The 69881-nt window shown below is 41.4% G+C and overlaps 6 protein-coding genes across 22 annotated transcripts in view; 3 read left to right on the top strand and 3 right to left on the bottom strand.

Moving 5' to 3' along the window:
- Positions 1-22281: 22281 nt before the first annotated feature.
- Positions 22282-39030, bottom strand: mical3b (microtubule associated monooxygenase, calponin and LIM domain containing 3b). 5 transcript variants are annotated; one of them, XM_035148075.2, is made up of 33 exons: positions 38930-39030; positions 37252-37594; positions 36884-37091; positions 36692-36805; positions 36489-36590; positions 36212-36367; positions 36029-36129; positions 35567-35824; positions 35358-35473; positions 34801-34927; positions 34610-34703; positions 34278-34425; positions 33962-34158; positions 33392-33492; positions 33253-33315; positions 32827-32967; positions 32558-32635; positions 31124-31210; positions 29688-29850; positions 29225-29325; positions 28260-28344; positions 27947-28106; positions 27607-27758; positions 26737-27312; positions 26577-26659; positions 26418-26492; positions 26158-26208; positions 25844-26089; positions 25626-25719; positions 25473-25523; positions 25283-25382; positions 25138-25211; positions 22282-24632 (listed from the first exon to the last, which is right to left on the bottom strand). In XM_035148075.2, the coding sequence occupies exons 2-33, from the start codon at positions 37513-37515 to the stop codon at positions 24433-24435; spliced, it is 4566 nt and encodes a 1521-aa protein (XP_035003966.2). In that variant the 5' UTR covers positions 37516-37594; positions 38930-39030; the 3' UTR covers positions 22282-24432. The 5 variants fall into 5 exon arrangements, with proteins under 5 accessions (XP_035003966.2, XP_047194614.1, XP_047194615.1 ...); XM_047338658.1 differs by having other exon boundaries at positions 32558-32632; XM_047338659.1 differs by lacking the exon at positions 26418-26492.
- A 635-nt stretch (positions 39031-39665) lies between these two features.
- svopl (SVOP-like) lies at positions 39666-48582 on the bottom strand. Its single transcript, XM_035147452.2, has 16 exons — positions 48465-48582; positions 47426-47535; positions 47176-47267; positions 46935-47033; positions 46703-46774; positions 46487-46611; positions 45771-45834; positions 45565-45690; positions 45288-45416; positions 45115-45188; positions 40877-41073; positions 40682-40793; positions 40501-40582; positions 40323-40412; positions 40119-40232; positions 39666-40032 (listed from the first exon to the last, which is right to left on the bottom strand). Exons 2-16 carry the CDS (start codon positions 47532-47534, stop codon positions 40021-40023), a joined length of 1497 nt encoding a protein of 498 aa, XP_035003343.1. The 5' UTR covers position 47535; positions 48465-48582; the 3' UTR covers positions 39666-40020.
- A 10385-nt stretch (positions 48583-58967) lies between these two features.
- lamtor4 (late endosomal/lysosomal adaptor, MAPK and MTOR activator 4) lies at positions 58968-63103 on the bottom strand. The gene is made up of 4 exons (XM_035148132.2): positions 62952-63103; positions 62764-62847; positions 59275-59392; positions 58968-59200 (listed from the first exon to the last, which is right to left on the bottom strand). The coding sequence occupies exons 1-4, from the start codon at positions 63063-63065 to the stop codon at positions 59103-59105; spliced, it is 414 nt and encodes a 137-aa protein (XP_035004023.2). The 5' UTR covers positions 63066-63103; the 3' UTR covers positions 58968-59102.
- A 525-nt stretch (positions 63104-63628) lies between these two features.
- Positions 63629-65298, top strand: atp6v1f (ATPase H+ transporting V1 subunit F). Its single transcript, XM_035148104.1, has 2 exons — positions 63629-63875; positions 64683-65298. The coding sequence occupies exons 1-2, from the start codon at positions 63718-63720 to the stop codon at positions 64882-64884; spliced, it is 360 nt and encodes a 119-aa protein (XP_035003995.1). The 5' UTR covers positions 63629-63717; the 3' UTR covers positions 64885-65298.
- Positions 65299-65505: 207 nt separating this feature from the next.
- zgc:193726 (uncharacterized protein LOC561161 homolog) lies at positions 65506-67287 on the top strand. Of its 12 annotated transcripts, none has more exons than XM_035147629.1 (4): positions 65506-65666; positions 65797-65841; positions 66027-66041; positions 66833-67287. In XM_035147629.1, exons 1-4 carry the CDS (start codon positions 65581-65583, stop codon positions 66924-66926), a joined length of 240 nt encoding a protein of 79 aa, XP_035003520.1. In that variant the 5' UTR covers positions 65506-65580; the 3' UTR covers positions 66927-67287. The 12 variants fall into 12 exon arrangements, with proteins under 12 accessions (XP_035003520.1, XP_035003516.1, XP_035003515.1 ...); XM_035147625.1 differs by having other exon boundaries at positions 66778-67287; XM_035147624.1 differs by having other exon boundaries at positions 66775-67287.
- A 2461-nt stretch (positions 67288-69748) lies between these two features.
- Positions 69749-69881, top strand: part of cdhr5-rs (cadherin-related family member 5, related sequence) — a 9048-nt gene continuing 8915 nt past the window's right edge. For both annotated transcript variants that reach the window (XM_035147017.2, XM_035147016.2), the window contains exon 1: positions 69749-69881. This exon is cut by the window's right edge and continues 70 nt beyond it. The gene's annotated coding sequence lies outside the window, so the exon portion shown is untranslated.

Here is a 69881-nt window from a genome sequence, read left to right as displayed (position 1 = left end):
GCCTTCTCCTCGAGAGGTGTCTAGTGATGATGGCCGAAACACCTGATGATCCTGAGGTCCACTACTGATGATGTGTTCCATAATGTAAAAATTAGGAAATTAAAATAGTATCTATAGAAATAATAGTCCAACCAACTCCGTCAAAATCAAACAACCAATAATTCAAACAATGGAATGAGAAGCAATAAATCATGAAATATCAATACAGAAACAAAAAACAGAAAGCACTTACAATGAAAGATTTAAAAATATCAACAAAACTTAAACCAGTTTTTAAAGGAACAATATCCCAAAACAAAATAACGCTCATATTAAAAACCAACTCATATCAAAAGCCATTTCAGGCAAAGGGGATAGGTGAGAATGGAGAGTACTGATGACGCAAGGGTGGCCAGTGCATTGCCTTTGGCTCCCTTAGTTCAAACTGCCCAGCTGTCGGACGAAGCAGGGGGAGCTGGTCGAGATATTTTTCTTAACCCGACCCAGCCAGAGCCATCGGACGAACGGCTCTCTTTGGAAAAAAACCGACGCCTACCTCCTCCCAAAAACGCTTGCTCTCTGCGCAGCCAAAGAATCAACACAAGGACGGAACTGATGGGAAGGATACAAAGGAGAAAAGAACCAGTCCAAGGACCCTAAATCCACAAACAAACCCAGTCTAACTGACAAACCACACTTAAACCACAAGAAAAGCCGGGAGCAAAGATCAGAACCACAGATTGTATTCACAGCAGGAGGCAGAACAACCCAGATCTGAGCTCTGCCTCAAACCTGAAAAGATGGAAAATCATCTTCTAGAATATCAGACACTATCCAGACTTACCTGAGGTCAACCTTTAAAAACAAATCCTAGAGGAAATCACAAAATACCACAATTATTATATTGAAATCTCACTATATAAATAAATATTACTATAAATATCCCAACTCATATGTAAAGTATTTAATATATAAAAATCCCTCTCTTCCTCTTTCCTCACTTCAGTGAGGAGTAAAGGGGAGACAGAGTCCACAGCCCGGTCCGGCGGGGAGGGTTTGACCCGTACAGGTCTCTCTCCTCACCTCTGTTTCATTATGTTATCGGCTAGTAGTACCAAGAATATATCAGTTTTATCATTTTAACACAAATTTAATTAACAGATAATTTCAGTGGAATAATTAACCAATAAATTGATTATTTAGCAAGGATGGACCCTACTTAATCTACTCTAACATTTGGATTAAATTTTACGATAATAAATAATTTTACAGACATTACAAAGGTGTTTTAACTTAATAAAGAGACCGTGTCTACTGATTGGTCCATTACTCCTAAAGGATGATGGGATTGGTTTATAAAACAAGTCTAGTCAAATTACTCTCTCCTCTTATCTGCAAAATAAATCCAAAACGATCAGAAAAATATCACCCAGAGGAATTTCTAATTTAAGATTTTTAATTATTTAATTATTTATTTATTTATTAATGAATGATTGAGTACCAATTTATACTAGTTTGTCAGACAAACACTACCCCTACTGGCACACTAAGGAAGAGATAATAATTAAAACCACTCCGAACTGAATAAATAGAAACTTAATGTACTTCACAGATAACCAAGGAGACTATTAACCAATTGACAATAATTCATAGATGGGTCCTACCTAATTCACTCTAATAGTTTGACTTGTTTTAGGTCTACAATTATTCAATTTTAAACAAGTTTGACATTGTTTTCATAGACTCTTTACCAGGAGACACACTTCTCCTGCAATGCATTATGGGATTGTTTCCTTAACATCACTTTTCTCTTAAAATATCTCTGCATATAAGCTACCCAAACTTAAAATTATAGATATTTACCATCCTAAGAGGGAGTCTTCACTAAGATCCTTTTATAATATACAATTCCAAACTCAGCAAAACCATGAGCAAGGAGTGTACACACAGACTACACCTGCCCCACAGAGAATCAGCTCTTTAGATCAATCCATGGAGAAATCCAAGATGAGTCTGTTGTGTTCAATACTAAAGCATGTCTTGCGGTGTAAGTGACACAGAGCATTGCCTGTGAAGTTTCCTGAGTCGTGCGGTGTATGGGGCACAGAACTTTTAGGAGCTCCATCATTCCCAGTGGAGGACTTTTGAGCTGAGGTTTGAGCCACGGCAGGTGGCCTTTCTCCAAAACCAACAGAAGGATGAAATCATGTTCCCCAACCCTCTGACTGGGCACTGAGCAGAGTATATGACTCAGTTATTTATCCAACTCCACCTACTGAAGAGAACCAGAATTTAAAGGATGTCATCCCCAGAGTCTCCACTAGGGCTGAAACTCAGAGCCAGAGCCAGAGGCCTCAACATGACCTTAATTCTAATCTTAACCATTATCCTAACCTTAATCAATAATTTAACTCTAAACCTAACCAGTTAATTCTACGCCTAAACCTAACCAGTTAATTTACGCCCAAAACCTAACCAGTTAACCCCTATGCCTAAACCTAACCTTTTAATCCTTTATATTAATCTAACTCTAATCCAAACCCAAACCATTTTATCCTTAATATTAATTCTAATACTAACTAGTTGATCCTTAACAAAACCGTGAATCCTTTTCTAAATTATCTTAGAATTAGATTATAATAAAACTTAGTTGACAATTCTGGGCTTGACTGGACACATGGGCCTTCTCGGGAGAGGGTGTCTAGTGATGACACAAACACCCGATGATCCTGAGGTCCACTACTGATGATGTGTTCCATAATGTAAAATTAGGGAAATTAAAATAGTATCTATAGAAATAATAGTCCAACTAACTCACAAAATCAAACAACCAATAATTCAAACAATGGAATGAGAAGCAATAAATCATGAAATATCAATACAGAAAACAAAACAGAAAGCACTTACAATGAAAGATTTAAAATATCAACAAAACTTAAACCAGTTTTTTAAAGGAACAATATCCCAAACAAAATAACGCTCATATTAAAAACCAACTCATATCAAAAGCCATTTTGTGCGGGGGTGGGATAGGTGAGAATGGAGAGTATCGATGACGTATGTGGCCAGTGCATTACCTTGGCTCCCAGTTCAACTGCCCAGTCGCCGACGAAGCAGGGGGAGCTCATCGGTGATATTTTTCTAACCCTAACCCAGCCAGAGCCATCGACGAACGGCTCTCTTGAAACCGATTTGCCTAATTTCTCCAAACGCTTGTTTCTGCAGCCAAAGAATCAACACAAGGACGTGAACTGATGGGCTACACAAAGAGAAAAGAACCAGTCCAAGGACCCCAACCACAAAACAAACCCAGTCTAACTGACAATCTACACTTCTAAACCACAAGAAAAGGAGCAAAGATCAGAACCAGCAGATTGTATTCACAGCAGGAGTGCAGAATAAACCTGTGATCTGAGTTTCCGTTCTCAAACCTGAAAAGATGGCAATCATCTTCAGAATATCAGACACTATCCAGACTTACCTGAGGTCAACCTTTAAAAACAAATCCTAGAGGAAATCACAAATAATTACAATTATTATATTGAAATTTTTACAATTATATAAATAAATATTACTATAAATATCCCAACTCATATGTAAAGTATTTAATATATAAAAATCCCTCTTCTTTCCTCTTTTCCTCACTTCAGTGAGGAGTAAAGGGGGAGACAGAGTTCACAGCCCGGTCCTCAAGCGGGGGAGGGTTTGACCCGTACAGGTCTCTCTCCCTCGACTCCTGTTTCCTCATTATGTTATCACAGAAAATTAAGAATATATCAGTTTTATCATTTTTAACAGCTAAATTTAATTAACAGATAATTTCAGTGGAATAATTAACTAATAAATTGGATTATTTAGTAAGGGGATGGACCCTACTTAATCTACTCTAACATTTGGATTAAATCTTATGATAATAAAATAATTTTTACAGACATTGTTGTGCTGTGTTTTAACTTAATAAAGAGACCGTTGTCTACTGATTGGTCCATTACTCCTAAAGGATGATGGGATTGGTTTATAAAACAAGTCTAGTCAAATTACTTCCTCTTATCTGCAAAATAAATCCAAAACGATCAGAAAATATCACCCAGAGGAATTTCTTAATTTAAGATTTTAATTATTTAATTATTTATTTATTTATTAATTGGAATGATTGAGTACCAATTTATATTAGTTTGTCAGACAAACACTACCCCTACTGCACACTAAGGAAGAGATAATAATTAAAAACCAATTCGAACCGAATAAATAGAAACTTAATGCATTTCACAGATAAATCTAAGGAGATCTATTAACCAATTGGATAAATAATTCATAGATGGGTCCTACCTAATTCACTCTAGCTCTGACTTGTTTTAGGGTCACAATTATTCAATTTTAAACAAGTTTGACATGTTTCTCATAGACTCTTTTACCAGGACACTTCTCCTGCAATGCATTATGGGATTGTTTTAACATCACTTTTCTTAAAATATCTCTGCATATAAGCCACCCAAACTTAAAATTATAGGATATTTACCATCCTAAGAGGGAGTCTTCAATTGCGATCCTTTTATAATATACACCCAAACTCAGCAAAACCATGAGTAAGGAGTGTACACACAGACTACACCTGCCCCACAGAGAATCAGCTTCTTAGATCAATCCATGGAGAAATCCAAGATGAGTCTGTTGTAACAATACTAAAGCATGTCTTATGTGTGTAAGTGACACAGAGCATTGCTCAGAAGTTTCCTGGAGTCGTGCGGTGTATGGGGCACAGGAACTTTTAGGAGCTCCATCATTCCCAGTGGAGGACTTTTTTGAGCTTTGAGGTTTGAGCTTCACGGCGTGTGGCCTTTCTCCAAAACTACCAGGAAGGATGAAACCATGTTCCTAACCCCGACTGGGCACTGAGCAGAGTGAGTAAGGACTCAGTTATTTGTCCAACTCACCTACTGAAGAGAACCTAGAATTTAAAGGATGTCATCCCCAGAGTCTCCACTAGGGCTGAAAACTCAGAGCCAGAGCCAGAGCCAGAGGCCTCAACATGACTAATTCTAATCTTAACCATTATCCTAACCTTTAATCAATACCTTAACTCTAAACCTAACCAGTTAATTCTACTGCCTAAACCTAACCAGTTAATTCTACGCCTAAACCTAACCAGTTAACCCCATGCTCAAACCTAACCTTTTAATCCTTTATATTAATCTAACCTAATCCAAACCCAAACCATTTTATCCTTAATATTAATTCTAATACTAACCAGTTGATCCTTAACAAAACCGTAACTTTTCTAAATTATCTTAGAATTAGATTATAATAAACTTAGTTGGACACAATCTCTGGGTTGATCAATACCATGGGCCTTCTCGAGAGGGTGTTCAGTGATGATGGCCGAACACCCATGATCCTGAGGTCCACTCACTGATGATGTGTTCCATAATGTAAAATTAGGAATTAAAATAGTATCTATAGAAATAATAGTCCAACCAACTCCGTCAAAATCAAACAACCAATAATTCAAACAATGGAATGAGAAGCAATAAATCATGAAATATCAATACAGAAAACAAAACAGAAAGCACTTACAATGAAAGATTTAAAATATCAACAAAACTTTTAAAAGTTCAGTTTTTTTTAAAGGAACAATATCCTAAAACAAAATAACGCCTATATTAAAAAAAAACCAACTCATATCAAAAGCCATTTCAGGCAAAGGGGATAGGTGAGAATGGAGAGTACTGATGACGTATGGCTAGTGCATTGCCTTGGCTCCTAGTTCAAACTGCCCAGTCGTCGGACGAAGCAGGGGGAGTCATCGTGATATTTTTTCTAACCTCGACCCAGCCAGAGCCATCGGACGGCGGCCTCTTTGAAACCGATTTGCCTACCCTCCTGCACTGTTTCGCAGCCAAAGAATCAAACACAAGGACGTGAACTGATGGGCGAAGACAAAGGAGAAAAGAACCAGTCCAAGGACCCCAAATCCACAAACAAAACCCAGTCTAACTGACAACTACACTTCTAAACCACAAGAAGCGAGCAAAGATCAGAACCAGCAGATTGTATTCACAGCAGGAGGAGAACAAACCCAGATCTTGAGCTCTGCCCTCAAACCTGAAAAAAAGATGGAAAATCATCTTCAATATCAGATACCATCCAGACTTACCTGAGGTCAACCTTTAAAACAAATCCTAGAGGAAATCACAAAATAATTACAATTATTATATTGAAATCTCTTACAATTATATAAATAAATATTACTATAAATATCCCAACTCATGTAAAGTATTTAATATATAAAATCCTCTTCCTTCCTTTCTCACTTGGGTGAGGGAGTAAAGGGGAGAGAGTCCAGCCCGGTCCAAGTGGGGGAGGGCTTGACCTGCACAGGTCTCTCTCTCCCTTTGACTCTGTTTCCCCATTATGTTATCACAGAAAATTAAGAATATATCAGTTTTATCATTTTTAACAGCTAAATTTAATTAACAGATAATTTCAGTGGAATACTCAACTAATAAATTGATTATTTAGTAAGGGATGACCCTATTTAATCTAGTTTCAATATTTGATTAAATTCTTATGATAATAAATAATTTTACAGACATTACAAAGGTGTTTAATCTAATAAAGAGACTGTGTTCACTGATTGGTCCATTACTCAAAGGATGATGGGATTGGCTTATAAAACAAGTCTAGTCAAATTACTCTCCTCTTTATCTGCAAAATAAATCCAAAACGATCAGAAAAATATCACCTAGAGAATTTCTAATTTAAGATTTTTAATTATTTTCTAATTATTTATTTATTTATTAATTGAATGATTGTTACCAATTTATATTAGTTTGTCAGACAAACACTACCCCTACTGGCACAATTAAGGAAGAGATAATAATTAAAAACTAATTCAACTGAATAAATAGGAAACTTAATGTACTTTTACAGATAAATCCAAGGAGACTATTAACCAATTGATAAATAATTCACATAGATGGGTCCCACTAATTTTACTCAATAGTTTGACTTGTTTTAGGTCACAATTATTCAATTTTAAAACAAGTTTGACATGTTTCTCATAGACTTTTACCAGGAGACACACTTCTCCTGCAATGCATTAGATTGTTTTAACATCACTTTTTCTTAAAATATCTCTGCATATAAGCCACCCAAACTTAAAATTATAGGATATTTACATCCTGAGGGGAGTTTAATTAAGATCCTTTTATAATATACACCCAAACTCAGCAAAAACCATGAGTAAGGAGTGTACACACAGACTACACCTGCCCCACAGAGAATCAGCTCTTTAGATCAATCCATGGAGAAATCCAAGATGAGTCTGTTGTAAACAATACTAAAGCATGTCTTATGGTGTAAGTGACACAGCAGAGCATTGCTCAGAAGTTTCCTGGAGTCAGTATGTGTATGGGGCACAGAATCCTTTAGGAGCTCCATCATTCCCAGTGGAGGACTTTTTTGAGCTTTGAGGTTTGAGCTTCACGGCGTGTGGCCTTCTCCAAAACCAACAGAAGGATGAAACCCCATGTTCCAAACCCCCTGACTGGGCACTGAGCAGAGTGAGTATGACTCAGTTATTTATCCAACTCCACCTACTGAAGAGAACCAGAATTTAAAGGATGTCATCCCCAGAGTCTCAATTAGGGGCTGAAACTCAGAGCCAGAGCCAGAGGCCTCAACATGACCTTTAATTCTAATCTTAACCATTATCCTAACCTTAATCAATACCTTAACTCTAAACCTAACCAGCAATTTACGCCTAAACCTAACCAGTTAATTCTACGCCAAACCTAACCAGTTAACCCCATGCCTAAACCTAACCTTTAATCCTTTATATTAATCTTAACTCTAATCCAAACCCAAACCATTTTATCCTTAATACACTTAATACTAACTGTTGATCCTTAATAAAACTGGTGAATCCTTTTCTAAATTATCTTTAGAATTAGATTATAATAAAACTTAGTTGGACACACTCCTGGGGCTTGATCAATCACTTGGCGGCCTTTCTCGGGAGAGGGTGTCTAGTGATGATGGCCAAACACCGATGATCCTGAGGTCCACTACTGATGATGTGTTCCATAATGTAAAATTAGGAACAAAATAGTATCTATAGAAATAGTCCAACCAACCTGGCCAAAATCAAACAAACTAATAATTCAAATAATGGAATGAGAAGTAATAAATCATGAAATATCAATACAGAAAACAAAAACAGAAAGCACTTATAATGAAAGATTTCAAATATCAAATAAAACTTAAACCAGTTTTTTTAAAGGAACAATATCCCAAAACAAAAATAACGTTCATATTAAAAACCAACTCATATCAAAAGCCATTTCAGGCAAAGGGATAGGTGAGTAGCCGGAGAGCATCGGGCGGACGTGCGGCCAGTGCATTGCCTTTTGGCTCCCTAGTTCAAACTGCCCAGTCGTCGGACGGCGCAGGAGTCATCGAGATATTTTTCTAACCTAACCCAGCCAGAGCCATCGGACGAACGGCTCTTCTTTGAAAACCGACGGCCTACCCTCCCAAAACGTTTGCTCTCTGCAGCCAAAGAATCAACACAAGGATCGGAACTGATGTGGGCTACACAAAGGAAAAGAACCAGTCCAAAAGACCCCAAATCCACAAAACAAAACCCAGTCTAACTGACAACGACACTTAAACCACAAGAAAAGCCGAGCAAAGATCAGAACCAGCAGATTGTATTCACAGCAGGAGGTAGAATAAACTCCAGATCTGAGCTCTGCCCTCAAACCTGGAAAAAAGATGGAAAATCATCTTCTAGAATATCAGACACTCATCCAGACTCCTACCTGAGGTCAACCTTTTAAAAACAAAATCCTAGAGGAAATCACAAACAATTACAATTATTGCATGAAATCTCTACAATTATATAATAAAATATTACCATAAATATCCCAACTCATATGTAAAGTATTTAATATATAAAAATCCCTCTTCTCTCCTCTCTCTCTCCCTTTCCCCTCACTTCAGTGAGGGAGTAAAGGGGGAGACAGAGTCCGTTGTGCCCGTCCGGGCGGGGAGGGTTTGACCAGTACAGGTCTCTCTCCTGACTCTGTTTCCCTCATTATGTTATCACAGAAAATTAAGAATATATCAGTTTTATCATTTTTAACAGCTAAATTTAATTAACAGATAATTTCAGGGATTAATTAACCAATAAATTGATTACTGTTTAGTAAGGATGGACCCTACTTAATCTACTCTAACATTTGGATTAAATTCTTATGATAATAAATAATTTTTACAGACATTACAAAGGTGTTTTAACTTAATAAAGAGACCGTGTCTACTGATTGGTCCATTACCCTAAAGGATGATGGGATTGGCTTATAAAACAAGTCTAGTCAAATTACTCTCCTTATCTGCAAAATAAAATCCAAAAACGATCAGAAAAATATCACCCAGAGGAATTCTCTAATTTAAGATTTTTAATTATTTAATTATTTATTTATTTATTAATTGGAATGATTGAGTACCAATTTATATTAGTTTGTCAGACAAACACTTCACCCCTACTGGCACACTAAGGAAGAGATAATAATTAAAAACTACCTGAACTGAATAAATAGAAACTTAATGTATTTCACAGATAAATCCAAGGAGACTATTAACTAATTGGATAACACCATAGATGGGTCCTACCTAATTCACTCTAATAGTTTGACTTGTTTTAGGTCACAATTATTCAATTTTAAACAAGTTTGACATGTTTCTCATAGACTCCTTTACCAGGAGACACACTTCTCCTGCAATGCATTATGGATTGTTTCTTAACATCACTTCTTTTCTTAAAATATTCCTGCATATAAGCCACCCAAACTTAAAATTATAGGATATTTACCATCCTCTAAGAGTGGAGTTCTCTTAATTAAGATCCTTTATAATATACAATTCCAAACCCAGCAAAACCATGAGTATGAGTGTACACACAGACTACACCTGCCCCACAGAGAATCAGCTCCCTTAGATCAATCCATGGAGAAATCCAAGATGAGTCTGTTGTAACAATACTAAAGCATGTCTTGCGGTAAGTGACACAGAGCATTGCTCAGAAGTTTCCTGGGAGTCGGCGGTGTGGCGGCACAGGAACTTTTTAGAGCTCTGAATATTCCCAGTGGAGGACTTTTTGAGCTTTGAGGTTTGAGCCACGGCGTGTGGCCTTTCTCCAAAACCAACAGAACATGAACCGATGTTCCAACCCCGACTGGGCACTGAGCAGAGTGAGTATGACTCAGCATTTTATCCAACTCCACCTACTGAAGAGAACCAGAATTTAAAGGATGTCATTCCCCAGAGTCTCCACTAGGGGCTGAAACCAGAGCCAGAGCCAGAGCCAGAGGCCTCAACATGACCTTAATTCTAATCTTAACCATTATCCTAACCTTAATCAATACCTTAACTCTAAACCTAACCAGTTAATTCTTACGCCTTAAACCTAACCAGTTAATTCTACGCCTAAACCTAACCAGTTAACCCCATGCCTAAACTCCAACCTTTTAATCCTTTATATTAATCTTAACTTAATCCAAACCCAAACCATATTTTATCCTTAATATTAATTCTAATACTAACCAGTTGATCCTTAACAAAACCGGTGAATCCTTTTCTAAATTATCTTAGAATTAGATTATAATAAACTTAGTTGGACACACCCTGGGGCTTGACCGCTGGTGGGCCTTCCCCGGGAGAGGTGTTCTAGTGATGATGGCCGAAACACCTGATGATCCTGAGGTCCACTACTGATGATGTGTTCCATAATGTAAAATTAGGAAATTAAAATAGTATCTAGAAATAATAGTCCAACCAACTCCGTCAAAATCAAACAACCAATAATTCAAACAATGGAATGAGAAGCAATAAATCATGAAATATCAATACAGAAAACAAAACAGAAAGCACTTACAATGAAAGATTTAAAATATCAACAAAACTTAAACCAGTTTTTAAAGGAACAATATCCCAAAACAAAAATAACGCTCATATTAAAAAAACCAACTCATATCAAAAGCTATTTCATGCAAAAGGGATAGGTGGAGAATGGAGAGTACTCGATGACGTGCGTGGGCCAGTGCATTGCCTTGGCTCCCCCTAGTTCAAACTGCCCAGTCGTCGGACGAAGCAGTGGGAGTCATCGAGATATTTTTTCTAACCCTAACCCAGCCAGAGCCATCGGACGAACGGCTCTCTTTGAAAACCGATTTGCTCTACCCCTCCCAAAACGCTTCTGGTTTCGCAGCCAAAGAATCAAAGACAAGGACGTGAACTGATGGGCGATACAAAGGAGAAAAGAACCAGTCCAAGGACCCAAATCCAACAAAAACAAAACCCAGCCTAACTGACAACGACACTTCTAAAAACCACAAGAAAAGCTGAGCAAAGATCAGAACCAGCAGATTGCATTCAGCAGGAGGCAGAACAAACCCAGACCTGAGCTCTGCCTCAAACCTGAAAAAGATGGAAAATCATCTTCTAGAATATCAGACACTATCCAGACTTACCTGAGGTCAACCTTTAAAAACAAATCCTAGAGGAAATCACAAATAATTACAATTATTATATTGAAATCTCTTACAATTATATAAATAAATATTACTATAAATATCCCAACTCATATGTAAAGTATTTAATATATAAAAATCCCTCTTCCTCTCTTCCTCACTTCAGTGAGGGCGAAAGGGGAGACAGAGTCCAGCCCGGTCCGGCGGGGAGGGTTTGACCCGTACAGGTCTCTCTCCCTGACTCTGTTTCCTCATTATGTTATCACAGAAAATTAAGAATATACTGTTTTATCATTTTTAACAGCTAAATTTTAATTAACAGATAATTAGTGGAATACCTAACTAATAAATTGATTATTTAGTAAGATGGACCCTACTTAATCTACTCTAACATTTGGATTAAATTCTTATGATAATAAATAATTTTTACAGACATTACAAAGGTGTTTTAACTTAATAAAGAGACCGTGTCTACTGGATTTGGTCCATTACTCCTAAAGGATGATGATTTGGTTTATAAAACAAGTCTAGTCAAATTACTTTCCTCTTATCTGCAAAATAATCCAAAACGATCAGAAAAATATCACCCAGAGGAATTTCTCTAATTTAAGATTTTTGACTATTTAATTATTTATTTATTTATTAATTGAATGATTGAGTACCATCTATATTAGTTTGTCAGACAAACACTACCCCTACTGGCACACTAAGGAAGAGATAATAATTAAAACCACTCCGAACTGAATAAATAGGAAACTTAATGTACTTCACAGGATAAATCCAAGGAGACTATTAACCACTGGATAAATAATTCATATGAGATGGGTCCTACCTAATTCACTCTAATAGTTTGACTTGTTTTAGGTCACAATTATTCAATTTTAAACAAGTTTGACATGTTTCTATAGACTTTTTACCAGGAGACACACTTCTCCTGCAATGCATTATGATTGTTTCCTTAACATCACTTTTCTTAAAATATCTCTGCATATAAGCTACCCAAACTTAAATTTATAGGATATTTACCATCTCTAAGAGGGAGTTCTCTTTAATTAAGATCCTTTATAATATACAATTCCAAACTCAGCAAAAACTATGAGTAAGGAGGCATACACAGACTACACCTGCCCCACAGAGAATCAGCCTTTAGATCAATCCATGGAGAAATCCAAGATGAGTCTGTTAAAATAATACTAAAGCATGCCCAGGTGTAAGTGACACAGAGCATTGCTCAGAAGTTTCCTGGAGTCGTATGTGTGTGGCGGGCTACGAACTTTTTAGGGAGCTCCATCATTCCCAGTGGATGACTTTTGAGCTTCTGAGGTTTGGAGCTTCACGGCTGGTGGCCTTTCTCCAAAACCAACAGAAGGATGAAACCGATGTTCCAACTCCCCGACTGGGCACTGAGCAGAGTGAGTATGACTTGAGTTATTTATCCAACTCCACCTACTGAAGAGAACCAGAATTTAAAGGATGTCATCCCCAGAGTCTCCACTAGGGGCTGAAACTCAGAGCCAGAGCCAGAGCCAGAGGCCTCAACATGACCTTAATCTAATCTTAACCATTATCCTAACCTTAATCAATACCTTAACTCTAAACCTAACCAGTTAATTCTACGCTAAACTCTAACCAGTTAATTCTACTTAAACCTAACCAGTTAACCCCATGCCTAAACTCTAACCTTTAATCCTTTATATTAATCTTAACCTAATCCAAACCCAAACCATTTTATCTCAATATTAATTCTAATACTAACCAGTTGATCCTTAACAAAACCGTGAATCCTTTTCTAAATTATCTTAGAATTAGATTATAATAAAACTTAGTTGGACACACCCTGGCTTGATCACTGCATGGGCCTTCTCGGGAGAGGGTGTCTAGTGATGATGGCCGAAACACCCGATGATCCTGGGAGGTCCACTACTGATGATGTGTTCCATAATGTAAAATTAGGGAAATTAAAATAGCACTATAGAAATAATAGTCCAACCAACTCCGTCAAAATCAAACAACCAATAATTCAAACAATGGAATGAGAAGCAATAAATCATGAAATATCAATACAGAAAACAAAAACAGAAAGCACTTACAATGAAAGATTTAAAATATCATAACAAAACTTAAACCAGTTTTTAAAGGAACAATATCCCAAAACAAAATAACGTTCATATTAAAACCAACTCATATCAAAAGCCAACAGGCAAAGGGGATAGGTGAGAATGGAGAGTACCGAGCGACGCAGCGTGGCCAGGCATTGCCTTGGCTCCTAGTTCAAACTGCCCAGTCGCTCTGACTAAGCAGGGGAGTCATCGGTGATATTTTTCAACTCAACCCAGCCAGAGCCACATCGACGAACGGCTCTCTTTTTGAAACCGATTTGCCTACCCCTCCCAAAACGTTTGCTCTGCAGCCAAAAAGAATCAACACAAGGACGGGAACTGGATGGGCTTATTAATAAAGGAGAAAAGAACCAGTCCAAGACCCCAACCACAAAACAAACCCAGTCTAACTGACAAACGACACTCTCTAAACCACAAGAAAAGCCGGGAGCAAAGATCAGAACCAGCAGATTGTATTCACAGCAGGAGGCAGAACAAACCCAGATCTGAGCTCTGCCCTCAAACCTGAAAAGATGGAAAATCATCTTTCTAGAATATCAGACACTAGTCCAGACTTACCTGAGGTCAACCTTTAAAAACAAATCCTAGAGGAAATCACACAAAATAATTACAATTATTATATTGAAATCTCTACAATTATATAAATAAATATTACTATAAATATCCCAACTCATATGTAAAGTATTTAATATATAAAAATCCCTCTTCTCTTCTTCCTCTTTCCCTCACTTCAGTGAGGGAGTAAAGGGGAGACAGAGTCCAGCCCGGTCCGGGCGGGGAGGGTTTGACTCACAGGTCTCTCTCCTCCTGACTCTGTTTCCTCATTATGTTATCACAGAAAATTAAGAATATATCAGTTTTATCATTTTTAGCTAAATTTAATTAACAGATAATTTCAGTGGAATAATTAACTAATAAATTGATTATTTAGTAAGGATGACCCTACTTAATCTATCAACATTTGATTAAATTTTATATAATAATAATTTTTACAGTATTACTATAAAGTGTTTTAACTTAATAAAGAGACCGTACCACTGATTGGTCCATTACTCCTAAAGGATGATGTGATTGGTTTATAAAACAAGTCTAGTCAAATTACTCTTATCTGCAAAATAAATCCAAACGATCAGAAAAAAATATCACCCAGAGGAATTTCTCTAATTTAAGATTTTTAATTATTTAATTATTTATTTATTTATTAATTGAATGATTGAGTACCAATTTATATTAGTTTGTCAGACAAACACTACCCCTACTGGCACACTAAGGAAGAGATAATAATTAAAACCACCCGAACTGAATAAATAGAAACTTAACACGTACTTTACAGATAAATCCATGAGACTATTAACCAATTGATAAATAATTCATATAGATGGGTCCTACCTAATTCACTCTAATAGTTTGACTTGTTTTAGGTCACAATTATTCAATTTAAACAAGTTTGACATGTTTCTCATAGACTCTTTACCAGGAGACACACTTCCTGTAATGCACAGGATTGTTTCTTAACATCACTTTTCTTAAAATATCTCTGCATATAAGCCACCCAAACTTAAAATTATAGGATATTTACCATCCTAAGAGGGGAGTTCTTAATTAAGATCCTTTTATAATATACACCCAAACCCAAAGCAAAACCATGAGTAAGGAGTGTACACACAGACTACACCTGCCCCATGAGAATCAGCTCTTTAGATCAATCCATGGAGAAATCCAAGATGAGTCTGTTGTAACAATAAAGCATGTCTTATGTGTAAGGACACAGAGCATTGCTCAGAAGTTTCTGGAGTCACATGTGTATGGGCACAGGAACTTTTAGGGAGCTCCATCATTCCCCAGTGGAGGACTTTTTGAGCTTTGAGGTTTGGAGCTTCACGTAAGGCAGGTGGCCTTTCTCTCTCTCCAAAACCAACAGAAGGATGAAAACTGATGTTCCAACCCCGACTGGGCACTGAGCAGAGTGAGTATGACTCAGTTATTTATCCAACTCCACCTACTGAAGAGAACCAGAATTTAAAGGATGTCATCCTAGAGTCTCCCACTAGGGGCTAAACTCAGAGCCAGAGCCAGAGCCACAGAGGCCCCAACATGACCTTAATTCTAATCTTAAACCATTATCCTAACCTTTAATCAATACCTTAATCCTGGAACCTAACCAGTTAATTCTACGCCTAAATCCCAACCAGTTAATTCTACGCCTAAACCTTAACCAGTTAACCTATGCCTAAACTTAACTCTTTTAATCCTTTATATTAATCTAACTCTAATCCAAACTCAAAACCATTTTATCCTTAATATTAATTCTAATACTAACCAGTTGATCCTTAACAAAACCGTGAATCCTTTTCTAAATTATCTTAGAATTGATTATAATAAAACTTAGCTTGGACACACCCTGGGGCTTGACCTCAATACTTTACGGGCCTTTCCTCGAGAGGGTGTCTAGTGATGATGGTCGAAACACCCGATGATCCTGAGGTCCACTACTGATGATGTGTTCCATAATGTAAAATTAGAAATTAAAATAGTATCTATAGAAATAATAGTCCAACCAACCTCACAAATCAAACAACCAATAATTCAAACAATGGAATGAGAAGCAATAAATCATGAAATATCAATACAGAAAACAAAACAGAAAGCACTTACAATGAAAGATTTAAAATACTAACAAAACTTAAAACCAGTTTTTTTAAAGGAATAATATCCCAAAACAAAATAACGCTCATATTAAAACCATCTCATATCAAAAGCCATTTCAGGCAAGGATAGGTGAGAATGGAGATATCGATGACGCATGTGGCCAGTGCATTGCCTTTGGCTCCCTAGTTCAAAACTGCCCAGTTGCCGACGGGCGCAGGGGAGCCACGAGATATTTTTCTAACCCTAACCCAGCCAGAGCCATCGGATTTAACGGCCTTTGAGAAACCATTTGCCTACTCCTTCTAAACGTTTGCTCTCTGCAGCCAAAGAATCAACACAAGGACGGAACTGATGGGCGTACACAAAGGAGAAAAGAACCAGTCCAAGGACCCCAAATCCACAAAACAAACCAGTCTAACTGACAACGACACTTAAACCACAAGAAAGCCGAGCAAAGATCAGAACCAGCAGATTGTATTCACAGCAGGAGTGCAGAACAAACTCCAGATCTAGCTCTGCCCTCAAACCTGAAAAAGATGGAAAATCATCTTCAGAATATCAGACACTATCCAGACTTACCTGAGGTCACCTTTAAAAACAAATCCTAGAGGAAATCACAAAAATAATTACAATTATTATATTGAAATCTCTTACAATTATATAAATAAGATACACATAAATATCCCAACTCATATGTAAAGCATTTAATATATAAAAACCTCTTCTCCCTCTTCCCTCACTTCAAGTGAGGGAGTAAAGGGGGAGACAGAGTCCACAGCCCGTCCGGCGGGGGAGGGTTTGAATCTGCATAGGTCTCTCTCCCTGACTCTGTTTCCCTCATTATGTTATCACAGAAAATTAAGAATATATCAGTTTTATCATTTTTAACAGCTAAATTTAATTAACAGATAATTTAGTGGAATAATTAACCAATAAATTGATTATTTAGTAAGGATGGACCCTACTTAATCTACTCTAACATTTGGATTAAATTCTTATGATAATAAATAATTTTACAGACATTACAAAGGTGTTTTAACTTAATAAAGAATCATGGTCTACTGATTGGTCCATTACTCCTCAAAGGATGATGGGATTGGTTTATAAACAAGTCTAGTCAAATTACTCTCTTATCTGCAAAATAACCAAAACGATCAGGAAAAATATCACCCAGAGGAATTTCTCTAATTTAAGATTTTTAATTATTTAATCATTATTTATTTATTAATTGAATGATTGAGTACCAATTTATATTAGTTTGTCAGACAAACACTCAATTCCTACTGGCACACTAAGGAAGAGATAATAATACTAAAAACCACTCCGAACTGAATAAATAGAAACTTAATGTACTTCACAGATAATCCAAGGAGACTATTAACCAATTGGATAAATAATTCATATAGATGGGTCCTCTACCTAATTCACTCTAATAGTTTGACTTGTTTTAGGTCACAATTATTCAATTTTAAACAAGTTTGACATGTTTCTCATAGACTCTTTTACCAGGAGACACACTTCTCCTGCAATGCATTATGGGATTGTTTCCTTTAACATCATCACTTTTCTAAAATATTCTGCATATAAGCCACCTAAACTAAAATTATAGGATATTTACCATCCTAAGAGGGAGTTCTCTTAATTAAGATCCTTTATAATATACAATTCCAACTCAGCAAAACCATGAGTAAGGAGTGTACACACAGACCACACCTGCCCCACAGAGAATCAGCTCTTTAGATCAATCCATGGAGAAATCCAAGATGAAGTCTGTTGTAACAATACTAAAGCATGTCTTGGTGTAAGGGACAGAGCATTGCTCAGAAGTTTCTGAGCCAGGCGGTGTGGCGGGGGCACAGAACTTTTAGGGAGCTCCATCATTCCCAGTGGAGGACTTTTTGAGCTGAGGTTTGAGCTTTCACGGCGTGGCCTTTCTCCAAAACTAACAGAAGGATGAAACCTATGTTCCAACCTCACTGGGCACTGAGCAGAGTGAGTATGACTCAGTTATTTATCCAACTCCACCTACTGAAGAGAACCAGAATTTAAAGGATGTTGTCCCAGAGTCTCCACTAGGGGCTGAAACTCAGAGCCAGAGCCAGAGCCAGAGGCCTCAACATGACCTTAATTCTAATCTTAACCATTATCCTAACCTTAATCAATACCTTAACTCTAAAACCTAACCAGCACTCTACGCCTAAACCTAACCAGCACTCTACGCCTAAACCTAACCAGTTAACCCCATGCCTAAACCTAACCTTTTAATCCTTTATATTAATCTTAACTCTAATCCAAACCCAAACCATTTTATCCTTAATATTAATTCAATACTAACCAGTTGATCCTTAACAAAACCGTGAATCCTTTTCTAAATTATCTAGAATTAGATTATAATAAAACTTAGTTGGACACACCTGGGGTTTGGATCATCACTTACGTATTTCCGAGAGGGTGCCTAGTGATGATGGCCGAAACACCCGATGATCCTGAGGTCTAATTACTGATGATGTGTTCCATAATGTAAAATTAGGAATGGGTATAGTATCTATAGAAATAATAGTCCAACCAACTCCGTCAAAATCAAACAACCAATAATTCAAACAATGGAATGAGAAGCAATAAATCATGAAATATCAATACAGAAAAAACAAAAACAGAAAGCACTTACAATGAAAGATTTAAAATATCAACAAAACTTAAACCAGTTTTTTTAAAGGAACAATATCCCCAAAACAAAATAACGTCATATTAAAAAACTAACTCATATATCAAAAAGCTATTTCAGGCAAAGGGGATAGGGTGAGAATGGAGAGTACCGGCGACGTGCGTGGGCTAGTGCATTGCCTTTGGCTCCCTAGTTCAAACTGCCCAGTCAAGCCGGATCTAAGCAGGGGAGTCATCGAGATATTTTTTTCTAACCCTAACCCCCACCCTAACCCTAACCCCTAACCCTAACCCTAACCCTAACCCCTAACCCCAACTCCTAACCCTAACCTAACCAGTTAATTCTACGCCTAAACCTAACCAGTTAATTCTACGCCTAAACCTAACCAGTTAACCCCATGCCTAAACCTAACCTTTTAACTTCTTTATATTAATCTTAACTCTAATCCAAACCCAAACCAATTTATCCTTAAATATTAATTCTAATACTAACCAGTTGATCCTTAACAAACCAGAATCCTTTTCAAATTATCTTAGAAATTAGATTATACAAACTTAGTTGGACACAATTCCTGGGCTTGATCACGGCGGGCCTTCTCGGGAGAGGGTGTCTAGTGATGATGGTCAAACACCCATGATCCTGAGGTCCACTAATACTGATGATGTCTAATGTAAAATTAGGAAATTAAAATAGTATCTATAGAAATAATAGTCCAACCAACTCCGTCAAAATTAAACAACCAATATTCAAACAATGGAATGAGAATCAATAAATCATGAAATATCAATACAGAAAACAAAAACAGAAAGCACTTACAATGAAAGATTTAAAATATCAAAATCCTAAACCAGTTTTTTTAAAGGAACAATATCCCAAAACAAAATAACGTTCATATTAAAACCAACTCATATCAAAAGCCACTTCAGGCAAAGGGATAGGTGAGAATGGAGAGTAGTCGGCGACGCATGTGGGCCAGTGCGGTATTGCCTTTGACTCCCTAGTTCAAACTGCCCAGTCGTCGGACGAAGCAGGGAGCCACGAGATATTTTTTCTAACCCTAACCTAACCCCTAACCTAACCCTAACCCTAACCCTTTGGCTCCCTAGTTAATTCCTAACCGCTAAACCTAACCAGTTAATTCTACGCCTAAACCTAACCAGTTAACCCCATGCCTAAACCTAACCTTTTAATCCTTTATATTAATCTTAACTCTAATCCAAACCCAAACCATTTTATCCTTAATATTAATTCTAATACTAACCAGTTGATCCTTAACAAAACCGTGAATCCTTTTCTAAATTATCTTAGAATTAGATTATAATAAAACTTAGTTGGACACACCCTGGGGCTTGATCAACTGTGGGGCCTTCCTCGGAGAGGGTGTCTAGTGATGATGGCCGAAACACCCGATGATCCTGAGGTCCACTACTGATGATGTGTTCCATAATGTAAAATTAGGAAATTAAAATAGTATCTATAGAAATAATAGTCCAACCAACTCCGTCAAAATCAAACAACCAATAATTCAAACAATGGAATGAGAAGCAATAAATCATGAAATATCAATACAGAAAACAAAAACAGAAAGCACTTACAATGAAAGATTTAAAATATCAACAAAACTTAAACCAGTTTTTTTAAAGGAACAATATCCCAAAACAAAATAACGTTCATATTAAAAACCAACTCATATCAAAAGCCATTTCAGGCAAAGGGGATAGGTGAGAATGGAGAGTAGTCGATGACGTGCGTGGGCCAGTGCATTGCCTTTGACTCCCTAGTTCAAACTGCCCAGTCGTCGGACGAAGCAGGGGGAGTCATCGAGATATTTTTTCTAACCCTAACCCCTAACCCTAACACATTCACAACCCTAAACCCAACTCAACCCCAAATCCAAACCCAAACACAAAACACAACACCAACCCCAACCCCAACCAAAAACCCAAACCAAACACTTAGCATAATCATGGAAAATGGAAAAACTTGCCAAGGTGCTACAAACTCGTAGATGTACCAATCGATCGGCCAAGACCACATTAGTGGGGGTAGTGCCTACTCCCAAGTCTCTACAACATTCACCAAAAAAGTTAAACCAAAATATCGCCTCACTTTTTCAGAGGGTTAGGGTTTTCCCTTTCCCAAGGTCTTAGAAGCTCGGGGATGGTAACAATCGATCCGCAGTACCCTTATTAGTGTTGACTAAACCACTTTCCAAGTGTCTCCCAACTTCACAAAATAAGTTATTCAAGAATATCTCCTTCTCCAATGTGCTTTTATCACTAATCCTAAGTGGAACCCTAACTTCGGCCCAGAAGCCCCCAATCCCACTTACTCAACCACCACACCAACCAAGGGCTCTGGCATAGCCCTTATACCAACTCTAGACCAAATACCATAACCCAATACCCCAACGGGCATGTACTTACCCCCTGCACAGCACAGACTATTTGTTAACACCGGAAGGTAGCCCTAGTCTGGCCAGTCAGTGTTGGAGCATTTGGCACGGCCTTCGGGAAAGACGCTACAAACTCATGGAGAAAATATACCGTACCACGGTCTCCCCAGGTCCCCCCAGGGATAGGACAGGTCAGGGCCAGCCGTGATGTACACTGGGTTAGGGTTAGTGTCCCAGATCAACAAGGACCAGCCCTGACTAAATGTTGCCTTCCAAGCTAACCCAAGGGTAAGAAAAACCAAGGCCAGCCGTGATGTACACTGCCTCCCTGGTCCCCCAGGACACATGCCAGGGTGCCCCCCCCCAGAAACAACCTGGAACAGCCCAGACAAGCATTGCCTTCCTGGTCATCCAGATGTTTGAAGTTTGACTCTGCCTCCTCTTAATGTACCTCACTGTCATGAGGGAAGAGGTGAGATTTATTCTTATTACTCATTTATTATTCGGTTCTTTTTTCATTTTTTTTAAGGTGTTGACCTCAAATAAGTGAAAGGATATTTTTTTAATACATAATTTACTTTTTAATTCTTTTATCTTGTTTTGAGGGGAGACTCAGATCTGGGTTTGTTATGGCTACAGCCGGGGAAAGGAACCTGATGATTCTATTCTGTGGCTTTCAGCTTTGAACATTGTCCCATCTTCTCATCACTTTCATCCCCTTTATTTTATTAGATCAAAGGCGACAAACTCATACAATTATTGAAGCTAAAAACACAGGAAGTATTCAATCAAGGGCTGGTCAATATGAATATGTATTTAGTTAAAGACTAAGAGACATGGACTCATTTAAAAAATAACTGCATATTATATTTTTAAACTATACATTTCTTCTCAGAGTCCCTTGTTTGGCAGATCTTGTGGTGTCAATTATCAGGCACAAAGTCAAACACTTATTTCTTTATTTTACTTCAGCATCTGCAGATGGACTCACACTTCACATGAATTTGAATGACATTTAACGATGAGCAAATAACAGACGTGAGGTTTGTGTTCTTAGAACCCACAGGCCCCTCCCATTGGGTCATGTAAAGGTATATATATTAGTCTCCTGGTGTCTTATCAGTGTTGGAGACATCCTGCCTTCACGTCACTGTGGACGACCCCCGGAGTGAGATCCCAACCATATAAACCTAATGTTGACCCTTTAGATAAACATCTGGTCAATTGCTCATGCAATATCACATACACAAATGACACACTTCCATTTCAATCTGTTATAAGGTGTCCTTCTTGTTCATTCTATTCGGGAATCTTGTCTAGTCTTCTCATCCAGTGTTCTTCTGTTCTTCTCCTGTGGTAGGTTGTCCAGTCCTGATTGTGCTGAGTCCTCTTGACCAAGTTCCTTAGTCCCTGTTTCCAGAAGTGTTGGACCAGGTGGGTGTTGGCTCTGTAGTCATTTATAATGTTGACCAAAGTGATCCTTTCATTCGGCCTTAACAGAAAACAAGGAAACCCCCTCCTACTCACACACATTTTATACTAATAGCAGCCACCATTATCTCTAGAGATCTTTATTCCTATAATTAACTGCTCTGATCAACTACCAGAGGATTAAGAACAACAAGTCCTTCAATTTCATAATCAAGGAAACAGGCCGTCAAATCCCCCACCTGGAAAGGAATTATTTCTGCACAGACTGGGACCAGGTATATTGGACACCCAGATCGGGCCAGAAAATATGGCAAACATTGAAGGCTTTTTTAGGGTAAATCAACCCAGGAGGGGGACTGAACCATTAGATAAGGAGGTCATTAACCTATCAACCCACTATGACTTAATGCCAAACCAAAAAACAACTGTTAAAGAAAGGATTAACGTTTGTACCTTCTTGGAACAAAGCAAATAGTAATAGACTCCATACTCATCAACCTTACGGAATAACAGACGACTGAAACTGAGCGCCTACTTTGGACCAACCCCAAATCCAAGACCATTTCTCCCTAATCCCTGTGGGAAACAGCATCAGACAAATTACCACCCAAACAACTCACCCTAATCATATTACACCAGTCAACATTGAAATCCCTGAAACAAGAATAGGACTCAACAAACCTCACACCAGAAGAGGAACAAGCTCTAAAAGATCGAATGGACAACAAAAGCATCGTGATCAAACTGGCAGACAAAGGCAGTGCCACAGTCATGGACAGGACCAAATATGTTCATGAAGCCCTACACCAACTACAAGTTACAACTTACTACATAACCTTAGAACAACCTATGTATTTAGAAACAGTCAAAATGATCGCCAAGATGTTGGACATCCTGCTAACCATAAAAACACTGAACAATATAAGCAGATCTCCTACCTAAAAGAGGAAGGCCCTCAGACACCAAGGTACCCTCAGACACCCTATTGTCTCTGATTGCAAAAGTGAAAGTTATGGCATCACCGAAAACATTGACTCATTCCTAACCCTATTGTCAACAAAATACTCTAGCTACCTTAAAAATACACAGGACTTCATCCAACATATATGGGACATGCAGCTACAGGAACCCTGTATGTTGTTCACAGCAGATGTCAACAGTCTCTACACACCCATCGACAAACCGTTAGGCAATGCAGCCATCCAGAAATGGATGGAAAGGGAAATTCTGCATATTCTATATTTAAGTCGAACCAGGAATGACTTCCACTTTAATGGACCTTATTACCTTCAATTAAAAGGCACAACGATGGGCAAACTATTTGCCCCAGCATATGCAAACGTATACATGGCAGATTGGGAGTAGACTGTCTTCCAGATACAAAAACAAAATCCCAATACTACTTTAGGTATCTGGATGATATCTGGGCGATCTGGACCTACTCCAAAGAAGACTTCCAAACCTTTGTAAACACCCTTAATAACCACCACAACTTCATCAAGGTGGAACCCGCCCCCAGTAGGCCCCGCCCCACCCCGATCTTAATGGGTTAACTTAACAAGTTTAAACCAGCATCATGTGACCACGGAGCCTGACTGTGGGTTGTCAGGTTAAGTTCAGCTGGACAAAGAGATCCTGGATATGTTGAGACCAGGTTCAGGATCAGCTGAGTCCCAGGTCCAGGATCAGCTGAGTCACAGGTCCTGGTTTCAGGTCCAGTTTCTGGTCCTGCTGTTCCTGTGGCTGCTGCTTTCTCTGCTCCTCCAGCAGGGACACTAGAGAATCTCTCTGCTGCGCCACCTCCAACATCTCCCCCAACATCATACGCTCCTCCAGCAGCTGCTGCGCCCCCTTCAGGTGGTCTGGAGAACAGAAGCAGCAAGTCAGACAACACAGCAACACACACAAAACAAGACCACGCACACAAAACCTGTCTTATAATATTAGAAACCTTAAAAGTATCTAATCAAGTTACAAAGAAATCTTTCTTTACACTTACTTTAAAGTAAACTTATAAAAAACTAATAAATAAATTTGAACAAAACCAATCCGACTTAAAGGGGATATGTGAGAGTGAAGAGCTTTGATGAGCCAGTGCATTGCCTTTGGATCCACATTTCAACTGCCCAGTTGACGGATGAAGCGGGGGGGGGGGTCATCGAGATAACTCAATAAACACAAACCTAACAACAAACCAACAACACAACACATCAAACACAAAAAACAGACCACAAAAAACACAGCAACATCAACAACACAACAACAACACAACGGCGACACACACAAAATAACAAAAAATCAACACACAGAAATAAAAATTGTATTTAATTTTGAAATATTTACTAAAACAGAAAAAAGTTAATTTACCGTCAACGGCCATTTTCTCTCTGAGCTCCTGCTGCAGACGACTCTGACGATCCTCCAGCTCCAGCTCCCGAGCACTGAAACACAGGTCACAGGTCACAGGTCACCCTCTGGTGACCCTGAACCACACCACAGGTCAGATACTCACAATATGAGGAGTTCAGATTCATATCGAAGCAAAGAATTCTTCTGCTGAACGAGCTGGAACCACTGATGCATCAGAACCGGGTTCTCCACACGACTCAGCCCTGAGAGACAGACAGATCAGATTGAGACAGACAGACAGGTCAGAAACAAGGACACTGACAGTTAACATAGTATATATATTTGTTACTAACCTCCGAGATGAAGGTTGACTTCTTGACAGTCGATAGAGTCTCCATAGTAATCTGATAAGTACAGTGTATACATGTTTGTATATAAACAGTGTATATTTATAGATGTAGAGTATACCTGTATAGGTACACAGTGTATCTTATATATATGTGTACCAGCCTCTCCTCTCAGAGCTTTCTCCACCATCACTCCTTTCTCCTCCAGTTCTCTTTGTTTCTGTTCAACCTGCTGAAGACGTCTCTGGATCATCTAAAACACAAACAACTTTATACACAACACAATCATCACAACTTCATACACAACACAGGGACGTGTCTGTCGTCAGTTGAACCTCTTGTCATGAGATGAACCTTTTGTCCTCCGGTAAACTCACCTGAGCCTTGTGAAGTCTCTTCTGTTGTTCCTGTTTCGCTTGTCGTCGAGCAGCTCTCTGAACTCGTCTGGTGATTTTCGTGTCCAGGTCTTCATCTTCGCCCTCTCGCTCTCTGTGGAACAAGGCCTCCTTCACGCTCAGACTGGACGGCTCCTTCAGCTCAACTACGACCCCGACAACCTCAGTGCGACAAGAGGACTGGCCATCAGAGTCCTGCAGGGGGAGTCTGTCCCTCCCAGAGTGTCTCTGGAACAACACAAACAGATGAGCGGACAGACACCAGGACGTTAGAGCCGAACAACATGCCTCATTACCTTGATGGCGTATGATCGTTTGAAAGCCAGAGCATGTGGAACATACAACGGCTGAGATGCAGGAAGAAGAAAGACGAAAAACAAAAACAGTAAAAGGGATTTAAAAACCATCAGGTCTAAATAACATGTACATCACAACACCTGTCAATCACAACACCTGTCAATCACAACATGTATCGATAACATGTACATATTACAACACATCCATCACATGTACCAATCACATTATTGAGACATGTATCAATCACATTATTGATCACCTCCTGTTCCTCCTCCTCTTCCGTTATTGTGACTCTGTGAATTTCAGACGTGAGGTCGAACACCTCCAGACGCAGCTACACACACCAGACATCATCAACTTATTGTATTCTGATTGGTTGAATTCTGATTGGTTGTATTCTGATTGGTTGGTTGCTTACGTTGTTCCTGGGTTTTAGCGAACATCGTTGCAGCAGCGCTGATGATTCCAGATTTGACTCTTCAGTCAGACTTCCTCTCATATCTGGAGACAGGAAGTACGATTATTACATCATCACAAAGACCGCCGTCTTTCTGAATGTGTGATTATGACATCATCACCTGTAGCTCTCCTCTGATTGGCTGTAACCTTTGTCTTTACTGGAGGTGAACTCCAGCCCCTCTTCTTCTCCTTCTTCTTGTTTCCGGAGAACACCGCCCTCCACAGAGCTCTGGCTCCGCCTCCTTCCACCTCCACCTGTCCAGGGTGCGGAGCCTCCTTGAGCCCCTTCAGCTGGAGGAGGCCCTGCAGAGGGGTGGGGAGGTGATGTCTCCTCCTCCCCCTTTCTGTCTCTACGTCCTCATCAAACCCTGCCTCAGCTTCTTCTGACCACGCCCATGTTTCATATTGGGGGAGGGGTTTCTTCAGTGGTAGTTCAGGGCTGATGTCATCAAAGGAGCCCCACTGTCGGGGCACAAGCTGCTGACTGGCTGTTTCCATTGCGACCACAGTGTCTCTGCCCTCATAGTGGGTGGAGTCAGGTATGGTGATAAAGGAAGCGGTGGAGGGCGTGGTACCAGGGGGCGGAGTCAATGATGAAAGTGTGGAGTAAGGCTCCACAGGTGTTTCAGACCCTGTGATGTCACTTCCTGCCACTGAGGAGACGCTCTGAGGGACGAGATTAGAAAACTCCTCCCCTGAGGTGGGAAGGGGGCGGGGTGATTAATATTTAGATTCATTAATATTTAATGATTAACAGAATCACAGAATAAAAACCGGAAGAATGTTCAATAAAAGTGAATATGTATCTATATATGATCAAGTTAAGTTAAGGTTAAAGTTAAAGTTACGATTAAGTTTAATAAGATGTTTTTTGAATTGGTTCGGACCTGTTTTCCACACACCTGAGTGTACTGACACTCTACCAGAAGGGGGAGACATATACACCACACACAGAAACAAAGGATTCAAAGGACAGATGTGAAACTCACTGTTCTCCACCTCACTGCCTTCGTCATAATCCTCCTCTTCATCCTCATTTCTCCTGAGGAGGTGATGCAGAGTTTCCCTCAATGAAGCGCTGACCTCCACTGAGGTCACATGACCTCCTCGATCATCTTCCTCATCGCTCCCAGACTCTGAACTGAAAACACAAATACAGAGAAGAAGATGAAGAGCAGGATGATGAAGAGGAAAATGCCATGTATGGAAAATCAATGGTTTCAGTAAATGACAAAGTTTGTAAGATAATTTTAATGTAACAGTTGAAAGTTTAGTTGGATTCTACTTTAAATTAAAAACAGGTCAAAGGTCGACGCCGTTGTCTCTGACCTCACTTCCTGTTTCTGCTCCACGTTCAGGTTGAACTGGTTCAACGTCTCCTCTGAGATCTCATGGAGCTCCGCCTCCTCGCAAAGCCCCACCTCGGTCGAGCTTCGTCTGCAGTTTTCGAGCTCGATTCTCTCGGGTGTCGCCGCCATCACAGAAACTTCTGCAAACACGCCAGCACGGCCGCAAACACACACACACACACACAGAGACACACACACACTAAAGCACAGTGATTCCAGAGTGAGGCTCCGAGGGAACAGCTGACAAATCTAGAAGAAATCTAGAGACGACCACGCAGGTGACAAGCGCTCACCTGACGAACGGCGGCGCTCCGCCCAGTCCTGAGCCCAGTCCTGAGAGTCAGAGGAGGGGAGGGAAGGGCCTGAGCCCTGAGACGCCTGTCAACAAAACAACACACCCCCTGAATCAATTTATTCATCATGACACAGATCCACTGATGAATAACGTATATATACATACACACTCACACAGTAAGTGTATGACAGTGGTCTGCGCTCTCCACACTGACATTCACACGTGTGTGTGTGTGTGTGTGTGTGTGTGTGTGTGTGTGTGTGTGTGTGTGTGGGCTTGTCTCTGTCCCTCTTCACACACAAACTGATAATCACATGTATTAAGTTATCAATCGATGATGTTTCATGTCTCTGGATCGTTCAGCTCACTTTAACCCTGATGTCCGGACTGTGCGCATCACATCATCTCGTGTTGTGTAGCAGGTTTAAACATATGTCTCAAAACTCTAGAGTATCAAACCAACTCAAAGTAAACATCAGTCCTCTACATGTCCTAATAACTTGTGATCAGTGTTTATTGTTAAAGTGTAAAGTGAGCGCAGGTCAGAGGAGGAAACAGACTCTGACACAGACCGGAACTTTAATGTGCGTCTGTCCTGAAGCAGCGCTCTCAGAATTATTCAGCGGTGGGAAGTCGCTAAAAAAATGAATGTAGCAGAAAAATGTAATCGATTATGTTCAGTGACTGTATCGATGCAGAGTCGTCCAAGTCCGCATCGCGATGCATCTAAGAATCGAGACATTTCCACACCTATATATATATATATATATATATATATATTGTAAGGAGACAAATGAAGTTAAAACACTTTATGTAGTTATTTTAATAGAAAATTTAAGTCAAAACACTTTACAGTGACCATTCAGTCATTCTAACATGTTTAACTTGTTTTAACTTTCATTTGTTCAGTGTCAACTTCGTTCATCACTTAACATTAGCTCAGAAAACATTGTGCGTTCTTACCACAGACGTTCGGTGTGAAGCTGATGTGTCAGACGCCATCGGCCTCCTCGCGGTGGTGGTGCTCAGACGACAGTCGTAGTGATGGAGACAGTAAAACTTCCCTGAGACAGTGAATGCAGCATTAGGATAGATGTCCACGCAGCGTCAGGATGGACATCCACGCAGTAGCGCCTGATCTGTAGTTTTTACATCAATGTTCAAATTGTTCCCGTCTCACACTTCAAACCCTCCCCATGTGACCAATGAGCTCAACCCTAACCCTATCCCGAAGCTCAAACACACAATACACATATTGTACATAAAACTACACACCCTTCGTTTGTACTTCTATCTTAGTGAGGACACCCTTTGGCAAAATTCATCCCCCATTAGGGTTTCATCAAAATATTTTAACTAAACTACAAACCGTGAAGAAATATTTGCAAGTTTGTGTGAACGATGACGTATTTTCAGTGACACTAACCGGCGTGTTGGTCGAAGGTGTACGCCGACAGTCGGAGCGAGCTGCTGCAGAAATCACACTGGAAACAGCTGCGATGGAAGAACAAGCCCTCAGCGCTCAGACGCTCCATCACGTAGACTCTCTGCTGACAGAAGAAACAGACATCGCTGCAGCAGACGGGAAACTGAAGATACAAAAAAAAGAACAAAAGAAACACGTCAGTGGAAATTGAAGAAACAAGATAAAACAGATGTGTTTATTGTTCTCGATATTTTATATCATAGACACATAATCAGCGGATTTTTCTGACGTCAGATTTCAAACCATCAATCAGTTCTCTTCTCAACATCTCGTCCCTCAACATTACGCCGAATAGTAATTAACATAATCACATTTATTTTACTTCATTTTAACCATTAGATTTCAACCATTAGATTTCTTCCACTTGTTTTAAACGAGCTAACTTTCTAAAAATACACACGGAAAAGGTTATTTGATGTTGTCATTTATGAATATGAAGGATATTTGAATAGATGGTGTTGGAGCTTGCCATAGAACAGAAACACCACTGATGCCACCTTCTAGAAACCTGTGAAGGTCTGAAGCTTCTTGCTCTAAACCTGCTTTGTTCATTATAGAATCTTCTCTGTGGTCACAGGCCACATTCTTCTGTGGCCCATTTTCATTGAAAGGTTCCTCAAGGCTCCATCCCAGCCCACTGCTGTTCTCAACATAAACAGTCAGATCAGTCAGAACCTGTCGCTGTGTCTCTGTTCAGGGGCCTCATCCTTCATTTGAAGATCAACTGCATCACAGCAGCAGAGGCAGTCTGTCTCATTCTCAAGTGTGTCCTTTCATCCCCAAGAAGTGAAGGAGTGGATTCTTCATGGCCCAACCTCTCCCAGGATTCATTGCACTTAAGTGACAAAAGCTTAAGTTTTCAAAGAGGTATTGGCAGCGGCAAGCAACGGTTGTTGGATTATAACAACGTCTCACCTGAACTTGGGTCAATGATGTAAATCTTCAGAAAGTCCCTCTGAGGCTGAAAACATGAATCGTGCATTTGTGAAGAATGATGATTTTGGGGAAAATCCCAAAACTTCTGAGTCTGCTGTGATATTTGTACAGATTTTATAAAGGAGGAGGAAGTGATGTGGTTGTTCATCCTGGTGTTGTTATTCAGTGTCGTGATGCTGTGACTATATATTTTTACCATCTGTGACTCCAGGTCTGGTTGGAAAGACATGAGCAGCTTCAGGCTGATCTCAACTCGTCTCTGATATAAAACTTGTCATCTGCAGATTCATCATGAGAACTTTCTGCCCTGAAGAGTCGACAATAAAACACAAACGACCCTGATACGCCCACAGTCCAGGTTAGAGTTCATCGTTTGCACCTCTTTTGAGAACAGGTGACAAACACAACACAGACACCCAGAATGCACTGCAGCATGGTACCTTCTCGTCCCTGATGAGGGCGCTCTGACACTTGATCTTCTCTTTGAAGCGGAAACTCATCTGTTCCTGTTGAAGAGTTCGTTTTCTCTGTAGAGACAAACAGATTCACACAAGGATCATGACAGAAAATAATTTAAAAGCCAAATATCATATACAATCATCCTAAAATCCTGGAATCACAACTCATATAAAATCGTTAATATATCAGATCAAATCTGAGACATGTTTAGTTTCATACATTGAACATTGGCTGGTCATGTTAAACATGATAGATCACTTTGAACATGTTAAAACATGTTAGAACATATAAAACCTGTTCTACATGATCTAACATGTTTTACACGTTCTACATCAGTGGTGTCACACTCAATCACAGAGAGGGCCAAAATTAAAAACTGGAACTACGTCGAGGGCCAAACAGGGTCAACATTTATTAGACATGATAGACAGGATATTGGATAAAGTGCAATAAGAAAACATATTTAGGTAGACAACATTCTTCTTTTATGTGTACATCTGCCAGAGCCAGATGTACATATGATGAGACTAGTCCTGTGTGGGTTTTTGTTCATCTTCATCACAGAGAAAAGCGTGTGGGTGAACTTGACGGGGCAGGCACTGAGATCTTTGGAACGCTGGAAAAATTATTTAATAACACCAAATACTCGGGAGGTGAGGAGGGGCGCTCGCTCCGTGTGCGTCTAGCCGGGCATTGCGCACCGTGGCTCGCCTAGTGGAGCCTGTGCATGCCGCCTGGCTCTCTGGCCGGAAGGAGATGGAGATAGGAGGAAGGAAAAATATAGAGAGATAAGCCTGAGAGACATGGTGAACTTGACGGGGCAGGCACTGGGATCTCTGGAACGCTGGAAAAATAATTTAATATCATCAAATACTCTGCGAGTGAGAGGAGTGGAGAGAAGCGCTCGCTCACTCCGTGTGCGTCTAGCCAGGCATTGCGCACCGTGGCACAGCCTATGGACCTTTTTTCACCCAAAAAAGTGTGCGTCCTATTTCCCGGCAGGCCAGTTAAGATAGACATATGATATTTTATCGTGGGCCGGATATAATTTTACCGCAGGTCACTTTCGGCCCGTGGAACAATTATATCCTGGCCTTGAGTTTGACATGTCTGTTCTACATGTTGATGGTGTAAATGACCTTGTTTCTTGTGGAAAATGAATGTCGGGGCTTGTGGACACTTGATGACAGCAAAGGAGCAGTATGGAGACATGTTATGTTTTTTAATTATGTCTGAAGCTTTGGTCACAAGTTACTTCAGCTGTATCAGATTCTGCTCTGACTCTGTTGACCCCTGAAACTCCAGAAGTGTTTTGTGGACTCAAGTTCCTTTATAGTCATTGAACTTCTGCTATTGTTTTATATAAAAAAAAACATCCTAAATCTTCATCCATCTCTACTGCTCTCAGACTTTACCGGTCTCCATGACGACGGCTGGGCAGCAGCATCCGCACACTCTGAGGCTGTATGGACACTGGACAACACCTCCCCCTGCTGGTCAACAACAGAAATGATACAAACAGGCATTTATTTAAATTTCAATTCTCCGAGTTCTGCTGGAACAAACTGTCCATAAAGGTCATTAAAGGAACATTCCACAACTATTAGCCAATCAAGAAATGTTGTTGTTGTTGACGACGATCCAACGTCACTTAATTATGGATCAGAAAAGTCTCTGAACTCACCCGGTGAGGTGAAGCTGAAGAAGATAACGTCTGGTCAAGCTTTGCTTGCAGCTGATTGGCCATCAGACGAACTCTGGATCCAGTGGACATGCACAAAGACGCGTTATCACACATCTGTCCGTCGACGCCCCCGTCACATGACTGGGGAGGATAAAAGGAAACGTCAGGTTCGGACCTTTAAAAATGCTCTGAAGGTGTCGAACATCTGCGGAAATCTCTTCAAATTTGTTACGAACGTAGGGATGGACAACCTGAAAACATAGCACCTCGATATAGATATATATATATATATCTCTATATATATAGATATAGATATATAGAATATAGATAAATAGATAGATAGATAGAAAGAATCATAAACTGATGGATGATTTTTAGTTCTAATTTAAGGTTTTAATTGTGTGGAAGAAGACTTCAAACACTGACCTCCTGCTGCTCTTCACTCAGTCCACTGGTCTTCCTCCTTTTACCTGCAGCGTCTTTTAGCTCCTGTTGACACAGAGGCTGCGTTCAGCTGAATGTTAAACACTGTTAATAAAGTTATAAACATTCAAACAGACAGAACCTTTGGGTTCGATTTCCTGGACGGACTGTGTCCGAGTCGACTGAGGAGGGAGGCAGGAGTGACGAGCGCTGACCTCAGATCTGAGCTCCGACTCAAACATCCTGAAACAAAAAGACCACTGCCGTTTCTTTTTTTTTACATATTTAGACTTTCTTTCATTTTATCATATTTTTGTTTGTTTATTTAATTCTTTGTTTATTATTAATTAGTTTTTAATTTGATTCCTTTTCTTCTTCTGACTCATGTTATTTAAACATTTGTCTTTTTGGGTCAATTGTTTTGATCAATCTGATAGAGAGAGAGAGAGAGAGAGAGAGAGAGAGAGAGAGAGAGAGAGAGAGAGAGAGAGACTTGTGCACCATCAAGTTTCAGCTCTGACGTGTTATAATGAAACAATAAGAGTGTAAAGATGTTATTGATTATTAATGATGGCAGCAACAATTCATATAATAATAATATAATAGTGGGGTGTTCATTTTAATATGTTTTGGTTTAATAATCTGTTCTTGTGATTTTCTGACTCATTCCTGTGGATAAACAGTTTTTCAGAGCGCAGTGTGGTGCACTCACCAGCAGGGGGCGGTGAATCTTTGAGCAGCTGGTAGAACTGACTCAGGTAAACGACCATAGATAGAGAGTCCGGTTCGCCGACAGACAACATTTCTTCCACCGTCATCAAAGGAGAAATCCCCAACTCTTGTTCTGCGACGTCAAAACCCAGACGAGTGTTTTCTTCTACCAACGACTCATCGAGAGCGTCAAAGTCTCTGAGGACAAACAGGAGGTAAATCAGCGTTCAGTAAATGACGGCCATCGTTCTAGAGATGTCAGAGGATCAATCAATGATTTTTAGCTATAATGAATTATTATCATTAATTATCGTTACATGAGATCGGGTCGACATCGGTGGATGACAGCACACACAGCGAGGCCACTCTTCCAAGAAGTAGTCAGGTCAGTCACAGCTACGCCCCGGTAACCACGCGTCTGCTCCTGACACCACGTCAGCAGCTGATTAGTCTGAGGCGCGGACTCTGTCAGACGGCAACCAGACACAGGACCAATCAGAATAAACTGTTGTAAAATAGGAGGTCTAATTAAATCGAATCAAGTAGGCTGGAGGAGTTAGTGTGAAGTGGGAGGATTTTGTTGCTGAATGGGAGGGGGTTGTTTTTGAGGGTGGGTGATCTTAAAGTGGGAGGGGTTTAAATACTTCACCCTCTCTGAGTGTCCTGGGCGAAGGCATATGGATGATGTCACCACAGTTTGCATTAAGCCCCGCCTCTTCTCCAGTGTCCAGCAGGTGTCTCACCTGAAAACACATCATCCAATGATGAGATTGGCTGGCTGTGTGGTCAGATGACTCTGTATGTATGTGTATGTGTATGTGTATGTGTATGTGTGTGTACCTGGTCAGGTGTGATGCGGTGTGTGTTGACATTGACGTAGCGTGTCGTTGGATCCACAGAAAAAACACTGATGTTCTTCTGCATGTTCTCTGGAGTCGTCTGAGGGAGGAGACGATACAAACTCTCTCTGAAAGACAAGAGATGTCACCAGGTGAGTGTGGTGGGTGTGTGTGTGTGGTTTCCATGTGTGTGTGTGTGTGTGTGGTGTCCAGGTGTGTGTGTGTGGTTTCCATGTGTGAGTGTGTGGTGTCCAGGTGTGTGTGTGTGGGTGTGGTGTCCAGGTGTGTGTGTGTGTGGTGTCCAGGTGTGTGGGTGTGGTTTCCGTGTGTGTGTGTGGTGTCCAGGTGTGTGTGTGTGGTTTCCATGTGTGTGGGTGTGGTGTGTGTCAGGTGTGTGTGTGTGTGGTGTCCAGGTGTGTGTGTGTGGTGTCCAGGTGTGTGTGTGTGTGTGTGTGTGTGTGGTGCCAGGTGTGTGTGTGTGGAGTGTCCAGGTGTGTGTGTGTTATGTGAGTGTGTGGTGTCCAGGTGTGTGTGTGGTGTCCAGGTGCGTCCTCTCACCTCTCAGCCAGGACGTCCAGCGGAGCTCCGCCCTGAGACCAACTCCTGATCATCCAGGCTGAATCTAGAGCCGCGAGGAAACCACGAGCTACACCTGTTCCCATTGGCCAGAAGGGCTGAGGGGGGCGGGGGCAGAGAGACAGACAGAGACAGGTTTACACACTTTCTGTCCCTCCACCTGTCTCACCTCTGCCAGAAACCTGTCTCACCTCCAGCAGGCTGTCCCCCACCAGTGTGACAAGCAGCTGGTGTCCCTGGCGTTGTCGGATCATGCCGGCGTTCTCAGATGCGTACATGCAGGTAAAGTCAAACATGGCGACGTCAGGCTGACCATAGTGGTTCATGGCGAAGTCTAGAGACGGCAGCTGGTGATTTGTGGAGAAGTTGGCAGCCTCGCGGGCGTACACCTGCAACGCATGATGGTCCACATTCCCCCGTGAAAGGAGCTGCTCAGTGTGAGCAAAGTCCTGATGGAGGAAAAGATTTTCTCTTATTTCAGACCCGCCTGGTTTTAACTCCGATTCCTCTCTGATGTTTAAAGTTGAACTTTTCTAAATATCTTTTTCAGATTTCCATTCGATTCCGTGGTTGTCAACACACGTGTGATGGTTGTGACGCCACCAACTGGATGTGTCAGTCTTCAGTGTGTTTTGTGTCCAGGTGACCTTTACCTGTAGAATGACTCTTTTCTCCAACAGACTCTGTTTCTTCGCTGTCATCACAAAGTAGTGAGTGTCGTCTTTGTAGTAGACAATGTTCTCCAGGTCGATCCCTGAAACGCTCATATGTGAGAACAGTAACAGAAATCTTTGTCATGAATTTAATAAAAAACATAATAAAGCGTAAATTAAAACCTGTTTCCTGTCGAAGCTCCTGGAAGAACCTCTGGTTGAAGATGAAGGCGACTCCGCTGAGCTCCTCCACTTTGGCCTCAGCGCTGGTGTTTCTGTTTTTAAAGTTGGCCGTGATGGCGATGGCGAGTTTCCCTCTGAACTCTTTACGTCTGAAACCTGTTAATCACAGACACGTCAGGAGGACCCTCCTCTGTCCAATCAGAGGACGGAATCACTTTAACTCGACTTTGTTCGTCTCAGCTGGAAACGTTTTACAACTTGACTCCTGTTTTTGTACCTGGCAGCGTGTTCCTGCGTCCATCCGCTCCAACGATGACGTCAAACTCCAGATGATTAACAGGATGACACTTTGGATTCACCTCCATTCTCCAGCCAATCTCTGGAAAGGTGAACAGGTAAAGGGGTAAACAGGTAAACAGGTGAACTCTGTATACAGATCATCAAAAATGTCTTATCTCTTGATCAAAATAACGTCCTCACTGCGTCTCTGGTCGTCCGGCGGCTCCACCAGGTTTTTAAATTCCACATTGACATGAACTTCTACCCCCAGGAGTAAGGCGACCTTTAGCAGGACCAGCTGCAGCTGACGGATACCTGGAGAAGAACACAGGTGGCGCTGATGAGCGGATCCAGCTGCTGTTGTCACACATGTGTAGCAGATCACTGACTCACTGATGTGGTCGATTGAGCTGGCGCAGAACTTTCCGTAGAACTTTTTGGCGCCAAGGCCCCGTAGGTCATGGATGGTGAAGGGCCACAGGTGGAGAACGTTGTTCCTGGAGAACGAGTCTCTCTTCTCCAGCAGCACCACCCGAGCTCCCATGAAGCTCAGCTCCACCGCCGTCCTCAGACCGCACGGCCCCGCCCCAATAATCACACACTGACCAATCAGAGAGAGAGAGAGAGAACACAGTCAAAGAATCAGAGAGAGAGAGACAGAAAACAATATAACTTTTATTACATCTTTAAAATATATAATGTCAAACAACATATATAATGTCGATGACGTTTATAACAGCAATAACTTCTATAAACTGTACCGTTGTATTGTTGCAGACCCGGGCCCTCAGATACTCCTGCTGTGCAGCCCTTCGGTCCAGCTTGGCCCACAGAGCGTTGGCCCTCCAGTAATTGAGGCGGCATTTGATTGGTCGGTACAGCGGCCTCTCCGCGGTGCTGGTGTCCATCTGCAGATGTTCACACAACTGGCCGAAGGTTCGCAGCACCGCCCTGCAGGTCGACGCCGACACAAACTCATCAAACAGCTCCTGAGCTCGACATTCTTGGTAAGGCTCGTCTCCCATGGTGACCCTGGAGGGAGCAGGGCACCATGGGAAGGGCGTCACCTGTTGATGATGTCACAGACAGACTCCAGCTCGCCTCCTGTAAACATGTTATTTCAGGTAAAGCCAAATCACGTCGATCACCCCCTGGTGGCTGTCTGCAGTATAGGCCACAAAGTCCTCCTCCATGTTAGCAGATGGGACATGGACCAAACTTAGCCATAAACCACATGCTTAAAGGGCCCATATTTTACACCTTTCTGGGATTTAATTTGAGGTATTGGTCCCCCTAATATGATATATCAGTGGTTTAAAGTCAAAAAAATTGCTGCAATGTGTATTTCCATGTCCTCTCTTCTGCCTCTCTCTGCAGCTGCAGACAGAACAGGCTGTTTTCGCCGGCCTCTTGCGCCTCTCCTCTGATTGGCTAACTGCACTTTGAGTGACACGCAACCAGGCCTATCACTGGTCTCATTCTGGCGCATTGACGATCTCTCTGGTAAACACAGCTGAAAGTCACATTATGTTTGGATACAGCTATAGAAGACCAGCCACATATTTACAGTAGGTTACAACAGGATTTTTCTTAACTGTAAGTTACACCGTCCTCATGTTTGTTCATGTTTTAGCAGGACAGTCGGCCAATGTAGGAGTAACGTCCCGAGTTACAGTACGGAGTTTCAATACACCAAGCAGACATGTTGCTGAACATAGCGACACGGCACGTCAGAAGAAATAAAGCATAACCGCTGGTCTCGAACAGTAACGTTCTTAGGAGGAACGTGCACGGACACATTCTCTTCCTTGCATCCCTCCACGCTGCAGTGTTTCTTCAGTATTGTTGTTGTGGTTAGCCTGTGGTAGCTAACAAGCTGCTAGCTCAGCAACATGGAGGAGTGGTGGGTTCGGAGGCTGGACTGGTACCCACTGGATGGGGCTGAGGGAAGAGTTCGATTCTATGATGACATCATAAGGGTGAGGAAGTACGAAACGAGACGTTTCAATAACATATTTCTTAGAATGGACTGAGTGAAAAAGTCCGTGGAGTGACGGTTTTCATACTTTGAGGCCCCCTACTGACGCCTTCAAGTCATTACAGATAGTAAAAGCCCAGAAAATGAATTTTACACAATATGGGCCCTTTAAGAAATGTTATGGGACTCTGATACCATGACTCCACCCCATGATCAGTCACACACACACGTTCCCAGTCTTCCCCATCTGCATGCCAAAGTGTCCTTGGGCAAGATGATGAACCCCGAATTGTCCCTCATAGAAAAAGAAGTGCTGCTAATAGATGCACCGTGTGAATATGTGTGTGTGTGTGTCACTGATTTGTTTGAATATTATTTCTGACTTTATCTGCTGCATAGTTACATGTTAAGTTGTCATGGTAACACCTCAATTTATACAATACGTGTGTGTGTTTACTCACGTCTCAGAGCTGCCGACCGTCTGTTGTTCACCTGAATCCTCGGCTGCTGCAGCTAAATCCACACTAATCTCTCACACACACACACACACACACACACACACCAAGGGCGGGGTCAGTGGACAGTAGGCCCCGCCCGTGAGGACAGACAGTAATCTCTGGTGTTGGAGGTGATGAGATTAACAGAGCAGATAATCTTCATCATCATCAGCGTCTACACACAGCAGCGCCACCCTGAGGCCGCCACACGTTCTAGTCTCAGCTCTGGGTGAACCCAGAACACCTGAATTTAAAGAGACAGTACGCAGCATTTTGTCTCTGTTCATTAACTCATAAAGATGATGATGATAAAACTAAACAATTTGTTCAACCTACAGTTTAGTTATTAATAATAATACATGTTATTTATATAAAATAAACATTTAGTATTCATCAAAACAAGAGGATTCAATTATTGTAAAAGAAAAAAAAAAACTATTACTTTTGTCACAGATGTATTTTGTGGTTTTTAGGATGAAATTATTTTAGAAATTGTTATGACTAATCTTTTTTTTCTGTCTGATCTTTGTCTTTTTATTTTTATTATTCAATTCAAACATTTACCAGTCTAAATAAATAAAAAATAGAAATTGTGTTGACAGTTACACAAATAACATCTTAAACATTGAAAATGTACAATTTTATTTATATTGTAACATAAATACATAAACAATCAATGAAACAAAGGGAAAAAAAATGTATATGTATAAAGTTCTGTAACAACAATTAGTTCAAATAAGAACTGAGAATATACTTTAATACAAGTATTTGCTATTAAATTATATGATTCCAATAAACCAAAACCTAACTGTTAATGATCCTATTTAACACACCCCCTAACCCTAACCCATTTATGTCATGTAAAATGTTTTTAACAAGCATTTGAATAAAATATTTGATCTGAAGCTGAAACAGCAGCGTTTCTCTAATGATCCTGATTTTATTAATAAATTAATAAATTCATTTAATTTAAAATAAAAACACTTAAGCTCAGTGACATTCAATTTCTTTACAATAATATTACAAACAGTAACAGACGTTTCGCTTGGACGTCATCAAGAGCTTTGCTGGAAGAAATAAATAAATGGTGTTATTACTTGAATGTGTGTTCAGGAAAAAAGACAAAACAAAGTTTATACAAAGTGTTTCTCACCAGCAGAGCTCGTCCTTTAGTTTCAAAGGGCAGCAGAAAGTTTCCAACAGCACAGATGACACAAGTCACAGCAAACGGAGTGAGTGCCAGAATCACCGACTGAGACATCAACACCTGAACGCACCACATTCAATTGATTATTGTAATAATTATGCTGACATTAGCTGTTAGCTAACATTGTCATTATCTCAAACATGGACCCACCTGAGCCATAAACGGCGCGATCATTCCTCCAATTCGACTGAACGACGTACAGAAACCCATCCCCAGAGACCGAGCCACAGTCGGATACACCTGAGAAACGAAAACCAACTGTATCCTGAAACCTGATCAACAAAAACCAACGGAGTAAAAAACAGCAATAGAACCAGTGTGGACAAACCTCAGCCGTGTAGATGTAAATCACATTAAAGTTCATAGAGACCAGAGAACGCAACAGGAACAGCAGCACTGTGAAGCCAAACCTGGACACAGAGACAGAGACAGAACGACAGACTGGACCGTTGTCCTCATAAACCTGGACAGTCGGACTAGATAAGCAGAGAAGAGTTTGAGGTTCTTACATGGTGGTGCAGATGTTGACCATCATGAACAAAATGGCCGCCAGCAGCTGCAACACCGTCAGAGTCTTCCTCCGTCCTAACACATTCAGCAGACAGATGTTTAACGGGACCACTAGGGGGACAGAGGAGGAGAGACCGTCGTAATGAAACATCCTAGCGATGCCCTGAACTTCGTCTGAACTCATTTTGACTCACATGCAACCTCTCCCAAGCAGCTGATGAGCAGAGTCTGGTAGTCACTGAATACAAAGGGGATGCAGTAACACAGTCCGTCCTCCTGGCGGTGTTTGACCTGATGTTCCCGGTCAGCGTCCCTCACACACAATAAGTTTTTTTCCAACAGCTCCGAACTGCTCAGCACCGAACCATAGTACGCGAAGGATGCCACAAACCTGACGGATGAAAGACTAAAGGTCAGAAACTCAAATCTGATCCTGTACTTATTTAACTACAGGAAGTAAAAATACTTTGTCTAAAATGCTTATTTCAAAATAAAAGTTGTCAACTGTAAGATACATTTTGAAGCACAGCTGTCAGAGGTGACATCACAACTATCACTATGTTTACACAGCAAACTTTCTGCAGTTCACACAGAACAGAGAGTGAAATGAACAGTTTCAATGTTTATCTGTTGTTTATCTCACAAACTGGGAACTTTGCAACACTTCCTGTAGCCTACTGCTTCAAAATAAAAGCACTCCAGCATTTCTGTTGACTGAATCCAATCCTTTATTTTTAAAAGGTTATTATTGTGAAATATTTGCACTAGTGGAAAATGCACAGCTTCATACTGTATAGTACTGGTATTTATTTAAGCACACAGTAGTACGTTTATACAAGGAAGTAGTATAGTTTTACCAGAAAACTCAGAAAGGCTGTAGTTGTATTAAACTTTAACGTAAAGAACTTCAGGTAATGGGCAGTAGTCGTTTTTTGTTTATTTATGGCCATTTAATGGTAACCATGTGTAAAAATAGGTTTGACAGTAGCACCGCAGCCGGTGTGAACAACTGAAAACCGCCACACGCAGCAGTTCCGCGGCCGATCTGCAGCCGCTGTGCCCCTGGCGCTACGTCACTCTAGATCAGGGGTATTCAACTAAAATTGAAAGAGGTCCAGTTAGGGAAAATTTCTTGAAGCAAAGGTCCAGAAGATCATAACGTCTAACTATTTAGTGTGATATATATTTAAGTAGCCGAGTAGTTGTATCAACATCTGCATGTACTAAATACCTGACTGTCAAATCAAATGAATTCAGTACGATTCAAAAACTTTTGGACAATATTTATTGTCACGTAACAAAGAACTGAACATATATGTATGATTGCAGATATGTATAATGTTCTCTCATTAACTAAATAAAAGTAGGGCTGCATTTCAAAATAAGAGAAAATAAATAAAATGTGAAAATTGTGCATGTTCAAATAAAGGGCTTAACTTCAGAAACTGAAGGAACTTTCTCCATCTCACTCCTCTGTTTCTCTCCCTTTCTCCGTCTCACTCCTCTGTTTCTCTCCCTTTGTCCGTCTCACTCCTGTTTCTCTCCCTTTCTCCCTCTCACTCCTCTGTTTCTCTCCCTTTGTCCGTCTCACTCCTCTGTTTCTCTCCTTTGTCCTCACTCCTCTGTTTCTCTCCTTTGTCCGTCTCACTCCTCTGTTTCTCTCCTTTGTCCGTCTCACTCCTGTTTCTCTCCTTTGTCCATCTCACTCCTCTGTTTCTCTCCTTTGTCCGTCTCACTCCTGTTTCTCTCCCTTTCTCCGTCTCACTCCTCTGTTTCTCTCCCTTTCTCCGTCTCACTCCTCTGTTTCTCTCCCTTTGTCCGTCTCACTCCTCTGTTTCTCTCCCTTTGTCCGTCTCACTCCTCTGTTTCTCTCCCTTTGTCCGTCTCACTCCTGTTTCTCTCCCTTTCTCCGTCTCTCCTGTTTCTCTCCCTTTCTCCGTCTCACTCCTCTGTTTCTCTCCTTTCTCCGTCTCTCCTGTTTCTCTCCTTTCTCCGTCTCACTCCTCTGTTTCTCTCCCTTTGTCCATCTCACTCCTCTGTTTCTCTCCCTTTGTCCGTCTCACTCCTGTTTCTCTCCCTTTCTCCGTCTCTCCTGTTTCTCTCCCTTTCTCCGTCTCACTCCTCTGTTTCTCTCCCTTTGTCCGTCTCACTCCTCTGTTTCTCTCCCTTTGTCCGTCTCACTCCTCTGTTTCTCTCCCTTTGTCCGTCTCACTCCTCTGTTTCTCTCCCTTTGTCCGTCTACTCCTCTGTTTCTCTCCTTTCTCATCTGTCTCCTCTTTTCTCCTTTGTCCGTCTCACTCCTGTTTCTCTCCTTTCTCCGTCTCTCCTGTTTCTCTCTTTCTCCGTCTCACTCCTCTGTTTCTCTCCTTTGTCCGTCTCACTCCTCTGTTTCTCTCCTTTGTCCGTCTCACTCCTCTGTTTCTCTCCTTTGTCCGTCTCACTCCTGTTTCTCTCCTTTGTCCGTCTCACTCCTCTGTTTCTCTCCTTTGTCCGTCTCACTCCTGTTTCTCTCCCTTTGTCCGTCTCACTCCTGTTTCTCTCCTTTGTCCGTCTCACTCCTCTTTTCTCTCCTTTCTCCGTCTCACTCCTCTGTTTCTCTCCCTTTGTCCGTCTCACTCCTCTGTTTCTCTCCCTTTGTCCGTCTCACTCCTCTGTTTCTCTCCCTTTGTCCGTCTCACTCCTCTGTTTCTCTCCCTTTGTCCATCTCACTCCTCTGTTTCTCTCCCTTTGTCCGTCTCACTCCTCTGTTTCTCTCCCTTTGTCCGTCTCACTCCTGTTTCTCTCCCTTTGTCCATCTCACTCTGTTTCTCTCCCTTTCTCCGTCTCACTCCTCTGTTTCTCTCCGTCCGTCTCACTCCTGTTTCTCTCCCTTTGTCCATCTCACTCCTGTTTCTCTCCTTTGTCCGTCTCACTCCTGTTTCTCTCCCTTTGTCCATCTCACTCCTGTTTCTCTCCTTTCTCCGTCTCACTCCTCTGTTTCTCTCCCTTTGTCCGTCTCACTCCTGTTTCTCTCCTTTGTCCATCTCACTCCTGTTTCTCTCCTTTGTCCGTCTCACTCCTCTGTTTCTCTCCTTTGTCCGTCTCACTCCTCTGTTTCTCTCCCTTTGTCCGTCTCACTCCTGTTTCTCTCCTTTGTCCATCTCACTCCTGTTTCTCTCCTTTGTCCGTCTCACTCCTGTTTCTCTCCTTTGTCCATCTCACTCCTGTTTCTCTCCCTTGTCCGTCTCACTCCTCTGTTTCTCTCCTTTGTCCGTCTCACTCCTGTTTCTCTCCTTTGTCCATCTCACTCCTGTTTCTCTCCCTTTGTCCGTCTCACTCCTCTGTTTCTCTCCCTTTGTCCGTCTCACTCCTCTGTTTCTCTCCTTTGTCCGTCTCACTCCTGTTTCTCTCCTTTGTCCGTCTCACTCTCTGTTTCTCTCCCTTTCTCCGTCTCTCCTGTTTCTCTCCTTTCTCCGTCTCACTCCTCTGTTTCTCTCCTTTGTCCATCTCACTCCTGTTTCTCTCCCTTTGTCCATCTCACTCCTGTTTCTCTCCCTTTCTCCGTCTCTCCTGTTTCTCTCCCTTTCTCCGTCTCACTCCTCTGTTTCTCTCCCTTTCTCCGTCTCACTCCTCTGTTTCTCTCCCTTTGTCCGTCTCACTCCTCTGTTTCTCTCCCTTTCTCCGTCTCACTCCTGTATCTCTCCCTCTGTTTTCTCTACCTGTATCTCTATGTGTCTTTTTCTTTCTCCCGTCTTCTCATGTGTAAGTTGCCTCTACCTCTCATCTGTCTGCACTGTAGAGTCACAATGTTTACCTGCTGGAATGCACAGACCTGATTGGCTGAGTGGTATCACGTGGGATGGCTTAACTCGCATGCAATTGGTCTGTGCGTTTCCTCAGCCGCTAAACCACTACCGTAAAGACTACAGAAGCTGCGCTGATTACAAATAGAAGCGCCCCGTCAGGTTTTAAATCATAACCTTCTGATTTGGCTGTAGGTCCGGGTCCGTACGGGGCGGCTTCTGGGTCCGGACCCGGACCGCGGTCCGCCTGTTAGTGACCTCTGCTCTAGATCGACCTTCCTCCTAATTTTGCGCTGAAGAAGGGGCGGGCGGAGTCATCCAGCAAAAACAAACATGGAAGACAGCTGTGACGGAGGTAGACAGTGGACAGTGAGGTTTGGGGTGAAATGTCTGTACAAGCAAAACTTGAGGAGTCGTATCGTAGCTAGTCTGTGTTTGACTTTGAAAGCCTATAAAAATAAGTGCGTGTGACGTGTTGTTCTTCTTTGAGTCACAAGTTTTATTATTGTAACTCTCCATAACCACTTCACTCTGCCCTTATTTAAACTTTTATTAAATAAAATTTAATCTGGTAAAATATTTCAATAGGATTTATTGGATTAGTTTAAAATAAACTTCTTCTGTAAAATATATAAATTAAATATCATTACCAAGAATACCACAGCAGTAAAGACGTTCTCCTGAAAGTAGAACTAACCAGAATCCTCCAACTACCTCGTTCTTCCTGAAACACAAACATATATAACATAGCAATAATAACAACATCTACTAATAACCTGACACCTTTAATAACATTTAATAACTATTAAACCTCTAAACGAACCTCAGCCGCCTCGACAAGCCGTCCTGGGGGAAGTGATACACGGTTCATTTTGGCGATCCACTGCAGAGTTTTAACGGCGGCCTGGACGTTTCCTGCCGACACGTTGTAACGAGCTGATTCTGGTACTAACTGAAACAAATCCATACAATCACTTTTTGATCCCATGATTTCAAACATTAACATGCATCTTCATGTGATGGTCAGTTAGTACCGGATCTGGTGGATTTAACTTTATATATACATGTATATATAAACAGCTGCGGTAAGGAAGACTGACCTTGAAGAGGAAGATGAGGATGATACTCGGAGCCACAGAGATTCTGATCATCCACCTCCAGCCCAGAGTCGGAACCAACAACATCCCCAGGATGATGATGAGCATGGAGCCCATCATCCAGAAGATCTGACACACACAGAGACAGAGAGCATGCTGGGATACGTCCTGACAACAGACACAGGTGTGATGTTTCGCTTCAAACTCACGGAGGCCAGAGGCAGCAGGTACGCTCGATACTTCGCTGGAATAAACTCCGTCTTCAACACGAACCTGAAAATCACAACCACATTTAAAATATGATTTTAATGGTTCGAACTATTTAATGGTTTGTTAACTACATTTTTAAAAAATTACATTTTCCACCACAAACAAATGTTTAAATTCACAGAACTTTAATTGAATTTTTTAAACGGTCGTGTTTAAATAAAAGTTGAAATTCGGACATGAAAAATAATCAGTTGTTATTAAATGTTATGTTAATGTGAATGTTACCATTTTTAAATCAATCAATTAATTTAAAGAGAAGAACAATGAAGCAACTTAACTTAGTCTTTGATTCTCTTCAACGTCTTGGTAGAAATTTAGTAGAAAAGTTTTTATCACATGAAATAGATTATATCTTATTGGGTTATATATATAAATAATTTTACTGTGGAGAAAAAAACTAACATTAGAACGACAATTCATTTTAAATGTGAAACAGTGACTGACAGCTGCTGCGTCATGTGACTTAGTGTGTGTGACATCACTGATCACATAATTTATTCACCTCAAGTCACTGTGTGTGTGTGTGTGTGTGTGTGTGTGTGTGTGTGTGTGTGTGTGTGTGTGTGTGTGTGTGTGTGTGTGTGTGTGTGTGTGTGTGTGTGTGTGTGTGTGTGTGTGTGTGTGTGTGTGTGTGTGTGTGTGTGGATCAGCTAACCCCTGCGACACTCCTGCAACGCCACAGCCGACCATGCTGCGCAGGAAAATGAACCAACCATACGACGGAGCGAAGGAGGTGAGGAGGGAGAAGTAGGCGCTCCACACGAAGCCTCCAACCACCACCTGCACGCACGGACACACACACACACACACATACATACACATGGTGCCGCCAAACATGATGCGTGTGTGAAAATACTGAGACGTGTTTGACCTTCCAGCGTCCGTATCTGTCGGCGACGTATCCACTGAGTACGCCACAAACCATGAAACCAAGAAACACCATCTGAGAGAAAACACACACACGTGTATGTCCAGTACTGGTCGTCACGACAACACGTAGAAACCTGCACAATATCATCTGATTTTCAACCCAATGAAATGAACATTTTTAAAAATGGTGGGAAAGTTTACACACACTAAAATCAATCAAAGACAAAACTCACAGTAGAGACGAGCGCCACCTGCCAGTCTTCCAGACGCCACTCACAACGAATCTCAGGAGAAACGATGGCTAACAGCATGATCTCCATCGCCTCCAAAATCTACGCACACGCACAGTGAGTTGAGGTGAATAAATTATGTGACATACACCTGATACCTGCTCTCTGACACCACTGAGTGTGTGTGTGTGTGTGTGTGTGTGTGTGTGTGTGTGTGTGTGTGTGTGTCGAATTAGTGACTCACACTTGCGCTCCCCATGATGAGGAAGAGGAGGATGTGGAAACGACCAAAGCCGATGGTTTCAACAGCATCTTCAACCGTGAATGTCTGATCTGCTGCAAGACACACAAATACACACACAGAAGTTCAGGCTCTGACTTGTCCAGTCATGTTGCTGCCATCTTGTGGGGACAGGTGTGATGTGTTGTTTCATGTCATTGTCAGTGATCTGAAGCGATGTTGATCAGATTTATTGATTATTGATCTCACTCACCATCGCTGCAGATCTTTGTACCCTGCTGGTCCTCTGGAGGTTTCTCCTGCAGTTCCACCTCCTGCAGATGGATGGCACTCACCAGCTGAGTCTTCATGTGATCATTCATCCTGAAAACAAACGTTCTCATCATGTGTTCATCACTTTGTAGTTTGAGTGAACTGAGCCTTTAAATTCAGATCCAACATTTTAAGTGAACATTCAAGTTAAAATGTGATAATTGTTATTCTTTACTTTATGTCAACAGATAACTCAATAACAACAACACTGTTAAATTCTTATTATTAGACAACTTGCACTCATATACTTTTTTAAGTCATCACTACGTCTGATTGGTATTTTCTAATGACCCACTGATGGATCAGTGAATGAATATTTTAGTTTCTAATTTATAGAAACTATATGGAGATTAATTAGCTTTTTAGACTCACTATTATTGACTCATTTCAAATTATCCGTTTTTTAATCATTATTTTATTTGTTAAATGTATATAATTGTTACTTGTTATTGATCCGATGATTGTTTTAGTTCTTTTAAATCTCAGTTTGAGTAAAGTTCATTAGGGTCATTGATTCTGTGTTAACTTCAACCAAACTCCTTTAAAAACTCTGAAGATTTAACATTAGAAAACTGTGGCTGTGACAGCTTCACAAAACTAGATTTTACTGAACCAAAGTGTTGACAGTTAATAATTTTAGAGCCGAATTCATTTAAAGACTGTTAACAAATATTCCCAATGTGTTTCAATGCGTCTGAGGGTTTTTTTAATCGTCTGACAGAGAAAATGTTAAACATTTCGACATTTGAATGAGGTTTGGTGAAAGTCTTTTTGAGAGTCTGGGCAGACAACGTGGATAAAGTTTGATTTCGGTCACAAACTCTGATGTGTTCAAGTACAAACGTTAATTTAACATTAAATAAAGTTTAAATATACTTGTGACACACCTGACGTTCATTAACCATCTGACCTGTCACATTCACTTCACATCCGCTGAATTTCCCGCCACATATCGATCAGATCGATCATCAATCACTGACCTTATTTCAGATTCTTCTGATTCTTCATCGTAAATTTAAAAACCTGAGACACGACCATTGATCAACTGTTGTTCACCTGCACAGGTGAATCAGGAAGTGAAAACCAGGAAGTGCCATCGTCATCACCTCTGGCAGGGGGCGGGGCTATATGGAGGCTCGTTCGTGGTTCGATTTGCTGCGGTGCGAATTAACGTGATGCATGCTGGTCCTAACACAATGCATGCTGGTTAGAACTTTAGTCTCACAACTAAATATTAATATCAATCATCACAACTAAAACTACAACTAAATGTAAATATTCAGCTGTTTTATTCTCATGATCCACAACTGAATCCTCACATTGATCTGATCAGTCATCTATATACATATATATTCTATAAACCTATCATCACATCTAAATATAAACATCATTAGAGCTAAATATAAATACTAATATAAATATCACAACTAATAACAAATATAACTTTGTAAGTTTTTCTCCACGTACATTCCTCACAGTATATATTATTTCAACATTTAAGTCCTTTTTTTTAAAATTTAAATAAATGTGGTGTTTATTTCTGAGTAACTGATGATTAAATGTTTCCTCTGTATGAACTGAAAACATCTTTTCTCAGGACGTGTGGTTCTGTTTCAAGTAGGAAACTTTATTATAAATAATAAGAATAATAAACAGTAGAGTTGTAGAATCTGTACAAAGGATTCTCCTTTCCTAACTCCTTACTGCTTCTCCTTCCCATCTTTCTTTGACCTTGTGATGTTTTCCATTGGGGTAAATCAGGGGTATTCAACTAAAATTTAAAGAGGTCCAGTTAGAGAAAATTTCTTGAAGCAAAGGTCCGGAAGATCATAATGTCTAACTATTTAGTGTGATATATATTTAAGTAGCCTAGTAGTTGTATCAACATCTGCATGTACTAAATACCTGACTGTCAAATCAAATCAATTCAGTACGATTCAAAAACTTTTGGACAATATTTATTGTCACGTAACAAAGAACTGAACATATATGTATGATTGCAGATATGTATAATGTTCTCTCATTAACTAAATAAAAGTAGGGCTGCATTTCAAAATAAGAGAAAATAAATAAAATGTGAAAATTGTGCATGTTCAAATAAAGGGCTTAACTTCAGAAAAATAAAATAAAGGGAGCAAAAGCTTGAATTTCCCTTTTTCTGTTTCACATCTTGACTCAAAAGTCTCAACTAATTTAACAGATAATAAATCTCAACACATCTTAACAATTGAACAGTTTTACAATCACTTTCTTCCCCTCTTATATCTCACTCCCCCACTTTGTTCATCTGTTTCTCTCCCTTTCTCCGTCTCACTCCTGTTTCTCAACTTTCTCCGTCTCACTCCTGTTTCTCTCCTTTCTCCGTCTCACTCCTGTTTCTCTCTTTGTCCCTCTCACTCCTGTTTCTCTCCTTTCTCCGTCTCACTCCTGTTTCTCAACTTTCTCCGTCTCACTCCTGTTTCTCTCCCTTTCTCCGTCTCACTCCTCTGTTTCTCTCCCTTTCTCCATCTCACTCCTGTTTCTCAACTTTTCCATCTCACTCTGTTTCTCTCCTTTCTCCGTCTCACTCTGTTTCTCACTTTCTCTGTCTCACTCCTGTTCCTCCTTTCTCCGTCTCACTCCTCTGTTTCTCTCCTTTCTCCGTCTCACTCCTGTTTCTCAACTTTCTCCGTCTCACTCCTGTTTCTCTCCTTTCTCCGTCTCACTCCTCTGTTTCTCTCACTTTCTCCGTCTCACTCCTCTGTTTCTCTCCCTTTCTCCGTCTCACTCCTGTTTCTCCGTCTCACTCCTGTTTCTCTCCCTTTCTCCGTCTCACTCCTCTGTTTCTCCCTTTCTCCGTCTCACTCCTGTTTCTCTCCTTTCTCCGTCTCACTCCTGTTTCTCAACTTTCTCCTTCTCACTCCTGTTTCTCAACTTTCTCCGTCTCACTCCTGTTTCTCAACTTTCTCCGTCACTCCTGTTTCTCCACTTTCTCCGTCTCACTCCTCTTTCTCTCCCTTTCTCCGTCTCACTCCTTGTTTCTCTCCTTTCTCCGTCTCACTCCTCTGTTTCTCTCCTTTCTCATCTCACTCCTGTTTCTCCGTCTCACTCCTGTTTCTCTCCTTTCTCAGTCTCACTCCTCTGTTTCTCTCCTTTCTCCGTCTCACTCCTCTGTTTCTCTCCTTTCTCGTCTCACTCCTGTTTCTCCACTTTCTCCGTCTCACTCCTGTTTCTCCACTTTCTCCGTCTCACTCCTCTGTTTCTCTCCTTTCCTCCGTCTCACTCCTCTGTTTCTCTCCCTTTCTCCGTCTCACTCCTGTTTCTCAACTTTCTCCGTCTCACTCCTGTTTCTCTCCCTTTCTCCGTCTCACTCCTGTTTCTCAACTTTCTCCGTCTCACTCCTGTTTCTCAACTTTCTCCGTCTCACTCCTGTTTCTCCACTTTCTCCGTCTCACTCCTGTTTCTCTCCCTTTCTCCGTCTCACTCCTGTTTCTCCACTTTCTCCGTCTCACTCCTGTTTCTCCTTTCTCAGTCTCACTCCTGTTTCTCACTTTCTCCGTCTCACTCCTGTTTCTCACCTTCATCTCACTCCTGTTTCTCCACTTTCTCCGTCTCACTCCTGTTTCTCCGTCTCACTCCTGTTTCTCTCCTTTCTCCGTCTCACTCCTCTGTTTCTCTCCTTTCTCCATCTCACTCCTGTTTCTCTCCTTTCTCCGTCTCACTCCTGTTTCTCTCCTTTCTCCGTCTCACTCCTGTTTCTCTCCTTTCTCAGTCTATCCTCTGTTTCTCTCCTTTCTCCGTCTCACTCCTCTGTTTCTCTCCTTTCTCCGTCTCACTCCTGTTTCTCTCCTTTTCCGTCTCACTCCTGTTTCTCACTTTCTCCGTCTCACTCCTGTTTCTCTCATTTCTCCTTCTCACTCCTGTTTCTCCCCTTTCTCCGTCTCACTCCTGTTTCTCAACTTTCTCCGTCTCACTCCTGTTTCTCTCTTTCTCCGTCTCCTCCTGTTTCTCTCCCTTTCTCCGTCTCACTCCTCTGTTTCTCTCACTTTCTCCGTCTCACTCCTTGTTTCTCTCCTTTCTCCATCTCCTCTGTTTCTCCGTCTCACTCCTGTTTCTCTCCTTTCTCCGTCTCACTCCTGTTTCTCTCCTTTCTCCGTCTCACTCCTGTTTCTCTCCTTTCTCCATCTCACTCCTGTTTCTCTCCCTTTCTCCGTCTCACTCCTGTTTCTCTCCTTTCTCCGTCTCACTCCTGTTTCTCTCCCTTTCCGTCTCACTCCTCTGTTTCTCTCCTTTCTCCGTCTCACTCCTCTGTTTCTCTCCTTTCTCCGTCTCACTCCTGTTTCTCCCCTTTCTCCGTCTCACTCCTGTTTCTCAACTTTCTCCGTCTCACTCCTGTTTCTCCACTTTCTCCTTCTCACTCCTGTTTCTCAACTTTCTCCGTCTCACTCCTGTTTCTCAACTTTCTCCGTCTCACTCCTGTTTCTCCACTTTCTCCGTCTCACTCCTCTGTTTCTCTCCCTTTCTCCGTCTCACTCCTCTGTTTCTCTCACTTTCTCCGTCTCACTCCTTGTTTCTCTCCTTTCTCCATCTCACTCCTGTTTCTCCGTCTCACTCCTGTTTCTCTCCCTTTCTCCGTCTCACTCCTGTTTCTCTCCTTTCTCCGTCTCACTCCTTGTTTCTCTCCTTTCTCCGTCTCACTCCTGTTTCTCCACTTTCTCCGTCTCACTCCTGTTTCTCCACTTTCTCCGTCTCACTCCTGTTTCTCAACTTTCTCCATCTCACTCCTGTTTCTCTCCTTTCTCAGTCTCACTCCTGTTTCTCAACTTTCTCCGTCTCACTCCTGTTTCTCCCCTTTCTCCGTCTCACTCCTGTTTCTCTCCTTTCTCCATCTCTCTCCTGTTTCTCAACTTTCTCCATCTCACTCCTGTTTCTCTCCTTTCTCCGTCTCACTCCTGTTTCTCAACTTTCTCAGTCTCACTCCTGTTTCTCTCCTTTCTCCGTCTCACTCCTGTTTCTCCCTTTCTCCGTCTCACTCCTGTTTCTCAACTTTCTCCGTCTCACTCCTGTTTCTCCCCTTTCTCCGTCTCACTCCTGTTTCTCCACTTTCTCCGTCTCACTCCTGTTTCTCTCCTTTCTCCGTCTCACTCCTGTTTCTCCGTCTCACTCCTGTTTCTCCCCTTTCTCAGTCTCACTCCTGTTTCTCCCCTTTCTCCGTCTCACTCCTGTTTCTCCCCTTTCTCCGTCTCTCTCCTGTTTCTCAACTTTCTCCTTCTCACTCCTGTTTCTCAACTTTCTCAATCTCCTCCTGTTTCTCACTTTCTCCGTCTCACTCCTGTTTCTCCCTCTCCGTCTCACTCCTCTGTTTCTCTCCTTTCTCCGTCTCACTCCTGTTTCTCTCACTTTCTCCGTCTCACTCCTGTTTCTCTCCTTTCTCAGTCTCACTCCTGTTTCTCTCCTTTCTCCGTCTCACTCCTCTGTTTCTCTCCCTTTCTCCGTCTCACTCCTGTTTCTCTCCCTTTCTCCGTCTCACTCCTGTTTCTCCACTTTCTCCGTCTCACTCCTGTTTCTCCACTTTCTCCGTCTCACTCCTCTGTTTCTCTCCCTTTCTCCGTCTCACTCCTCTGTTTCTCTCCCTTTCTCCGTCTCACTCCTGTTTCTCAACTTTCTCCGTCTCACTCCTGTTTCTCTCCTTTCTCCGTCTCACTCCTGTTTCTCAACTTTTTCCGTCTCACTCCTGTTTCTCTCCCTTTCTCCGTCTCACTCCTGTTTCTCAACTTTCTCCGTCTCACTCCTGTTTCTCAACTTTCTCCGTCTCACTCCTGTTTCTCCACTTTCTCCTTCTCACTCCTGTTTCTCAACTTTCTCCGTCTCACTCCTGTTTCTCCACTTTCTCCGTCTCACTCCTGTTTCTCCACTTTCTCCGTCTCACTCCTGTTTCTCTCCTTTCTCCTTCTCACTCCTGTTTCTCAACTTTCTCCGTCTCACTCCTGTTTCTCAACTTTCTCCGTCTCACTCCTGTTTCTCCACTTTCTCAGTCTCACTCCTGTTTCTCCACTTTCTCCGTCTCACTCCTGTTTCTCCACTTTCTCCGTCTCACTCCTGTTTCTCCGTCTCACTCCTGTTTCTCCACTTTCTCCGTCTCACTCCTGTTTCTCCACTTTCTCAATCTCACTCCTGTTTCTCCACTTTCTCCGTCTCATCCTGTTTCTCTCCTTTCTCCGTCTCACTCCTGTTTCTCCACTTTCTCCGTCTCACTCCTGTTTCTCCACTTTCTCAGTCTCACTCCTGTTTCTCCACTTTCTCCGTCTCACTCCTGTTTCTCCACTTTCTCCGTCTCACTCCTGTTTCTCTTCTCGTCTCACTCCTGTTTCTCCGTCTCACTCCTGTTTCTCTCCTTTCTCCGTCTCACTCCTCTGTTTCTCTCCTTTCTCCATCTCACTCCTGTTTCTCTCCTTTCTCCGTCTCACTCCTGTTTCTCTCCTTTCTCCGTCTCACTCCTGTTTCTCCACTTTCTCCGTCTCACTCCTGTTTCTCCACTTTCTCCGTCTCACTCCTCTGTTTCTCTCCTTTCTCCGTCTCACTCCTCTGTTTCTCTCCCTTTCTCCGTCTCACTCCTGTTTCTCAACTTTCTCCGTCTCACTCCTGTTTCTCTCCCTTTCTCCGTCTCCTCCTGTTTCTCAACTTTTTCCGTCTCACTCCTGTTTCTCTCCCTTTCTCCGTCTCACTCCTGTTTCTCAACTTTCTCCGTCTCACTCCTGTTTCTCAACTTTCTCCGTCTCACTCCTGTTTCTCCACTTTCTCCTTCTCACTCCTGTTTCTCAACTTTCTCCGTCTCACTCCTGTTTCTCCACTTTCTCCGTCTCACTCCTGTTTCTCCACTTTCTCCGTCTCACTCCTGTTTCTCCACTTTCTCCGTCTCACTCCTGTTTCTCCACTTTCTCCATCTCACTCCTGTTTCTCCCCTTTCTCCGTCTCACTCCTGTTTCTCCGTCTCACTCCTGTTTCTCTCCTTTCTCCGTCTCACTCCTCTGTTTCTCTCCTTTCTCCATCTCACTCCTGTTTCTCTCCTTTCTCCGTCTCACTCCTGTTTCTCTCCCTTTCTCCGTCTCACTCCTCTGTTTCTCTCCCTTTCTCCGTCTCACTCCTGTTTCTCTCCCTTTCTCCGTCTCATCCTGTTTCTCAACTTTCTTCGTCTCACTCCTGTTTCTCCACTTTCTCCTTCTCACTCCTGTTTCTCAACTTTCTCCGTCTCACTCCTGTTTCTCAACTTTCTCCGTCTCACTCCTGTTTCTCCACTTTCTCCGTCTCACTCCTCTGTTTCTCTCCTTTCTCCGTCTCACTCCTCTGTTTCTCTCACTTTCTCCGTCTCACTCCTCTGTTTCTCTCCCTTTCTCCATCTCACTCCTGTTTCTCCGTCTCACTCCTGTTTCTCTCCCTTTCTCCGTCTCACTCCTCTGTTTCTCTCCTTTCTCCGTCTCACTCCTCTGTTTCTCTCCTTTCTCCGTCTCACTCCTGTTTCTCCACTTTCTCAGTCTCACTCCTGTTTCTCCACTTTCTCAGTCTCACTCCTGTTTCTCTCCCTTTCTCTCATCTCACTCCTGTTTCTCTCCTTTCTCCTCTCACTCCTGTTTCTCAACTTTCTCCATCTCACTCCTGTTTCTCAACTTTCTCAGTCTCACTCCTGTTTCTCCACTTTCTCAGTCTCACTCCTGTTTCTCCACTTTCTCCGTCTCACTCCTGTTTCTCCACTTTCTCCGTCTCACTCCTGTTTCTCAATCTCACTCCTGTTTCTCCCTTTCTCCGTCTCACTCCTGTTTCTCCACTTTCTCCGTCTCACTCCTGTTTCTCTCCCTTTCTCCGTCTCACTCCTGTTTCTCTCCCTTCTCACTCCTCTGTTTCTCTCCTTCTCCGTCTCACTCCTGTTTCTCCACTTTCTCCGTCTCACTCCTGTTTCTCCACTTTCTCCGTCTCCATCCTCTGTTTCTCTCCTTTCTCCGTCTCACTCCTCTGTTTCTCTCCTTTCTCCGTCTCACTCCTGTTTCTCAACTTTCTCCGTCTCACTCCTGTTTCTCAACTTTCTCCGTCTCACTCCTGTTTCTCCACTTTCTCAGTCTCACTCCTGTTTCTCTCCTTTCTCCTTCTCACTCCTGTTTCTCAACTTTCTCCGTCTCACTCCTGTTTCTCAACTTTCTCCGTCTCACTCCTGTTTCTCCACTTTCTCAGTCTCACTCCTGTTTCTCCACTTTCTCCGTCTCACTCCTGTTTCTCTCCTTTCTCCGTCTCTCTCCTTTTTTCCGTCTCACTCCTGTTTCTCTCCTTTCTCCTTCTCACTCCTGTTTCTCAACTTTCTCCGTCTCACTCCTGTTTCTCAACTTTCTCCGTCTCACTCCTGTTTCTCCACTTTCTCAGTCTCACTCTGTTTCTCCACTTTCTCCGTCTCACTCCTGTTTCTCCACTTTCTCCGTCTCACTCCTGTTTCTCCGTCTCACTCCTGTTTCTCCCTTTCTCCGTCTCACTCCTGTTTCTCCCTTTCTCCGTCTCACTCCTGTTTCTCTCCTTTCTCCGTCTCACTCCTGTTTCTCCCTTTCTCCGTCTCACTCCTGTTTCTCCACTTTCTCAGTCTCACTCCTGTTTCTCCCCTTTCTCCGTCTCACTCCTGTTTCTTCACTTTCTCCGTCTCACTCTGTTTCTCCTTTCTCCGTCTCACTCCTGTTTCTCCGTCTCACTCCTGTTTCTCAGTCTCCTCCTCTGTTTCTCTCCTTTCTCCGTCTCACTCCTGTTTCTCTCCTTTCTCCATCTCACTCCTGTTTCTCTCCTTTCTCCGTCTCACTCCTGTTTCTCTCCTTTCTCCGTCTCACTCCTCTGTTTCTCTCCCTTTCGTCTCACTCCTGTTTCTCAACATTCTTCGTCTCACTCCTGTCTTCTCCTTCTCATCCTGTTTCTCAACTTTCTCCGTCTCACTCCTTTCTCAACTTTCTCCGTCTCACTCCTGTTTCTCCTTTCTCATCTCACTCTTTCTCTCCTTTTCCGTCTCACTCCTTGTTTCTCTCCTTTCTCCGTCTCATCCTCTTCTCTTCCGTCTCCTCCTCTGTTTCTCTCCTTTCTCCCTCACTCCTGTTTCTCCTCTCTCTCTCTTCTCTCTTCTCTCCTTTCTCCGTCTCACTCTCTGTTTCTCTCCTTTTCCTTCTCACTCCTGTTTCTCTCCTTTCTCCCTCCTTTTCCTTCCGTCTCACTCCTCTGTTTCTCTCCTTTCTCAGTCTCACTCCTCTGTTTCTCTCCTTTCTCCGTCTCACTCCTGTTTCTCAACTTTCTCCGTCTCACTCCTGTTTCTCTCCCTTTCTCCGTCTCACTCCTCTGTTTCTCTCCTTTCTCCGTCTCACTCCTGTTTCTCTCCTTTCTCCGTCTCACTCCTGTTTCTCAACTTTCTTCGTCTCACTCCTGTTTCTCCCTTTCTCCTTCTCACTCCTGTTTCTCAACTTCTTCTCCACTCCTGTTTCTCAACTTTCTCCGTCTCACTCCTGACTTTCTCCGTCTCACTCCTCTGTTTCTCTCCCTTCTCAGTCTCACTCTCTGTTTCTCTCCTTTCTCCGTCTCACTCCTCTGTTTCTCTCCTTTCCCTCACTCCTTTCTCTAGTCTCACTCCTGTTTCTCTCCTTTCTCCGTCTCATCCTCTGTTTCTCTCCTTTCTCCGTCTCACTCCTCTGTTTCTCTCCTTTCTCCGTCTCACTCCTGTTTCTCCACTTTCTCCGTCTCACTCCTGTTTCTCCACTTTCTCCGTCTCACTCCTCTGTTTCTCTCCTTTCTCCGTCTCATCCTCTGTTTCTCTCCTTTTCAGTCTCACTCCTGTTTCTCAACTTTCTCCATCTCACTCCTGTTTCTCTCCTTTCTCCGTCTCACTCCTGTCTCCTTCATCCTGCTCTCTTTCCTCTCACACTTTCCTCCGTCTCACTCCTGTTTCTCAACTTTCTCCGTCTCACCCTGTTTCTCCATTTCTCTCATGTTCCTCCGCTTTCTCCGTCTCACTCCTGTTCCTCCACTCTCGTCTTCTCTGTTTCTCATGTTCTCTCTCTCTCCTTTCTGTCTCACTCCTGTTTCTCCAGTCTCACTCCTGTTTCCATTTCTCCGTCTCACTCCTGTTTCTCAACTCTCAGTCTCACTCCTGTTTCTCAACTTTCTCCGTCTCACTCCTGTTTCTCCACTTTCTCCGTCTCACTCCTGTCTCTGTCTCACTCCTGCTCTCGTCTCACTCCTGTTTCTCCGTCTCACTCCTGTCTCTTCCTCCTTCTGTCTCATTTCTCCGTCCTCTCTCTGTTTCTCCTCTCACTCTGTTTCTCCACTTTCTCAGTCTCACTCCTGTTTCTTCACTTTCTCCGTCTACTCCTGTCCTGTCTCACTCCTGTTTCTCCACTTTCTCCGTCTCACTCCTGTTTCTCCGTCTCACTCCTCTGTTTCTCTCCCTTTCTCCGTCTCACTCCTGTTTCTCTCCCTTTCTCATCACTCCTGTTTCTCTCCTTTTCCCGTCTCACTCCTGTTTCTCTCCTTTCTCCGTCTCACTCCTGTGTTCTCTCCTTTCTCCGTCTCACTCCTCTGTTTCTCTCCCTTTCTCCGTCTCACTCCTGTTTCTCTCCCTTTCTCCGTCTCACTCCTGTATCTCTCCCTCTGTTTTCTCTACCTGTATCTCTATGTGTCTTTTTCTTTCTACCGTCTTCTCATGTGTAAGTTGCCTCTACCTCTCCTCTGTCTGCACTGTAGAGTCACAATGTTTACCTGCTGGAATGCACAGACCTGATTGGCTGAGTGGTATCACGTGGGATGGCTTAACTCGCATGCAATTGGTCTGTGCGTTTCCTCATCCGCTAAACCACTACCGTAAAGACTACAGAAGCTGCGCTGATTACAAATAGAAGCGCCCCGTCAGGTTTTAAATCATAACCTTCTGATTTGGTTGTAGGTCCGGGTCCGTACGGGGCGGCTTCTGGGTCCGGACCCGGACCGCGGTCCGCCTGTTAGTGACCTCTGGCGTACAGAATGAGTGGTGAGGAAAGGAGATGATTTAGAGGTTTGTGACCTCTGACCTGAACTATGCTGAACAGGATGTGACTCTACTAATGAAAAGTCAAATACTTCGTTTCCTTACACTTTTCTTTGACCCTGATAAAAAACACGAGGTGAATAAAGATGAAGGAGAAACTGAGACGTTGGAACCTGATTTTCAGTTCTTAGGGTTAGGGTTAGCGTCTGATTCTAGTTTGAATCAGACGCTGAAACCTATGGTTGTTCAATCTCAGTCACACATTTAATGTACTGACTCATTACGTAACATCATGAAGTTAAAACATGTATGACTTCACAGTGACCTTGACCTTTGACCTCTAAAATCTATTCAGTTCATCTGTGACCTAAGTGAACGCTTGTACCCTATTTGAAGATTGAATTCCCTCGAGGTGTGTTAATAATATCGTGTTCACAAGAATGTAACAAACAAACTGAGGTGGAGCATCAGAAAAACCTCAAGAATAGTTTTATTCACAAACTGTTTAAATACAACAAAGTTCAACTACTGGAAACCATCTGCACGTCACAGTGACCTCTGACATCATCATCTTCATCAACCATCTAATCCTCGTGACCTCACACCGTCAGATGCTGATTGGTTCCTGTTGGTTGTTTTGTCGTTTGACCACGAAAACTTTCTGTCCAGAAACCGTCACCGTGTAAACGAAGTCGTCCAGAATCACTTCAGGACAGAAAACAAAAGGTGAGTCATGTGACAGCGCCCCCTGCAGGTAAACACTGTGTGAGTCATGGTACCTGACATGCGTTTGAAGGGCGGATCAGCTGATCCAGGTAACCTGAAGCGACTCGCTGTTCGAACCATCTCCATCATCACACACGCCGTGTGTTCGTCGTTCTCCAGCTCACCTGCAGACTGACACCAGGGGTCAGAGGTCAGGTATCCTCAGGTTATTTATTAAAGCTGCAACCAACGATCATTCCGTCAACAATTTTTGGGATTAATCGATTATTAATCACATTAAAAGACAAAAGCTACATTTGACCATTTCCAGCTGTTTATTGTAAAATGCTGTTTCTATATGTATTAAAGACATCTGCAATTTATGATGATAATCCCAGATTCAGATATCTACAATTTAACCATCTTTAACAGTCTTAAATTCAAAATACCTTAAATCACGTTTCAACTAGTTATTCTGTGTTGTAGTTATGATGAACCTAAATAATGTTAATATAATATTTAATAACATTATAGATATTGCTGGGCCAAATTTTTTTTTGCATTATCGCGACATATCAATATTGAATGATGTGAAAAAGAATGTGTATAGATATAGATCATAATGTCAACAACATATGATAAAAACAATATTATAGATTATATTATCAGATTTACCTTTAGCCTCAGCATAACCTCAAGTTCAGCCTGTATCGTTGATTACAACCCAAAACACTTGATGACGCTAAGATACACAACTGAAGTTATGTCCCTAACATCCGCTGGTGGCTGCTAACACCTGCTAACACCTGCTAACACCTGCTAACATCTGCTAACACCTGCTAACATCTGCTAACATCTGCTAACACCTGCTAACACCTGCTAACATCTGCTAACATCTGCTAACATCCGCTGGTGGCTGCTAACACCTGCTAACATCTGCTAACACCTACTGACACCTGCTAACATATACTGACACCTGCTAACATCTACTGACACCTGCTGACACCTGCTAACATCTACTAACATCTGCTAACACCTGCTGACACTCCAACATCTGAATCCGCTGGTGGCTAACTGCTAATCCCTCACTGACAATCTGCTAATGCTGCACTCTACATCTGAACATCTTTGCTACACCTGCTGACACCTGCTGACACCTGCTAACATCTGCTAACATCCGCTGTGGCTGCTAACACCTGCTAACACCTGCTAACATCTGCTAACATCCGCTGGTGGCTGCTAACACCTGCTAACACCTACTGACACCTGCTAACACCTGCTAACATCTACTGACACCTGCTGACACCTGCTGACACCTGCTAACATCTAATAACATCTGCTAACATCTGCTAACATCTGCTAACATCTACTGGTAGTTTTTAACTTAAATTGTGCAGAAAACCTTCAAACGAGATAGAGATATTCACCATCTAGTCCTACAATCTAAAATAAAATAAATAATAGATCATCATGACAATATGACATCACATCAATAACTGTAACTCAGTAACTGTCTCTCAGTAGCTTAGTAACTGTCTCTCAGTAACTGTCTCTCAGTAACTGTCTCTCAGTAGCTTAGTAACTGTCTCTCAGTAACTGTCTCTCAGTAACTGTCTCTCAGTAGCTTAGTAACTGTCTCTCAGTAACTGTAACTCAGTAACTGTCTCTCAGTAACTGTCTCTCAGTAACTGTCTCTCAGTAGCTTAGTAACTGTCTCTCAGTAACTGTAACTCAGTAACTGTCTCTCAGTAACTGTCTCTTAGTAACTGTCTCTCAGTAGCTTAGTAACTGTCTCTCAGTAACTGTAACTCAGTAACTGTCTCTCAGTAACTGTCTCTTAGTAACTGTCTCTCAGTAGCTTAGTAACTGTCTCTTAGTAACTGTAACTCAGTAACTGTCTCTCAGTAACTGTAACTCAGTAACTGTCTCTCAGTAGCTTAGTAACTGTCTCTTAGTAACTGTCTCTCAGTAACTGTCTCTCAGTAACTGTAACTCAGTAACTGTCTCTCAGTAGCTTAGTAACTGTCTCTTAGTAACTGTCTCTCAGTAACTGTCACTCAGTAACTGTCTCTCGGTAACTGTAACTCAGTAACTGTCTCTCAGTAGCTTAGTAACTGTCTCTCAGTAACTGTCTCTCAGTAACTGTAACTCAGTAACTGTCTCTCAGTAACTGTCTCTCAGTAGCTTAGTAACTGTCTCTCAGTAACTGTCACTCAGTAACTGTAACTCAGTAACTGTCTCTCAGTAACTGTCTCTCAGTAGCTTAGTAACTGTCTCTCAGTAACTGTCTCTTAGTAACTGTAACTCAGTAACTGTCTCTCAGTAGCTTAGTAACTGTCTCTTAGTAACTGCCTCTCAGTAGCTTAGTAACTGTCTCTCAGTAACTGTCTCTCAGTAGCTTAGTAACTGTCTCTCAGTAACTGTCTCTTAGTAACTGTCTCTCAGTAACTGTCTCTCAGTAGCTTAGTAACTGTCTCTTTGTAACTGCCTCAGTAGCTTAGTAACTGTCTCTCAGTAACTGTCTCTCAGTAGCTTAGTAACTGTCTCTTAGTAACTGCCTCAGTAGCTTAGTAACTGTCTCTCAGTAACTGTCTCTCAGTAGCTTAGTAACTGTCTCTCAGTAACTGTCACTCAGTAACTGTCTCTCAGTAACTGTCTCTCAGTAGCTTAGTAACTGTCTCTTAGTAACTGTCTCTCAGTAGCTTAGTAACTGTCTCTCAGTAACTGTAACTCAGTAACTGTCTCTCAGTAGCTTAGTAACTGTCTCTCAGTAACTGTCTCTCAGTAGCTCAGTAGCTTAACTGTCTCTCAGTAACTGTCTCTCAGTAACTGTCTCTCAGTAACTGTCACTCAGTAACTGTCTCTCAGTAACTGTCTCTCAGTAGCTCAGTAGCTCAGTAACTGTCTCTCAGTAACTGTCTCTCAGTAACTGTCACTCAGTAAGTGTAACGGAGTAACTGTCTCTTAGTAACTGCCTCAGTAGCTTAGTAACTGTCTCTCAGTAACTGTCTCTCAGTAGCTTAGTAACTGTCTCTCAGTAACTGTCACTCAGTAACTGTCTCTCAGTAACTGTCTCTCAGTAGCTTAGTAACTGTCTCTTAGTAACTGTCTCTCAGTAGCTTAGTAACTGTCTCTCAGTAACTGTAACTCAGTAACTGTCTCTCAGTAGCTTAGTAACTGTCTCTCAGTAACTGTCTCTCAGTAACTGTCTCTCAGTAGCTTAGTAACTGTCTCTCAGTAACTGTCTCTCAGTAACTGTCTCTCAGTAACTGTCACTCAGTAACTGTCTCTCAGTAGCTCAGTAGCTCAGTAACTGTCTCTCAGTAACTGTCTCTCAGTAACTGTCTCTCAGTAGCTCAGTAGCTCAGTAACTGTCTCTCAGTAACTGTCTCTCAGTAACTGTCTCTCAGTAACTGTCACTCAGTAAGTGTAACGGAGTAACTGTCTCTCTGTAATTGTTACGCAGTAACTTAGTAACTGTAACTCTAATTGTCTCTCGGTAAGTGTAACGGAGTAACTGTCTCTCGGTAAGTGTAACGCAGTAACGCAGTAATAGTACTCACAGCCAGTACTCCGTCCTCGCTGATCACGAGGTACCCCAGTTGATCCGGGATTCTCTCCAGACCTGCGGTCAGAGCTGCGGTGGTCTGAGGGGGAGAGATACAAGCTATCAGGCTAACAAGCTAACAGCTAACATGTAAACTTAACAGTTGAATAATTTCATAAAGATGAAAAATATAAAAACACCCACCATCTTCTTCTTCCACTTCCGTATTCCTCGTGATCCTGTCACGTGACTGACTGACTGACTGACTAGTCCTTCTTCTTCTTCTTCTTCTTCTTCTTCTTGATTATATTGGTGCATTACTGCCACCAGCTGGTGTGGAGTGTGGATCAGTCTTATATTATCTATTGAGTTTAAAAACTTCTCTCAGTTATATTCGTTTTTCTAAGATAATCAAATCGTTTTCTATAACACTTGTTCTTTGAGTTGTTTTTCATGTCTTCCTCCCTTTGTTTCTGCCTCCTGTCCTTCTTAGTCTTTACTGAAGCTGGCGATCACATCAGTGCATTTTATTTATTTCATAAATTTATATTATTATTATTATTCACAGCCTCCTTTGTAAGTGTTTCGGTTATTTAATTTCCCTTAACACCAACACCGGTATCTATAAAGAACTATACTATCAGGCCCATCATATGAATTCTGTATTAGGTTTGTTGTATTTCAATCAAAATGTCTGCTGTCTAATGTTCTGTACACCGACTAATGATGAACTTGAATCTGAACAAATAATTGCTCTTAATGGTCGTGTGGGTTAGGTTTAGGGTTTTTCAGATTTACAGTATATAGTTCTTATTATTATTATGTTCTTTTGTGTGACCAGCAGGGGGCGGGGAGCTGTGTGAGCTCAGCGGAAGTTGCAGTCAGCTGACTGTCACATGACACTCGGGCTCCGTGAAGAAGCGGAAGTGTTTTTCTCCGGTTTTCGGTAAAACGTTCATCTCTGATCGTGATGGCGGGTCGCGGGAAACTGATTGCAGTGATCGGGGACGAGGACACGTGCACGGGCTTCCTGCTCGGTGGCGTCGGTGAACTGAACAAAAACCGGAAACCGAATTTCCTGGTGGTGGAGAAGGACACGAGCATCACCGAGATAGAGGAGACGTTCAAGTGAGAATCAAACCGAAGCTCGTTCACATTCACGCTTTGACTCGTATTTTAATGACGCTTCTTCTCTAACTGCCCCCGAACCCCCCCAACCCAATTTGAATGAAGGTTGGTTTTGATGTTTTGGGTTTTTTAAATCTCAGTTCTGTCATTTTAGAAATCTGCCCTCGTTCTGAGCTGGTCACCCAACCAACCAACTACCTACCTAACCAACTAACCAGCGAACTAACAACCTAACTAACCAACCAACTATTTACTAACTACTAACTAATTAACCAACGAATGAACCAACTACCTACGTAACTGGCCAACTAGTTAACTAACCAACCAACAAATTAACAATCCAGCTAACCACTTTTCAGAATTTAACTGAGACGAGTTTCACCAGTAAAACTAAAATCTGTCTGTCTGTCTGTCTGTCTCTCTCTCTCTCTCTCCCTCCCTCTCTGTCTCTCTCTCTCTGTCTCTGTCTCTGTCTCTCTGTCTCTCTCTCTGTCTGTCTGTCTCTCTCTCTCTCTCTCCCTCTGTCTCTCTGTCTCTCTCTCTGTCTGTCTGTCTCTCTCTGTCTCTCTGTCTCTCTTGCTCTCTGTCTCTCTGTCTCTCTCTCTGTCTGTCTCTCTGTCTGTCTCTCTCTCTGTCTCTCTCTCTGTCTCTCTCTCTCTCTCTCTCTGTCTCTCTGTCTCTCTCTCTCTCTCTCTCTCTCTTGCTCTCTGTCTCTCTGTCTCTGTCTCTCTCTTGCTCTCTGGCTCTGTCTCTCTCTTGCTCTCTGTCTCTCTGTCTGTCTCTCTTGCTCTCTGTCTCTCTCTACAGGAGTTTCTTGGCCCGTAACGATATCGGCATCATCCTGATCAACCAGTTCATAGCTGAGATGATCCGTCATGCCATCGACGGCCACATGCAGTCGATTCCTGCCGTGTTGGAGATTCCATCCAAAGAGCATCCGTACGACGCGTCCAAGGATTCTATCCTGCGCCGCGCCAAGGGCATGTTCTCTGCCGAAGACTTTCGATAAACAAGCGGAGACGCGCGCACACACGCAGAGTGTGATAAATAGAAATGTCCCTGATGTGTTGTTTCCATGAGGATGGATGTTGATATGTAGTCCTTCGTATTTTTGTTTCCAGGAAGTGGACGGTGTTTCAGTTTTCATGTGACTCCTGTTGATGTTGTTTCTTCTGGAAAAGTTTGATGTTAACGTAGAAAATAAACGTCGTCTGTGAAGTTTTTCAGTTTTTTATCTTTTACGTTTTGTTGTTTTCAAACGTGAAGATGAAAAATGTATTAATTATAACTGAAATGTAATGATTTTGTGTCAATGTGATTAAAATGTTTGAACTAAATATATATATATTAAAATATAACATGACGTCACTGTCTGTAAATCTGTGCTTGTACAACAGAACAAAATAAATATGATCTTATCTGACTTGGGGTGAAGCTGTTTCCGTAACGATGATTTAAACTGATCAGAGGTCAGGGCCGCTGACATCAGCTGATGTCATCGGTTAATATTAAAATGACACTGAGGCTCCTCATCATTCATGATGACAGAGAGAAGGTCGGCTGAAGGTCGGCTGGACGTTGGCTGAAGGTCGGCTGACGCTGGTGTGTAAACAGGTTCATTATAAATTCAGTTTCTCTGGACAAGTCCCCTTCATTCTGAAAGAGAAGCTGCTCGCTCGCTCTCTCGCTCTCTGCTGTACATCAGATGATGAAGTCTGTTGCTGTGGTTGTCATGATGATGATGATGATGTTGTCTGCTGCTCCTCTTCCTCCCTCACTCAACAACAGCAGGTAAATCTGAACTGAATTAATTAAACCTGTTTTGTTGTGTTTATGTTGTTGTGATGTCGTCACTTTGTTAACGATGATTTCCCTTTTTCTGTGTTGAAACCTGCTTGAATAGTTTTTTCTTCATCCACAGTCTCGAGTTTCATCACCTCAACATGACGTTCATGAGCGACTTTAGGTCAGTTCGACTATATTCAAACACTTCTTAAATTATAATGTATAATATATATACTTAATATATTTATGATTATTATGAAAACAGGATGTCACTGATGTTTAAAAAATGTAAATTTAATTTGATCTTTTCAAATCAAGTTTCATCTTTTAATCAGATTCATTCAAATCTCTTCTGTTTTACAGCAGGGTCATGCTGCAAAGGTAAGATTTTCTCTCATAATCTGATTGGCTGAGGGAGTTGTGTTTTTTGAAGTTCACCCAATCTGAGCTCATCGTCGGATGATGAAAAAATACTTTGGTTCTACAGGTGCAGAGATCAAAGGAAGTCTTTGTCTTCTGTAAACTGTTTACCGACGAGTTTCTATAATCAGAGTCAAACATTTCTCCATAAAACAAACAAAACAGGTGATATTTATATTCGATTTACCAGATGGCATCTATTATATATGAATATATCAAATGGGGTTTAGTATAAAAAAATATATGATATATCAAATGATTTATCATATAATTTATCAGATGATATTCAATATATCAGATTATATTTATGATATATCATAATATATCTATGATGTATCAGATGATAATTGTGATGTATAAGATTTATCAGATGATACTTTCTTCAAGTGCAAGTTTATCTGTATTTGTTGGTGTTTTAGGTCCATACGACATTTCGACTAATATTTATGAACAATTATCTTTGATATAGATTAATGTGTTCCTCCTCTCTCTCTCTCCACCCAATCTGTTTATCTGTGGGCAACCAAAGCGTGCTCAAACGTGATTGGTCAAACTAGAAATAGAAACCAGAAGCTTCCTCTCCGTTGTGCACAGATTCAGTTTATTCGTATATAATCTGTTTATAGAGATTAAACTTTATAAACAATGTTTTATTGATACTAAGTGATTTTATCATCGTTCTTACCTTCATAAGCAGCGTTCGCTGTCTCCTCCCTACCTGTCTTACCACCAACCTTGTCTCCGGCCTGCAGTTTGGGGACGAGACAGCAGGCCGCGCCACCAGCGACCCGTATGGAAATGGGAAGAAATGACAGGAAGTGGCCGATTATCACGGGATCATCATAAGATCTGATCCTCAATGACTCCTCAACTTTGTGCTAGTTCTCACTCTCATTGTTCACATTCATCATTCTCTTTCATTGTGAAAAGAAGTTGATATTTAATTTGTTAAAAAAGTGAAAACACAATATACAGCTTCAGTTTTGTCCATAACAGCAGCAGGAGAGGCTCATGGGAACTTTAGTTTTTAGACCATATTCAGCAGATGAAGGAAAAATGTGAAGAGTAAATAAATAAAAGTTTAATTTCAGAAACTCATTCAAAGACAAAACTGTGAAAGCAAATGTAGATTTTTTTGGGTGATTTTTATTAATCGTCCATGTTGAAACTTGGAATCTCCTGATTAATAAAATGTTTTTTAACAACATGTTGCTTTTGTTAGTATTTTATCAATTTTATTCTGATGACATCACATTTGTTTCCTGACGTAAGATTCTTCGATTGTCTCGAATGACAGTATAATGTATAAGTATAATATACAGTATAATGACAGTAATGACAGTATAAACAGTATAAAGCTCCACCCACTGACCAATCCCTTCCTTTGAACCATGACATGTTCTTAGAGGATCCGTGGAGCTGGTGTGGATTGTTCGAGTCTCTGAGGAGGACCAGGGTCTTCAGAGACCCACAAGATCCTTCGAGTTTCTGAAAGATCTAGATTCTCCTCAGAGGATAAACCTCTGTCAGCTGCTGGAGCCGAACAGAACCAACCTGACCCGTAAAGTGCTCCCAGTACCACAGACTGCATCTGCTTCACTAGTTTCCTGTTCGCTGTGGCTTTAAAAGCATGTGAAAAGTCTGAGCTTCAACATGTTTCAGTGATCCATCTATGAGGCTCGAGACAAGGAAACGTTCAATATTTACTCTTCAATCAGGAAAGAGGCAAAAATAGAAAAATCAATAAATGTAACAGTTCTAACACACGAGAAACAGACTGAGGAAGATTCTGGAACTCACAGAAAAATGTATCCTCAGGTGAAACTGAACCTCCAGGTGAATCTAATGGAGACTGGGCAAGTAATGACGAAGAACAGGAAGTGACATTCTCTGAAAATGGGAACAGGAAGAAGAACAGGAAGTACGATACACGCATAAATAAAATAAATAATTAAAATAAAGATCATTAACACAAATTATTGAGCATGTTAATATGTTATATATATATATAGAGAGAGAGAGAGAAAAACTTCATTCTATCAATCTTTCAAAGAGGCATTTACAAACAACCATTCTTAAAAACAGTTCAATAAATCAATAAATAAATCTTCCATCAGATGAATCAATCACAAAAACCCTACTGAAAAATAGAGTTGATTTCTTTCTACAGAAGTCAAGATGTCACCATGAGCCCACATCCGGTTGTAATAATTAAAATAAATGGATATTCTGGCTTTTACCATCCAAGTGAACAGTAACTTTACATCAACATCTGCTGAATCATCAATTCTCCTCCTCTTTCTCACATAGACGCCATCTTTGTCTGTCCCTGGATCAGACCATGTCAGAAGGAAAAGCGGCAAAGAGGAGGGAGGGGCTCCACCAAGGGAATGGACTGATGAAAAAGAGAAGAAGAAGAAACAGCAAATCATGGGTTGATTTACCCATAATCGTGAAATGACGACAATTAACCAAAACACACAAACGTCAGAAACAGAGACGTTCTTCAAACCAAGTCCGAGTCATTTTTAACGACATCGGAGATGTAATGTGAAGGTTGTAATATAGGAGTAGCAGTAATCAGATTACTGTCTCAGAGTTATTGTTGTCATGGTGATGTAGACTTTTTTTATTTCTAGTTTTTACAGAAACGTGTTTTTGTGAATGAAACTAAGTTTGTGAAATTAAATTAAGTTTTTAAGTTTGATGTGATGATGTCATCATTCAGAAAGAAAGAAAATAGTTTAAAATAAAACCAGATAAAAATCAGCATATTAAAATGTCATACTATTTCTGTAGTTACTAATACTTATGTCGTTAATACTAATACTAAATCAGCTGCAAGTTTGGCGAGTTTGGGTGTCGTTCTCTACTAATACTGCAGTAACTATACTCATACTGTAGTTACCAACACTGAAGTAACTATACTTATACTGTATTAATGATACTAAGACTGTAGTAAGTAACTCTATAGTAACTAATACTGTAATACTGAGTCAGCTGATCAACAGGTGAGTTCAGGTGTCGTACTCTACTAAAACTGTAGCAACTAGTACTGCAGTAATTATACTAATACTGTGGTAACAAATACTGTAGCAACTATACTGATACTGTGGTAACTAATACTGAGGTAACTTCTAATACTGCAGTAACTAATACTGTAGTATCACATACTGTAGTAACACATACTTCAGTTGCAAGTATCAGTATTGTTACTTCAGTCCTGTAGTATTACTATAGTTATTGCAGTATAGTATTATAGTTACTACAGTATATATATATTTACTACAGTACTTTAATATTATTATAGTTATTGCAATATATTATTAGTTACTTCAGAAGTGTAATAATACTATAGTTACTGTACTCATACTATGTACGATGTACTACACTGTACGTATAGTTACTACTAGTAATAGTAGTACTATTATATATATATATATATATATTAATAATTACTGTTGTAATACTCTAGTTACTGCACTATATTTCTACAGTTACTACAGTAGTGTAATAATACTATAGTTACTGCAGTATACCATTACAATTACATCAGTAGCAGCAGGTCCTGTTGTGTTAAACTGTTGACCTACTTATCGAGCTCATTAATGCTCCCGTAAGCTCTTTGCTAATTCTCTCTCTCTCACACACACACACACACACACACACACACACACACACACACACACACACACGCACAGCAACAGGCTGCGCTCTGTTCTCTCTGAATAATGAAGCGAGTCTCTGCTGCTGAAACAGGAAAATGTAAAAAGATGATAAAATGAAAGGATAAAAACTGTG

The sequence above is a fragment of the Hippoglossus stenolepis genome, chromosome 22 (genome assembly GCF_022539355.2).
Source record: "Hippoglossus stenolepis isolate QCI-W04-F060 chromosome 22, HSTE1.2, whole genome shotgun sequence".
NCBI classification, from domain to species: domain Eukaryota; kingdom Metazoa; phylum Chordata; class Actinopteri; order Pleuronectiformes; family Pleuronectidae; genus Hippoglossus; species Hippoglossus stenolepis.
This window is presented reverse-complemented; position numbering and strand designations above follow the sequence as displayed.

Coding starts and splice junctions, on each gene's coding strand:
- atp6v1f (XM_035148104.1), top strand. CDS start 63,718: ATGGCGGGTCGCGGGAAACTGATTGCAGTGATCGGGGACGAGGACACG. Junction 63,876..64,682: donor GAGATAGAGGAGACGTTCAA/GTGAGAATCAAA, acceptor CTCTCTCTACAG/GAGTTTCTTGGCCCGTAACG.
- svopl (XM_035147452.2), bottom strand. CDS start 47,534: ATGAATGATCACATGAAGACTCAGCTGGTGAGTGCCATCCATCTGCAG. Junction 45,691..45,770: donor ACCTGCTGCCTCTGGCCTCC/GTGAGTTTGAAG, acceptor TGTGTGTGTCAG/ATCTTCTGGATGATGGGCTC. Junction 41,074..45,114: donor TTACTGCTGTGGTATTCTTG/GTAATGATATTT, acceptor TTCATCCGTCAG/GTTTGTGGCATCCTTCGCGT.
- zgc:193726 (XM_035147618.1), top strand. CDS start 65,581: ATGATGAAGTCTGTTGCTGTGGTTGTCATGATGATGATGATGATGTTG. Junction 65,667..65,778: donor CCCTCACTCAACAACAGCAG/GTAAATCTGAAC, acceptor CTGCTTGAATAG/TTTTTTCTTCATCCACAGTC.
- mical3b (XM_035148075.2), bottom strand. CDS start 37,515: ATGGGAGACGAGCCTTACCAAGAATGTCGAGCTCAGGAGCTGTTTGAT. Junction 32,968..33,252: donor TGAGTGAAGAGCAGCAGGAG/GTCAGTGTTTGA, acceptor TATCCTCCCCAG/TCATGTGACGGGGGCGTCGA. Junction 25,720..25,843: donor AGAGACTTCACAAGGCTCAG/GTGAGTTTACCG, acceptor TTTGTGTTTTAG/ATGATCCAGAGACGTCTTCA.
- lamtor4 (XM_035148132.2), bottom strand. CDS start 63,065: ATGCACCAATATAATCAAGAAGAAGAAGAAGAAGAAGAAGAAGAAGGA. Junction 59,393..62,763: donor GCGAGGACGGAGTACTGGCT/GTGAGTACTATT, acceptor CCCTGGTGTCAG/TCTGCAGGTGAGCTGGAGAA. Junction 59,201..59,274: donor GCCCTTCAAACGCATGTCAG/GTACCATGACTC, acceptor TCTGTCCTGAAG/TGATTCTGGACGACTTCGTT.